At 40.5% G+C, this 51264-nt stretch overlaps 3 protein-coding genes across 3 annotated transcripts in view; 1 reads left to right on the top strand and 2 right to left on the bottom strand.

Moving 5' to 3' along the window:
• Positions 1–393: 393 nt before the first annotated feature.
• bri3 (brain protein I3) lies at positions 394–5111 on the top strand. The gene is made up of 3 exons (XM_054608229.1): positions 394–1110; positions 2102–2210; positions 4897–5111. Exons 1-3 carry the CDS (start codon positions 942–944, stop codon positions 5027–5029), a joined length of 411 nt encoding a protein of 136 aa, XP_054464204.1. The 5' UTR covers positions 394–941; the 3' UTR covers positions 5030–5111.
• A 1435-nt stretch (positions 5112–6546) lies between these two features.
• Positions 6547–34317, bottom strand: LOC129098686 (brain-specific angiogenesis inhibitor 1-associated protein 2-like protein 1). Its single transcript, XM_054607768.1, has 14 exons — positions 34228–34317; positions 32175–32250; positions 31892–31978; positions 25111–25172; positions 23568–23639; positions 22703–22837; positions 18073–18225; positions 17565–17720; positions 16536–16653; positions 15567–15783; positions 13209–13271; positions 12040–12262; positions 7548–7594; positions 6547–7457 (listed from the first exon to the last, which is right to left on the bottom strand). The coding sequence occupies exons 1-14, from the start codon at positions 34276–34278 to the stop codon at positions 7385–7387; spliced, it is 1533 nt and encodes a 510-aa protein (XP_054463743.1). The 5' UTR covers positions 34279–34317; the 3' UTR covers positions 6547–7384.
• Positions 34318–47979: 13662 nt separating this feature from the next.
• The window catches only part of nptx2a (neuronal pentraxin 2a), an 8042-nt gene continuing 4757 nt past the window's right edge, over positions 47980–51264 (bottom strand). The window contains exons 4-5 of the mRNA XM_054607657.1: positions 48808–48987; positions 47980–48207 (exon numbers count right to left, since the gene is read on the bottom strand). Coding sequence (XP_054463632.1) covers positions 47980–48207; positions 48808–48987 — 408 coding nt within the window. The remainder of the gene's footprint in view (positions 48208–48807; positions 48988–51264) is intronic.

Genomic DNA, 51264 nt, shown 5'->3' on the forward strand with positions numbered 1-51264 from the left:
ATACAAAATATATATATATATTTAAATAATTATATATATACACATTACAATCATATATATATACATTTAAATTATATATATATATAAATTAGTAAAACATTTATTATAAATTAATAAAATATACATATATACACAAATATACATAAAAAAGAATAATACAAATAATAATACAAATATATATATACATTTATACGACTGAATAAATCTCTGAACTCTGTCTAAATCTGAGGATGTGAATCCAATATTATGCAACATTAAGGGTAACCCACTCTAAACGAGGACAGCAGTTATGTAAGTCACAGTGTGAACAAGTTCTCCCTCCACACATGGGGAGTATCTCATCTCTAAACTGATGAATTGCACTCTGCTGACTTCATTATGTGTACCATTGGGCCCTCCAGTCTGCACTGGGAGGCGATGGTGTGCTGGCTCTGCGGAGCACTGCATGCAGCACTGAGCCTCTTCTATTCCCATGGACTGTCTCTTTAAGAAGCCTCTCGGTGCGCAGAGGCGCTCCAGCAGCTCATCACATGATTCTTCTCTTGTGACAATCCAGACAGAAAGGAAAAGCCTCTGTGACTTCCAGCTGAGTTAGAAGACGCTGAGATGACAGATTACTGTTGTATTGGGACCAAAGGACTACCGAGATGGAGTTAAGTTAACTACAACCACAGAGAGCCGGACCATTCCTGTCTTTAAAGTGGACATCTGCTGGTTATTTAGGGGTTGTTGCGCCAAAGAGGACAAAGTTGGCGCATGGAGAGGGACGAAGTTTCATATTTGCGCAGCGTCTTTTCTTTTGTTTTTGTCGCCACTGCGTGTCAACCAACGTCGTAGGGCTTTTTTTTACTGACAACCCAAGCCAAGGAACCGGAGTTCAGTTTGTGTTGCTGAAGAATTAAGTTGCAGGAGGACAGACAGCGAGACAGCGAGACAACGAGATGGTGGACAGCAAACCTCTCCTCCAGGACAGACCTCCCGCCTACACCAGCGTCCCGGGGACTTATGACGGCGGCCCGCAGCAGCCGCAGCAGCCGCAGCCGCAGCTCGGCTATGGGGCCATCCCGTCTCCGGCCCCGCCGCCGCCGTACCAGTACCCCGGCGGCCAAGGCGAGTAGACCCGGTTACGTCGCACACGTCCACATTTACCACAACGTGAGGTCCCACTGCCGCGCACTTCCGTATTGCGTTTAAAAGTAGAGCTGTGTTGGGTCTCTGAGTCTGGGAGCGTCTCTGTTTTTGTCTCAAAAGGGGGACAATATGAACCAACAAGTCTGACTTAAGTAGAAAACACCGTGGAAGAGAAATAAGTTTATTATGTGCTCCAATGCTACGCATGCGCAGTAGAGCAATAGCGCTGTCTGGTGTTTACACTGACCAGTTTTTGCTCAAGGAGATATGCGCCTGTTTTTAAGGTGCTATAGTCTAATATGAGTGCTAAATTAACCAAAAATAACCAATTAACTTTAATGTCAACACATAATTTGGTTAGTGGTCTTATTGGGAGGAAACAGCACCTGAAAAGAGGTTTTTGGCTCAGTACCATTTAGGAAGCACAAGTTGTGCAACTGTAGCCACAGACCTATTACAGTATGTGTGTGCTTTATGTGAAGGAGACAGTCCTCTTCTGTTTGGTTGTTCAAGAGCTGCAATGATCAGGAAGTTACTGAAATAACGTCTCATTTTGTGTAATTGCTTGTAACTTCCTGTTTGCTAAATCACATGTTCTAGGTCTTCTGTGAAGATCAAACTAGTCTGTTATTGCACTTATCATAGACGAAGCTGTTCCGTTAGGAGTTCAAGTCCCTCTCACAGGTAAGCGTCCTTATCGGACCCATGTGTCGTAAACAAGCCTGGTTATGGTATCAAAGTTTACTGTGTCACACAAATATAACTGCAGGTGGTAAACAAGCTAAAATAATCAATATGCCAGGAGAGAGAGGGAAATGCACTTGTGAATCCTCAACTGTCCTGTTAAACACACTCGCAGCACAGTCACAAAAAACAAATGTGATATGGTAATTTGTTTAATTGTCAAGAATTTTCTTTTTATTTACAATAAAACTTAAATATGAATGTAATTTCCTTTTCTCAACCACAGGTTACCCATCAGCCCAAATGAATCCCGCCATAGCTCAGCAGCCCTACCCTGGGACATACACCATCATACAACCGTCTGTAGTGGTGGTGGGGGGCTGCCCCGCCTGCAGGTGAGACACACACACACACACACACACACACACACACACACACACACACACACACACACACACACACACACACACACACACACACACTCTCATGTATGTAGGAGTGTATATTGCTTTAGATCTGTACATTAGCTCGTGGTTGAAGATCAGCGTCCCATGTTCACTTTGACTAAGCGGTTTCTGTCAGTGCGTCTTTTTTTGTTCTGTGTATTTTCAGTGTCCCTGTGTGTATGTTGTCAGACCTGCAGTGTGACAAAATGTTAAGCGGATGTGACTTTTGTAAGACTGTTTTACATTGGTTTCACTGTGATGAGTCATCTTCCTGTCAGTCAGATGATTTTTAGCCTCAAACATGTGACGAGGGCAGATCCAGGCCAAAGTGGCTACAGGACACAGTTCACACACAAAATAAATTAAAATAAGATTTCCTCCCATCCACTTGTTGTATGTGAATAATGAAATAAACCGTATATCTACTCCAGGGACTTAAGGGAGTCGGTTTGGGCAGCTTTTCATTTCATGGCTGGATAGGTTATTGTTGTCACAAGGTGAATAATTACTTCTGTTCAGTTTTACTTGAACTGAAAGTTAATATTTTCTTGATCACTCACTGCTTTATATGCTGCTCCCTGACACTTTGCGATAAAATACACACCAGTATGCTGTTAATGTCCAGAGTGTGTAAAACACTCAGAAGTCTTGAGAGTGTTTTTAGAGTTTTTAGTCAGTGTTTTGCTGGCCATGGCCACTTTTCCTCGGTTGGTAAAAGCCACAGTTCCTGGCACCAGTGTACAAATAAATAGAGTAAATACTCACTGCATGGCACAGCAGCACATAGTGTGTTGTTGTGCCATGGTAGATCAAACACTGTCGGCTTATGTTAGCATACCCTGTTTTAGGAGCTTTTAGAATTTTAATAAGGTCAAACCCAGGTCATCCACGCAGCAGCATCTGATATTATTAGTGAAATTAAGGACTCTCTATCAAGATTATTTCTATTGTATCTACATCCCAAAAGAAAGAAATCCATATTTAAGTGAAAAGTCTTTCACAGCATTAGCATTAAGTGTTTTTTTTCCAAAGCAGCTTTTCATTTACCATCTCTTTAGGGTCTTGTATGAAACATTGCATTCGTTAATTCCTTCTCGGGGCCTCCAGCGGATTTACTGGCTGTGTTGATTTGTATGGTGCAGTCATGAGTGAGCACTTTGTTCACCGTGACTCGGGATTAAAGCTGCTCTGGGACCTTCAACACTCCTACGTCAAAACAAGTTGCTTCACATTCTGACAATCTTTTATTTTTTTTATTTTTTTTATGTCACAGGAGACACACACCCTTTCTATATTTGTACTTTATTTTCTCTTAAGATCTTTTGACCTGTTTGCAATAAAACTAATAAGTATAATAAGCCGAAATGCTTAGCAAACCTTTTCATTTAAAAACGGCACATTTTTAGCAGCCTCCGATGATTTTAAACAAGGAAAGTAAAGAATTGGCAAATCTAACTTTGAGGTCTTTTAGGTCAGACTAGTACAATGAGGTGTTTTCTTGAAGGCTGTTTACAGTGAAATGTCGGGATAATAAAGACAGACATGAGAGAAGCTTTCTGTAAACTCTAATCACAATGTGATACCGCTCAGACCTCGGCCTTCCCTTCAAGATCCTTCTAGAACATGACTTTAATAATAATAATAAACTGTCAATTATTAACAGTTACATTGTTTATTCTGTGTGATACAAATTATATTCTGATATGAAACTTTATCAATGAATAGCTACTAATAACCTACAGCCATGGACAGATTATGAGACAACAGGCCCCGGGACAAAGACATGTCAAAGGTACTGAAAGAGAAACAAATGACTACAGATGACGTGTCTGCGGCGGCTGCATTTCTTTGTGGCCGTTTTGTGTCCCTGTTGTAGTTTTGTGTCTCTTTGTGGTTTCTTGACTTAGCAACAACAAACTTTATCAGATACTTCATACAGAGGTTGTGATCCAGTGGCCCGGAGTCTGTGACCACTACGCCCGTTCAGTAATCCATTCAGAAGCGGCATACTTTGACATTTTTGTGGCATACTATACTATTTTTAATGACTTTTATGGCACACTAAACTATGCCTTTTTATGGCATGCTATTCTATACATTTTTTATGAGAAACTATATGATGACTTTTTGATGACATTTTTATGTCTATGTTCATCTATCTATCCTACGTACATGTTTCACTCTCGTGAACACGATATATATTACATTTTTTCAAATTTGGCACAAACGTCCACTTTGACCTAAGGATGATCTGATTAGTATTTGGTGGTGGAAGGTCACTGTTACCTCACAAAACACATTTTTGGCCATAACTCAAGAATTTGTATGCTAATTTTGCCAATTTTTGTACTAAAGTCTAATCAGATAAAATGATGGAGTGTTGATATTTTAGGAAGACATTGATATAAAGTGAAACTTGGTGAGGCAGTAGTTCTAGTCTGTGATTAACATCCTGAATCAGTATTTCTGTTTGGTCTGTGTTCCTTACTAATGTGTGTGTGTGTGTGTGTGTGTGTGTGTGTGTGTGTGTGTGTGTGTGTGTGTGTGTGTGTGTGTGTGTGTGTGTGTGTGTGTGTGTGTGTGTGTGTGTGTGTGTGTGTGTGTGTGTGTGTGTGTGTGTGTGTGTGTGTTGCAGAGTTGGTGTCCTGGAGGATGACTTCACTTGCCTGGGGATCCTGTGTGCCATCTTCTTCTTCCCTCTGGGTCTCCTCTTCTGCTTCGCACTGCGTCAGAGAAGGTGTCCCAACTGTGGCGCCACCTTCGGATAGAGGGACCAAACCGCAGCTCATGCACCTGCTTGCGCTCTGATACATACACACACACACCACCCACCCACACACCCACCCACGCACGCACACACACACACACACACACACACACACACACACACACACACACACACACACATAACCGCGTTTTTGTCTCTTTTCATTTTGTTATCTTTTCTTGATATTGCACATTGCTGTTGCCATTATGTCATGTACAACAAATGATCAAGATGATATTGCCATGAATTATGATGTTTTATTAGAGGCATGTAAAGAAATCTAATTTCATCTGCCAGTTGAGGATTTATTCTAGCATACGTTAGTGTCCAGCTGTTGTCAGTGCCTTCACTACATGCTGAGTGATCATCAGAGATTCCATCAGTCATGATTTCTCCTGTAGGTTTAGCTCGGTTATCCAAGGATCTGAGCAGATTCCTTCATGTTTTTTCAAGCCAGAATGAACTAAAACATTTGCTTAAATTTTTTTCCTTTTTTCTCTGCTGGCACTCTGCTCACATATTTTAATGCTTAGAAACATTGTATTCAACACAGAATCCATCTAGGTCACTGATGTATTAGCTCTTTCCGTAAATGTAAACCTTTTTTTGAAACGTTTGTTTTTGACTCAGTGTGTCACAGGGAAAAACACCTACAACTTCTTCATCTAAACAAAACAAAAAGTGTAAAGATTCTTGGACGTGAACTGTCCCGGCTGAAACAATGGATTTGTTTCAGACACAAAGCCTGAACCATTTTGTCTGTTTTTGTTGATATTATTTCTTGGGGCCATATTTGCACTGATAGTTTGTTTGATGACTATTCTGCTGGGTTGTGCTTTTCCAGGGCCAATGCAGACCTCAGGTACATACAATCTGAAACGCCCTCGACTTTACAACCTCAATCACTGTTTTACTTCAGACTTCTACCTACTTAGAGGACGCTTATGTCAAAGCGCAGACTCCTCCTTTAACGTGCGGAGTTTCCCTTCAAGGAAGCATGCTGAGAGTAAAAACTGAAGAAATCTCTCAATGTGTATAATCTCTGGATTTTTTTATCTTAGTACTCTGTGACAAGTCACCCTGCCCCATTCCTCCCAACCAGACAATCAATTCAGAATGTCTTTGTCCCTGTAAATGAAGTGTCTCCGTCTCTACGTCTTCCATCCCAGCCAGATGTTATATAACTGTCCATGGCTAGAACTAGGTGGAAGTGATTTTAAAGAAAATCTTGCTTTAGAAAAACACTACGCACGCTCTTATGATTGAGGTTCTTACTTTTTATATATCAGTTACTGTAATTAAAGATGAATGCTACTTATGTTTTTGACTACTTGCTTTATTTAATTTTTTCTTCATTTTCAAAGGGATGAAAATGGAAAAACAATATATAAATTCTGTTTCCTTTCATATGAACAAAGGAATATATAATCAGACAATTTTTGTAGACTGCTTGTGCATGATAAAAAAAACAACCTACACATTGAAGAAATAAATCTTTATTTTTCATACAGCAAATTATTTTAAGGTTGTAATGTCGGCCAAAAACAAGTCTACAGACGTTGGTCTTAAAATGCCATGTGCAATGATTAAAGCAGAAATGACTGCACTGCTAATGTGAAGATGATGTGAAGAACACCACAGGTAAATGATATTTTTTGACAGTAGTTATGTATGTGTCATTAAGGCAAAAGTCCTGTCTAGATGGCAAAGGACGATATTTATAGCATCTGTTGTACAGTTTTATATACAAGAGGGACTAGAGATTTTTAGAGGCATCTCTTTGAAGTGATTTTTCTCCCCTCGCGGCAGCAGTCGACATCACAGCATCGACACTAAGATGTAACATTTTAACAAGGACCTGAAGGGGAAATGCAGAGGTCCTCTAAAGTACGTTCTTTTACTGTCCTATGGCAACAGAAAACCATTTCTAACAGTCTTTTTGATGACGAACAAGCCACATCAACAGCATAGATACGTTGCAGTATTTCCTTTGACCGTTTTCATTCATCCATTTCTCAAGTGCAGACAAGAATGTGGTCCTTTAAACATCAACACCACAAACAGAGGGACAAAATAGAAAATATATATATATATATCTTAAATATGTGAACATCTGTTTTGTAAAATAAAACGGTCCCAAAATACTTCCATGGGAGAGTTTGGAGCAGAGAGTGGATCCAAGATTTAAATGGCATTTTTTTTTTTTATGTCTCAGTGCCAAGTGGCCAAGTTCTGTCTGATTCCAGATCAGTAGACGCTGCTGGACAGTAAAAGCAGGGCAGAGCTGCACTTCTCCGGTAGATGACACAGGAAGGGTTGACAAGAAGTTGTGGGTTGTGCGTTAAATGTGCACCGATCAGATGACCGGAGCCGAGCGGTCGTTGGTGAGGGTTGGACGTAGCCGGACTGTGGAGAATGGGTTCCCTCCCCTGTGAAAAAGGCAGCAGAGACGAGAATGAGCGCATGTGTGAGTGAGAGAAAAAGGCAGATCATTCCGTTCATGTGCTTGTGAGACTCACGCGAGGTAAGCAGGTCCGGGTCTTGAGGTGCCGTTGGGCTGCGCCGCCTGTGGAGAAAACACAGGTTCACTATCATAAGGCCAAGACTCACTGTAACACACAGTATACAACCATGACACAATCGCACTATGAATACCTCAATCATTCACCTTTCTGCAATGTGTGATGCACAGTAACACACACACATATATATGTATATTTTAGGCTGCTGAAGGATTGGACACACAAGTGAAAGAGTGGGAAAGGCAGCGTGCTGCTGTCTCACATCACGAGACGGTGTGTGGAATCTGGACCTTCTGGAAATTCAAGTCTGTTCCTCAATCAACCACATAAAGTTTTCTTATGACATGCCTAAGTCGGTTCCACTGAACCTGAACACAGCCACGACGTGTGGGGCAGCGTTCACTCCTGTAGGTGAGGATTTTGTTTAAGACGGTGATCATTTTTTAACAGAAATTTAATTTTTATTAAAAAGGATTTTCATTTTTTTATAAGCAGAAAAGTGATGCAATATAGCCATTACACCCTAAAGTGCATCTTTAATTAAGAGCATGTGACCTTCCCCACCTGAAGTCACCCTAACCATGCTGATCATGTACTCTTTGGGGACTATGAGTGAGGGGAACAGCTAAACAACTAAAGTGACTGGGAAGTAAGAAATAGAAGGAGCAAATATATCTGCAACCTGATTGCACATAAATGCACACACACCCACGCACACACACACACACACACACACACACACACGCACACACAGTTAACTATACAGAAGGTGGAGTTTCTGCTGTAGCTAGTAAAAATTATCCTTTACACACCAGAAAAGGAAACCGCAGACTGAGTCCTACATCTCTCCCTATTTACTATATAGTGCACTACATTAAGTCTCCAATTCTATTCAATGTTCTGCCAGTAAATCTCAATTTTCTCCAGAGTATACTAGTGTCTATTATCTAGGGAGCAGTGAATGACAGTGAAAAGTGATTTTCAGACATAGACACTGTTTTGTAAACTGTTTGTCAGCCTAAGTGCTGAAGATAAACTGTTGATCTTCCTTTCAGCTGGCCTTCTCTTCCAGTTATCAACCTGCAGTACTGCAGATATTCCACAAGAGGTCAGAGGAGGATAGAGTGATGTCATTGTACAGCTTGTTTCAGTCTTGGCACAGTTCCTTTCACTGTCGCTGCTATTATTCCCCATAAGACATAAAATGTTTAACATCTGTCCTCCTCTTGAGGATGTTTGGATTACAAATCACATAGCAGCAATCATGGCTGGTAAAGGACACGCTTCTTTATCCACGTAAACACCTTTAATCTATTCTGAAACAGCATCGAGTGTCTCTGTACTTTTTTGGTACCTTGACTGCAGCTTAACATAAACTTGTACGGTCGTTATGCTAATTCACAGCATGAATGTCTTGTGTTCTGCTCTGTTTAAATCTGAGTCCCTCTCTGTTTGCCTCATCCTCTAAATACATTCATTCTTGTGAGTCCTTATCTATTCTTCAACGAAAAGCACAGAACCAGTGAGGCTGCATTTTTTCCCAAAGTGTCAGTGCATTACAGGGTAACCCAACCTCCCCCGGCCCTCCTGTCTCCTCTCCCTTTTTTCATCTCTGGACCAACCCACAATATTTGAAAAAGGCTTTGTTGAAATAAATTCCAATTAGTTTGATGTGAAGTGAAGATATGTGGGTATAGCACTGTTAGATTACAGATTATATTAAAGATATTAAGAGTACGGTCATGTTTATCAACAACTAAATAGTTTAATTTTCCCATAATACTGTATGTAGTTTTTCTTACTTCCTCCCAGTATCAGTGCAGAGAAAACACACGCTTTACCAACTGCCCATACTTATTCAGTTTATCACACAAAAAGTCATACAGCACACTTATTATACAATAATGTCCATGACTGTTGCAGCCACAAGCCCCTAACAAACACCAACAACACACAAGCACAAAGATGTGCACACACCAACACACAGCCTCAGCCACCCACGCATACACTGAACATAAATCAGAGTATTACAGTACTTCTGTAGCTATGGAGAACCTGCAAGTCTATTCTGAGATCTGCATGTGTTAAGAGTTAAGAGTGAAGAATTGTGAGGATAAACTTCTCTGAAAGTGAACGTAGTTTCTTTCTGGAAATAGAAGAAGAGAGAGGCGGGCATTGAAGATGGAGAGACAAAAGTGCCGATGTGGAGATAAACAGACAAACAATGACTAAAGAAACAGAAAGGAGGAAGAGAGAGAGCGACAAAGAGGGAAGCTGGGTATCGGGTTCACCAAGAGTGGAATTCCACCATAATGCCAAGTCAGTGGTGGAGAGGCGTAGGCCGGATGTACAGTGACAGGGCTGACAGTTATATATATATATATATATATATATATATATATATATATATATATATATATATATATATATATAATAGAGGGATTCTGCTATTAGTGTGTCTGTTTGGAAAGTTGCAAAATTCTTTATAAAGTATAATAATATCTTAAACACATGAAACTTGATATAACTTGCAGTGACTTATAGCATGTTGACAATATCATCCAGTGTGTCAATTCTAGTCCAAATGGTATGTTAAGGTTACAGTAAACTTTAGGAAATTATTCCAAATCAATGGCATGTACAATATATCACTTAAATCTTCCAGCTTATAGGGAACAGTAAGGGCTTATGGAGTCTCTACTGGTCGATGTGATTATCAGCCGCTTGACTGGACTCTGGCTGAAGAAGAGATAGTTGAACATTTTCAATAGAAAACCTGCATAAATAATATGGTATGAAAAGTGGGAAATGTCATCAGAAGTCTCCAGGTAGACTAGAAAAGTGTCGTGTGATGTAGTGCAGCGGTTGTGTATGTGATTGTGCAGACAGAGCAGGTGTGTTTACATTTACACCAACACATTTACATTTATCCAGAACAGGCAAACTACAAAAGCTTTCATAGAGGCGCAACTTTGGTTAACACTTTGCATGGTCTTCAAATGGGAGCACATTTGTAAAGTAATGACTACGGCCATGTTGCTGGCTGAAATAATGATATTATATAGAAATCCTGTGTTGACATTTGTGAGGTTGGACATATTGAAAGACATCTGCTGCTGAGATACAGAAAGCTTCATCAGGTTATTATCTGAGGGTACTGTGTGTGCACGGCTGACCCAGACTCAGTTCTCATCTCTATCCCAATGTCACCGCCTCTTACTGGAGGAGAGACTCATTATCAGAACACCAGGGATTATTGTAACAATGCCGATCTTCTTCAAACCTACTCAGCCTCTGTCTTCATCCCCAACAACCATGAGAGTATGTAACAGAGTCCGAGGAACGCAATTTTGGAAAACAAGACAGGTTTCCTGGAGTAAAGCTTCCATTAGCCTTTCCAACACATTTCTGATATTTTGTCTTTTTGTCTCCCCTCCAAAATAATATTTATCTAAATCTAAGGTGAGTCTTTATGGTGATTGTTGGACAGTCAAAGTAGAGTAAACTATCCATCCTTCTAGTTTCTATAACTACATTTCCTGTTCAGGGTCATGGGTAGCTGGAAAGGACCCAACATGTCCATGGTGAGAGGCAGGTTACCCCCTGGATACAGGAAGTTACACCCAGTCAAAACATGTTTTTACAAGCATTCACACCTATGAACCATTTAAAGTCTCCAGTTCACCTGATTGAAGGTTTTTACACATGTAAGCTGCAGTTTGAGCATCCTGAACCTCACACACCGTTGTTGTCTTTATAATTAATGAGCCATCCTCCAACATTATGTTCCACCTTCAACCTCATGTTGAGACAAGAAAATCCTGCTTTTGTATGCTTATGAAAATATATATTCAGAATTTAAATTTCATAAGAAAATAAGCCAAAATCAGTATTGTTTGTACAAGCAGAAAATGACAATACCCATAACAACAACTTGCCCGTGTGTGCTTGTGCCTCAAATGCATTTGTCCGTCAGATATTTACACCATAGAAGTCGTATCTACAGCAAACTCAGCGTCAAACAGTCCCAATAATTTATTTTTTATTGTCTATGTCAGCCGACACTGAAAGTGTATCAGATTGTGCTCAGGTTTCCAAGGCAGCTCATCTGACACACACACACACACACACACACACACACACACACACACACACACACACACACACACACACACACACACACACACACACACACACACACACACACACACACACAAACAAACAAACAAACACATACTGTCATCAGCAGTCAAGATAAGGCTGCACAGCTGAGGGTACAGTAGGTATCAGATGAGACGAAGCCTCACATTGCCAGTTCTATCACGACACAACGGCGCAACTGTGCCAGCACAGCAGAAAGGTCTGACAGCAGATAGAAGGTCAAAGTGCTCCGGGCTGATTACATTTCTTAAAACAATCTTTTTCGTCTCGCTAAAACTGTGAAAATGTGAGATGAATGGTCGTGAACCAAACAACCAAACTGACTGACCGTGTGGTGATCAGACGAGGAGGAGGAGGAGGCCGCGGAGGGCGTCGGGGAGTGCTGGTGGTTGTTGTTGGTGGTGACGGTGACGGTGTTGTTCTTGATGGCGTTGCGCTGCTGGATGTCAGAGTAGTCCTCCGGGGGGAGCACCATGGTCGCCTCGTCCGTCTCCGTGTCCTGATGGTGGAGGTTGACCACACTTCTACTGCGGTACGGGGCCGCGGACACACTGTGGAGGAGCAGGAGGGAGAGGAGGGGGGAGGGGACAGATTACAAAAAGATAGATGAAGGAAAAGAAAGGATGAAGGCGAGGGGAAGAATAAAGCCACTTAAACTAATGTGCATGTGTGTGTGCTCCTGAAGTTCTATCTTCAAGGGCTGTATCTTGAGTTTAGGGTTACTTGATGTTTGGCTCATAGTCCTGATGATTAAAATAAGGTTCGGGGCACAAATTAAATACAGTCAGTGGAGGGTACTCATAAGGACAAAAGAACCAGGATGCATATGTGTGTTGTGTCCCCGAGCGCTGGTTATAGTTTAAACTTTCTGTGGCAGTTGGCTGGCAGCCTCCCTGTGGGAGATGCACCACATTAAGATCTAATAAATTAATCCGACAGGGATTAGTCTCTTTGAAGAAAAGGCTGGAGTCTCCTCCCTGAACCTCTCGTCAGCAGCAAAATCTATTCATCAGCACAAAACATCCTGTTTCCTCATGTTTTGCTGAGCTTGTCTGACATTTTACATTAATTTCAGTTTTACAGATTCGCTGGTTGCACAGTATTTATATGAGCAAAATATACGCAAACATTTCTTTAGGGTCTATGAATCCTTTAAAGAATACATCCCTTACACTGCGTCATACATCATGTAACACAACACATACATTGTTTTAAACTCTTTTAAAACAGAAAAGTTTCATATGGTTAAAAGATTAAGGAAACAGAATAAGAGCTACAGGAATCAAAGGTTGAAGAATGGGAGAGTCCCTCACATGATTAGAAAGGTTATCACTCTAACAGGAGTAACTAGAGGAAACACTGCGCCAACAATACAGCCGGCTGCAACATGACACCTGCTGGTGTGTGTGTGTGTGTGTGTGTGTGTGTGTGTGTGTGTGTGTGTGTGTGTGTGTGTGTGTGTGTGTGTGTGTTAGCTGGAACATGGAGTCTCCTTACCTGTTGTTATTCGCGAGAGGCTCGGAGAGAGCACGGCAGTAAGATGAAGGGAACCAGCCCCTCCTGCAACACAGAGACAAAGACAGAGAAGCAGAGTTAGGGACGATGACATCTGAGGTCTGTCCTCCTGCCGGCCGGCCCGTCGGCTCTCATTGCACATGAATCTGAAAGCCTCTCTAAATGATTAGCAGAGAGCTCTGCTGCTCGGCCATCAGCTCAATCACTCCCTACATCTCTCAGACAGAAGATAAAGACACTCATATGCTTCTTTTCCCACACTGAGTAATGCGGGGATGCTATAGGAGCTATTAAAATTTCTGTATTATTGTATATGCTGTGTGGATGTATGTCTGTGGTTACTATGGCAGCAAAAGCTGGACTTCAGCACAGAAAAGACATCCTCAGAAATGGATGCCCCTGATTTGTAAACAGAGATCATCACAGGGTAACATTTCAACTGCCTTTGTTTTGATGGAATTTATCTTTTTTTCTAACAGCAAATCTTCCCTGTTGGTCGGGGACTGTTTATATTCAATCTTTTATAAGAAGCAAAGGAAATCAATGACTTGAATGAATCAAGGTCTTTTGGTGAACGTCTTATCTCCAAGCTGCTGAGCTGAAACATGATTAGTGTTTGTTTGGAGCTTGAATGAATCTTTGCACGTGTTTGTTAAATTAGTCAGTATCTCAGTCAGGCTGCAGAGACCTATGAGGTTTCTGGTTGCCTCAGTGAGATAAAATCAAGCAGCCATTTGTTCATGCCCACACAAACAAACACCAAAATTAACTTCTTAATGGAGCTGAAAAAACATATTGAGAACATCGTAATGAAGCTAGCCAAATGATTTCATCAAATTTAAGGTGCTCCAACAATTTCTCACCTTGATCTGATAAAAAAAAATCTTAGTTAAGCTTGAAAACACATTTAAAGGATTTGAAATGAGAGAATGAAAAGGTTTATGAAAAAAGTCAGAGCTTGACTCTATCACAAGCTCAGACCAAGGACAGTGTGTCATTGTGCTGTTAGGTACAAGACTGTTCGTATCAGTACATACTGTACATATAAGTGGATAAATGTTAATATTTGCACATCTGGCAGATAAAAAGACTCCTACTGGAAAATACACCTCACTCAATCTCACTCATATTAATAGCAGCTTTCTATTTATCAAGGGAAGGGTTTTCCGTTGGACATGTTTACTGAAACAACGTGTTCAAGGATAACTCAAGAGCCATGGTAGCCAGGGTTGGTAACTTTCCCCTACTGAGTTTTTCTGGACAAGAAATCAACACTCTGACAAATGGGATCAAATTTATGTCAGAAAAGTGGCCATAATGATAATACCCATGGTCCCATGTCATTATTTGTTAAATGTTGCTGCATTGTATCATTTATCCCTCAGAGTCTTGCTGACATTCATCCCTCAGTCCATCCACAGTGTGTGTGGGTATCTGAATCAGTCTAGGTGTTGCCAGGCGAGTTGCCTGGATACACTTTCAAAGCTGATACAAGACAAAGGAGAATCCCAGTGAAGGACCCAAACGCATCAAAGCCAAACCTCCTGCAGGACATGGAGCTCGTCTCTTCAGACGCTGTGATCTGATAAACATGAGGATGTACACTCTTTAAGCTTTTGGGCACTCGAGCTCGCCCCGCTTGTAACGCTGAAGCAGCATGACCAAAGCTTAACATTGCGGCAGCCTCACTTCCTTTCTGCTCTTGATCAGTTTCACATACACTGTATATTTGCAAGGTAATTTCTCTTGATGGTGATAAAGATGAAACCTGATGAATGATTAGAATTCACACAACACACTTCCAAGATGTCAGATCAAATCCCAGTTTCAAAAGTCAGACATCAGAGACCCGTGGAGTGCGGGTTTGCTTGGCGCCCGTCTGTGTGGCAGAGCAGGTGGTACTCTAAACTATTCTCTGTGCCTCCCTCCAGTCCGCTCTCCTACATCCCACCCTCAGGCCATACTTTGCTTTGATTTCCTTATCAGTGAGTGTTCCAGCTCAGGCAGCACTCGGCGAGCCCAGAGCTGTGTGAGCACGAGTACACGGTCAGCATAACAATCTGACGAGGGACCAACCGGCCAGCGCAGTCCGGCCCGTCAATCACATAACCGGTAGGAGGACGTAGGAACAGTGCAGATGAGACAATGGTGATATATACATATACATATATATATATATAATATTGCCTTAAATATAAGATAGCTGAGGTATGTATTGGTCACATACATGTAGTGCATCCCACATGCAATCATGTCCCTACTGTATGAACAGTACAGCATGGCTTTTCTTCCATATTCATATTCGTTTCAGACAAATGCGTCACGTGTGATTCGACTCACTTTCCATTCTTCTCCAGCTCGCCGTACATCCACCCGTCTCTCTCGTCGGGGATGAGCAGGGCGATGACGTCTCCCTCGTCGAAGCTCAGCAGTGTGTTGTTGTTGCCGGCAGTGTGGGGGAAGATGGTGCGCACCCGCTGCCTCTTCACTATGTTGTTGAGGCCCGTGGCGACGGACACACACCTGGCAAGGTTGTTCTCCTCGCTGCTCCCGTTGTCTGGAAGTGAAGGAAGGGAGAAAGGTGAGGATGGTGAGGAGCAGCAGTAAGAGTACAACAGCTTGGGCAAAATGTTGCTTTGAGCTTCAATATCCTAACATGCTCATAAAGAATTGTTTTGCTCGTGAGCTGAGGCTGATGGGAATGACATTACTTTGGTAGGTATTTTGGTCATAAATCAAAATGTCCTGGACAAACGTAAAAGTTGACCTGATGTTGAAGCAAAGGGAAGATAAGCGAACCAAAGTGTGACAACTGTAACACATTGAACGATAAATCCATCCAATAGTTCTCAAGATATTTTAATATAAGTCAAAAATATCAACCTTGTTGTGGCAACAAAGAAAAAGTCAGGCGAAGTCAATAGAATTTATCCTTTGGAATATCTGTAGCAAATTTGATGACAGCCCATTTAAAGCTTGTTAAGATATTATAGTCTGGACCAAAGATATGGACCGACCGGCACACAGACCTACGATCATTTATAATTAACATTTATTTGATAAAAACATTTATTTTTAGCTGAAAGAGCAACAAACAGCAACAGACAAAAGTGATACTCAAATCCAAAGCCAAGTGAAACAGATGCTATTTTTTCTAGGAACAAGAACACACAGTTTAGGCAGGATGATCTTGAAAAGCACAGGCTTAAAGGAAAACAGTGTGAAGCATTTAGTGAGCTCTACTGGCAGAAGTCACCATGGCACAGAGGTACCAAATGAAAACCAATGGCGTATTTCATGCCATAATACCTATGCTGTTGTTGGTCATGCTGGTTACAGTGGTAATGTCGTTCTGCTGGGTGAACATGTTTGCCAGAGGACTGGTCTGAGCCTTCAGAGGGGGGGCCGGAGGAGTGGTCATGTTCTGCTAAAAGAACATCAATGAAAACGTTAGCATGTGGATACAGTGACAAAAAAAGAAGGTGAACCCTAATATTTCACACTAGACAAATACACTATATGTTAACTAATAACAACCAAATAATTGTTTTCTAAACTGGCCTCAAACTAACTGAGATTCTGTAAGATGAACTGATGTGAGCCACAGTCCTGAAACATCAATGTTTGTACCCAGGAAATGATCTGAAATTCCTCCTGGTTAGGGAAATATGTGATCAACATATGCAGGAAACATCTGGCTGAGGTCACTGCTGCAAAATAAAGTTGGACTAGTTACAAAAACCAAGGGTTCCCTTTGTTTTTCCAACTTGACTTTGAATGTTCAGGCAAATAATTGAATAATATATTGAGACTTAGAAAAACATCAGACGATAGTTTATGACTAAATTATGCAACAAAGCATATTTGTATTGCTCAACACTACTAGCATTTTGGGAGTGAAGCCAGCACTGTTATCTATATTTGACTGTTTATTGATCGCCGTAGTTGCCTCATCAAAAGCTAAACATTAACCTATAATATATTTAGCAAGATGCATGATTTAACAATCTAGTACAAGCCACCAATCCAACATACTGTTAGATATAAAACAGTCATTTGAACTATGTGAATATTAAGCTACATCATGTCTAATAAATGTAGATAATCTTGAACATACAAGGTATTCATATTAACTCCACATCTTAAAGTTACACCATTCTCTCTTCATTAATATGCAAACCTGTACAACAAAGGGCTGTAAGAATGTAATTAGATATCTAACATGAATGAGTGCTGAGATATTGTGTTCCACCACACAAAAGAGATAGAGCACTTTGAAACAGGGCAACACCTTAACTAGCACTACCACACGTCTTTATTTGTCCCCTCCCATCATACCATACTGTGCCGTGACGGGGAGGGAGAGGGCAGGGGTGTGATGGTGACGGCCGTGCGCAGTCCCTCGATCATGGTCAGGACGCCGTCGGGCATGTCGGAGGCGTCGTTGCACTGGTCCTGCCAGCTGTTAAGCTTTGCCGTCAGCATGTCCCTGGCCTGTCCAGCAGGCATGGACACAAGAAGAGATATTCAAAGAAAACATGAGTAATCAGTAGAAAACAGTGCACACATTTACATCACCATGGCAACATGAGAGTTCTCAGATCGTGGGTTTAGGAATAAATTGTACAATCTTGTAATGTCTTGATTCAAATTGTTGAATGTTTATCTCCGTTAGGTAGAATCTGATGTACTTGAAATGAAAAAATCTCCCTTTCAAAGCCATTTTAAGTCAAACATAAAGATAACTTTATGTCTCCCTGCAACGTAGCCAGTAAAGCGTTTATACAAGTAAAAGCTTGACTTTTTGCTTGATTCTAACATAATGAGAATAAGAAGTGATTTGTACCTTCTCGTGGAAGGAGGCGAACTGGTAGGAGAACATGCAGTGTTTGTCCACCAGGAAACAGAAGCGTCTCTTCTCCTCCAGCAGAGCCTCCTTACAGCCGTCTGCGATGAACAGCTGCATGTCCATCTGACGACTGGTCAACGTTTCCAGGCACTGACAACAAATGCACACATAATACATTATTATAATAAGTCAATTTGAATGGATTGAAATCACTTAGTTTGTCTTTTTGTTATCTGCTGTCTTCCAAACTGCCATCTTAAATAGATCATCAGGTCTTATCTTCCCCACCACACGGTTTGAAGCCATCTAGTCCCTTTCACTGCCCATCTGTACACAAACCCGACCAAGGCCACTGATATGAAAGGAGCAAGCCTCCTTTCTGAATATATCCTAATCTCTCTCTTGCAGAGGTAAAAGGTACTATTAGACTACAGTTTACTGCATTGACAGATTAGGTTGCTTTGAGTGTTTATTGAAAGGACGAAGCAACAGGTGTTATCTACACCGACAGCCTGGGATTATAAAAAGGTCAGAAGGCTACTGGACCGATTTTCAACTAGTGTGTGTCCTGGATACACACTGTCTTTACCTTGTTATCTTGGTTTATTTGATATAATCATTTTGTTAGGAAGAATGAACACAATGCTGGTTGTGGTTTTAGGAAAAAGAAGTACACATAATGTATTGTCTGAATGTGTTATTAATGTTACCAATAATAAACAGGGCCCAGGTGTGGATTTTAATTCTGGCTCATACAATGCATTTGTATGATTTTCTAACCAGTCGTTCACATAACACATATTATCCTCTTCTCAAAAAGAGTAATAAGAACCATAGTTGGAGTCCCCCGCAACTCTTTAAACATCGTATGTTATCCCTGATTCCTTGTCAAAGCTGCACATGAGATCCATATCGTCATCCTAATCCGAGTGCCTGGAATTGGCACGCCCATAATGGTTGTTGATACAATGGCACACACCCTCTCTATTCAGTGTTTACAACCGTCCTCATCTGATAAAGCCTTAAACCGCTGAGGGCTTTATTTACCAGGAAGCTGTGTTGGGATAAGTGCATTTATGCAGGAACATATTGAACATGGAAATGTGGCAGCCACTTGGTAGGAGAATGTTAGTAAATTCACCCAAATGAATGTAGAGTGCACAAATAAACCTCATTAAAATACTTAATTCCTATTTGATTACTTAACCAAAATTGTTTGTAGAACTGTTCCTCTGGGTGTAAAAAAAAACACAGAGTAAACATGCCCTCATAACTCAAACAGAAAAAAACCCAATACTACTGAATTATATCTATAAAAATGATTGGATATTAAAAGAAACATGACCTCTGTGTGTACATTCATTGACAAAAGTGACTCTGAGCGGGGATGGTGTCATCCTTGTCCAAACAGTGCCATCTGTCCACCTGACCAAATGTGAATCTGTCCGTCTCTCTAATTCCAGGAAGTCCTTACATGAACTTCTCCATTTAGAGTTGCTGATATCTCGCCCAATACCCGACGTCATGATAAGACGCGTATCTCTGTGGCTACGAGTCAACAAACAAGCAGATGCAAATTTATGACGCAAACACACATAGGAACACTCACACACACAGACATTGAGAGGCGCTGTCCCTTTATTTCTCTTTTGCTGTCGTTGTTTTTCCCAGTGACCCAGGTGACATCCCATAATCTCACCCTGATGCTATAACAACAAGCTTTACTGCAACACAATCAACTCACAATGATGCAGTATCTTTGAAGAATATAATGTGTAACCCCAAAGTGGGATTGTGTTTATGAGGACCACAGACACTTACTGAAAACTTTAACTGACCTTTAATGTTGTCCAACACTAATCTAATGCATACTTTGCTGAATTCCAGAAAGTATTTGACTGTTGTACAAATAGTATTTGAATAAAATTGACTGACTGCGTCAAATGAATGTATAACATCATCAATTGTCTGTGAAGAGTGATCTTTTCAGCCCCACATTCTTAAACAGCTAGAGGAAGGATTAGCAGTGTAGAAGTAACTAGCAGTTACTTCTACACTGCAATGTTTTCTATACAAAAAAATATCCAATATTAGATTTCATCATAAAAATCTCTCCCTTGCAGAGGAAAAGATGAGTGTGTCACATTAGCTACAGTACTTAATATGTAAAAGTCTGTTTTTAAACTGACCAAATGATTATCAACAGTGTTAAAATAAATATTCATAACGTGCATTTATTTAGCTCATCGTGCTGTTCTACTATGTAATTATAATTTCATTATTGTTTTGTTTTTGGAGAGGAAAACTGATGCATTTTTCATGACAATAAAGATCGTTTGAATGGAATAGAATTAAAAGAGAGATGTAGAACGACAACAAGAGAGAGTGAACACCTTTACAGAGCTGTAGAGGTGGGCGGCAGAATTTCTACCAACAAGTTGATGACGAAAAAAAGAGTGTAAAATGCTATTACGACAAACACACATCGTCTTAATCACTTTTTCATCTGTCAACACAGCGGTGAGCGTGTTGCTATGGACAACCTATGTCTTACTATAGAGAGATTAGACAAACAAGCTGTGATACACATCTTAATCTTTGTTTATCTTACATAAAGAGGGTAAAACTTGTGCTCACTTTGTTTTGAAGTGTCCTTAAATCAATTGCTTGACAGTTTTTGACAGCGCTTTCCCTTTCTTTAAAAAAAAAAAAAATCGGTCTCTGCTTTTCAGACACATCATTCCTTGGCTTTGAGGTGTCTCCTGGAGAATCCTCTGCTGCTGTAAACTCCTCTAAGCCCCCTGACATCATGTCTGTCTGTCCGGCTCATCTGTGTCTGCGGCTAAATCCTAACACCTGGCCTTGAATCAGATAAGTGAGCAAACAAACAGACTCATGGCTCGGTGGAGGTGACAGTGAGGGAGAGAGGTGTGGTGAGATGGAAAGAGGAAACAGAAGAAGTGAAGGCGCGATAGAGATACAGCGGGATAAGAGTTTGGAGGAATGAGAAAACAAAAGAATGAGAGACTTAAGTGAGAAGAATAGAGGAGAGAAGAGGAAGGAAGTCTGTCATTTAAGAAGATATGGGAGAAAGAGTTCATCATGTTTTTGAACATGTATTTATGTAAAAATACAGAATGTACCATAATGTAGATTATGGTAAAAAGTAACCACATTTTTTTCTTTATCAAGTAATCTCCTGGATCTCATGTAGCCTATAAAATAACGAAGAATTTTGATAAAATGCCCTCTAAAAACTTATTCAAATGTCTTGTTTAGACTCACAAACAGAAAACAATTACTTAGTTAACCATGATATATGACGAAGAAAAGCAGTAAATCCTTACATTTAAGAAGCTGGGACTAGTGAACTTTAGTATTTTTTCCATATTAATGCTTGAAATATGATAATTTCTAAATCATAAATATTTTTTTCTAGCGACCAAATTGGTGAATCACTGACTAATCGTTTGAATGTTTTTTTTTTTTTACTATTTTTGTTATAATAAAATCATAATAACATTTTCTGGGTAATGATAAATCAAAAGTTATAGCTTCAATAAAACTATATAGGTGATATAACTCCTTGTGTCTTCCTCTCTCTCTCAGCCAGGCTAGGGGTGGGCCGTGTTGACAGATTACACAAACCCTTACACACACACACACACACACACACACACACACACACACACACACACACACACACACACACACACACACACACACACACACACACACACACACACACACACACACACACACACACACACACACACACACACACACACACACAAACAAGACAGGCGAACAGGCTGCCTGACTGGATCAATGGGTAGGGAGGTTATGTAAGATCTGAGGCGGCCATCCTCTCATGGTTGCAGCTTTGACATTAAACTCCTCTCATTCTACAGAATCACTGTTCGGGTGTGGTGGCACCATGTAATAACTTTAGCTGGCTGGAATGTCTTTAACATTCTTAAGAGATTAATTGTTGCAGGTAAAACACCTGAGGTAACAAGGACAAAATCTGTTACTTATTTTTAAAAATGGATCACAAATGATTTGTATTACAAACAGAATTTGGACAAATATTGGACCAAAAATTTGTCTTTTAGTGCATCGAGGGAATGTCCTCTTCACACATTTATCTCTGTGGTGGTCGTCGTGGTGACTGGCAGCCATTGAGTGTGCAGATGGTGCAACACTTGTATGTATCTATGCAAATACGTTTATTCGGATTGTACAGTAGTTTACAATCAGCAACTCTGGTCAAATGTTTAATATCCCTCCATGTTTGGTTGATTGTTTGTGAATGTGTGCGTCTACTCTCATCAGTGAGCATGCGGGTGGAGCAACAGAAGGCGGGCATGCAGGTGTGTTGGTGGAGTGGAAAGAAAGAAGCCAACAACAAACAGATCTTCTCCTGCATGACTGCACAGACCGACACCTTCGCACATTGTCCCCAACTACTGTTACACTGTCTTTGACACGGTGCGTCTCGGGTGTCTGCGGTTTGTCAAATGAGTGTGTGTGTGTGTCTGTGTAATTATGTCTGCGCACATATGAACATGCAAAGAAAGAGGTTCTGTGTTTAATGTGTCCGTCTGTAAGTGTGCGTCTGTCTCACCTCGCTCTCCTTGTTCTCGTACTTGTTGGCGTTCTTGCCTTGGCTCTTCCTCCTCAGCTTCTTCAGGTCTGACTGTGATCTCTCCAGTGAGTCCTGCTTCATCTTGTGCTCTATCTGGTACCTCTTAAACGTGGCCTGAAGCAAAGAAAAGATAGAAATCCATGTGAATGTAGAAACACACACTTTTTTCTGCCAGGATGCAGAAATAAAGAGCACTTTTAGAATGAACGGCTTGATTTCAATTCAGCGGAGTAAAGTTTGGTGACTTTTTTCTTCAAAAAGTAATGTCGATACCTCAGTTTGAAGTCATCAATGGACATAAAATCATGTATCACATAATCAAGTATTCTGTAAGGTTTTATAGAATAAACAATTTCAGAAACACATTATTTCTTAGTGTTTAGTTGGGTCCATCTGCCATTTAGCAAAGCTACAAATATAACATAGGCCAGAAATAACTCTACTACGATTTGATTTTGTGATGCTGCTGGTAAATACGACCTTGTTTTTCTTCTGTATTGCGTTGCAGTAATAACTACCATTAGTGCATAAAGTAATTGCCATACCTGCAGTCATAATGACAGAAAATTATAGCACTGATTTGCTGCACAGGATAAAATTACAGTTCAAGTGTTTGAGTGTAAATGAAACCCTCACATCAATGAGCGTTCCATATATCTACCTGCTCATCCTGGTCATGGTCACAACTATCGATAATCAAATGTTTGAACTGAGGCCCTTAACTTATAGACATGTCAAAAAACATAACAAAACATACTTTTATAGGGCAGCATGTGTTCTCATGAGGGGGGATAGACACAAACAGACACTTTAACAAACATGCACGTGCACAGAAACTACTTACTGTCATGTATTTGACATCCATGTCAGTCTTTCTCTCCAGCTCGGATATTATCTCCCTGTGGAACCTTTTAAACTTCAGGTGAGGAGGAGGAGGAGGAGGAGAAGGGACCAGAGAGAGGAGAGGGGAAGAAGACACAATGGTGATTATAAACGTGATGGGAGGATGAATTGCTGCAGTTTGTCAGCTTTACTGTCAGCAGGCAGACAGAGAAAAACAAGTTTCATAGAGAGAAATGGAGAGCGATCGTTTAGAGAGTATCTGTGCGAGTGTGTGGGGGTTAGAGCCGAGTCCGAGGTTGCGCTTATGAATGAGTCAGAAACAAAGCGTGGGAATGCCCACAGACTTCTCTCCCTTTCCCTCCAGCTCTCTCCCATTAGTGTGTCATTATCAAAGTGCTCCCATCGCCACAGCTTTGATGCGATGCGGCCATGGCGGCCCAAATGGGGTCAAACCAAAGATATGGAAGACCCCTTTACTGAACACACAAAGAAGACCGTGGAGACCTTGTCACACACAACACACACACCCTCATCGAAGTCTATGAAAGGTTTTCCTTCCATCGTTTTTTTATCTCTGACCTGAATTGATGCTGTGACTCATCAGCTGGAGTCCATTAACATGTCGACCCACTCACTGATGCTGTTAGCAACAACGTCTCAGAGGAGTGCCTCGCAACTTTTCTGCCCCAAAGTTCATATTGAACAGGTTATTTTCAAACTCTGGCATTATTTATTTTCCCAAGCAAATCGTCCGGGCAGCAAAAATTGTGTGGGCGAGGTGTTCTCTAAAAGGCTCCATTAACAATGTAAATGTTACCAATTGTTGTGGTATAATGCTTAAACTATTTCACAATAATTGGACGTATAAATTCAGTTATAGGTTTATTTGTTTAAGTCAAACAGTTACAGCTTCTCTAATGTGATATATTGCAGCATTCTTTCGAACTTTGAGCTTTAAACTTTTGTTGTGACAAAAAAAACAACTGGAAGATGCAACCTTAGGCTCTGGGAACTTCTAATGAGCATCTGACCTTCATTTCTATAATAATACAGACTAAAAAACTAATAAATCCATTCCAAAAACAACTTAAAAATGCATTAATCATGATCATAATCAGTGTTTGCAGCTCTACTCTATAGGCTAACAACCTAAATGAGGCTGCAACAGATTGTAACAGCACCAGATGGTGCTTTCCCGGGGCATGTTGAGGCCTGCCCCGTGTTCTCAGCAAAGAAGGAAACCAACAGGTGCTCCTACAACCCAAACCTGTTGTTTTCCCATCTAGCCTCTTTGTGTTATGCCTTTCCATGTTAATGTAGGTGTGGAGGGAGGAGAGGCGGTGAGGTGGGAGAAGGAGGTGGAGAGAGAAAGCTCCTGGCTGACTGTGTTTACCACTAAATGGTTGCTAGAGGTTGACTAAATACACTGAGTAACAGTTTCCAGAAAGTGACTAACAAAAGTGTCTTTGGGAGAGGCAACGCAATTAGTGAGAACTGTGGTTACACAGGCATTTTTAGGTGCGCAAGACATAATAAACACTCACAGTTTCTTCCAGCTCAAGATGAACCTTCCTGTGGACCTCTGAGATGTCCGTCAGCACTACACCTGTCACACAGAGAGAAGAGGAGCAGGAGAAAAGAATGTATTCTGATTATATATAAATATATATATACACGATTACAATAAACACAATGTATACACAATAAATACAGTTTATGTTTTAAAGCAAATCGCTGAGAAATTATGTGCGTCATTTCAACCTCAAAAACAATCAAATATCATCGGATAAAGATTATGTTACAATGGATTTCCATCACTGAGATGAAAGTAAAATAAATACATGTGGCTGGACCAGGAAAACTGGACCACCTTCTGTTCTGGCTAATCAAAAAGAGCTCAGATGGCTGGCAGCCACAAAAAAAAACAACGTTCTGTAATTTCATGTCGCTCACAAAGGCAATCAAATTAAGATTATCGAGCATTATGTGGCAAAATCATAATTACATTTCTAAATGACCTCCCTGCTACAGTACACACCTACAGTGATCATAGAAACACTGAAATACAGAACTGAATTCACCAAACTTAATTTCATTGAAGTGTTTTAATGAAAACAAACAATTAAATAAATGACAATTTTTAAAACCCCTCAGAGGCCATGAAGGAACAATGTGTGTGTTTGCAAAGATGTGTTTGGGCCAACGATTCTGCTGACTTGTCTTTGCAAAGATGGAGGGTCACTCAGAAGCTGATATTTGGCTGCAACTTCAGATGTCAGCAATAATTTGGATGATTTGTCAGAAGAATCAAAATGAAACGTAAGACAAAGGGCCACTGAGATACCACAGGTATGTGGTTTATGCATGCAAAAGGGTCCACAGTTTCTGTGTTTTTTGTGATTTATTTCTCAAGCAAGCATACGATACAACAAAGAAATCATGGCTATCTCTGCATCTCTTATAGTAAAAAGATAAAGGCTAACCTCTGCGCATGCTGGTTACTATACCTGCCTACTTACATATATAACCGCAGGTGCTTAGCGTTACCCAATTTTCCCCAAAGAACTAAATGAAATAATAATCAAGCAAAAACTATAAGTACAGTACCAGTCAAAAGTTTGTATACACCTTCTCATTCAACTACTTTGAAGAATCTAAAATCTAAAACATATTCTGGTTTGTTGAGCATTTGTTTGTTTACCACATAATTCCACATATGTTCCTTCATAGTTTGGATGTCTTCAATATTAATCTACAATGGAGAAAAAAATAAATAAAGAAATAAAGAAAAACCATTGAATGAGAAGGTGTGTCCAAACTTTTGACTGGTACTGTATATTAAACAAGTTAATAATGAACCTAAACAAATATATAGCAAAGGCAAAAATGTCTAATCTTAAAAAAAACCCCATCTAGAATAATCAATCAAACAACACTAATTATGATGAGTTAAGCAACAACTAAGTAGATCCGACAAGGTCCTTTGAGTCTCACACTTTCTGTTCAAACTACAGTTAAATTACAGAAAGTATATATGCTGGGTATCTTTTCTGTGTGTGCAAAAATAAATGTAGAATACATGAAAGAATGACAGTAATCTCTCTACAGCGGGATCATGTGACGTCTAGATAAAAAAGCAGGATGCAAATGTTCAGAATGGAAACTTTATGCCGGATGTTATGTTGTTTTCCTGCACTGAGCCTTTCCCATAGGAGTTCATTTTCTGTGTACAGTGAACAAATGTCACGACAAAAAAACATTCTTCAGTAGCCAACAAGTACAGCTGTACTGTACACAGGGCTGTAGATAGTGATGTAACCTTGAGCTTTTTGTTAAAGCCACATTTTCCACTGTACAGATTCAGTGGCTTCTGATTCAGAGCACATAAACTAACTAATTTGAATATAAATATGAGACCCGGGCCATAACAATGGGGAGACGTTGGTTCGGTGAATAAATAATACTTTAGTCATTCAATATTTTCACGTCTGTAGATGCTGTGGACCAATATTGCAACAAATGTGAAAAGGAGTCATCTACACAAACCTCACAGAAAGGTTTTCTAAATATTAATAAAATGAAACAGTTGTCCTTGTGCATTGACAGTCATTCTTTCTGTTCAAATTCAATAAATCAACCCATGAATATAAAATCATATTTCCTTAAAAAGGCGGGGCCTCCTCCAGTGGAAAAAAATAAACAAATCTTGTTTCCTTTTTCTCAACGTCGTTCTCACGTGACAAATCCCTGACTGACGTTCAATAAGCTGCCTGTCTGATGCCTCACTGTGTGCTGTACATTCATCAGCATGTAAACACTGCCCTTCCCGGCTCTTTCTTTCACTGCCACACCTTGCCTAATGGCGACAGTGGCTCTTCCTCTCAACGCGGTTCAAACAGCTCGACGGATAAAGGCCAACAGATCAGCCCCGTAAATCTGCCCTTTGACAGATCGGGGGGGGCGGGGGGGGGCAGAGACTGGGATAGAGGGGGAATAGGATTAACATTTTATATAATAGATATCACCATAAAACTTCCTCAGTTGATTACTTAAATTAAGACAATTATTTTTGGTATTACAGGCTTTCAGAAATTCTATGGTCAAATATGCATATAAGGCATTATCTTATTAAATGTGAGCTAATGTATACACATTGCTAGAACAAAAATATGAACATTGGATTAAGCCAGGTTAAAAAATCTTGTTTTATTTTGTTAACATATTAAAGTCAAATGTTGCTTCTTTTTACCACAACACAAATATTTTTTTAGGAATAAAATGTTCTATAAATCAGGCTGTGACTGATATATGAACAACCTATCAGTTAAAACCTTCAGAATATAGATAGGAATGAAACTGGAAAGTTTGCTGTATGTAAGTAATACTGAGGAAAAAGTTCCCCACATTACTTAAAGGGACGCTGTGTTAAAAGCAAACCAGGAGAAATGTTCCAGGCTAACTACCTAGGAATAAATGCCTGACATATCTGACCTCAAAGATTCCTTATCTTACAATAGGAACAATGTAATCTTTAAAAACGTCACCAGGTGTGGTATAGAGTCAAATACCTGATGGACCGGTTTATTTGCTGGACCCGAACATTGTCAGTGTCATCAACACATCTGAATAATGAAATCCATGCAAACGTGTAATGTTACTGACACAACGCTACAGTAACGTCAAAGGACTCAACCTGTCGTTGGTTTTTTTCCAGCTGTTCGCACTCATTTGTTTATTGTTGTCGAGGCCCGGGCAAAACGTTGCCAAGCAACAGGTGTTCTCGATCGAGCAAGGTGTGAGGGCAAAAGTGTGTCATGATGTGGATTACAGCGGGAGTGATCCACCGCCATTAGCTAACAAAACCCAGCCGAGATAAACCCACACAGGACAGACAGGCTGCCTCCAAACCTGTTTACCCAGACTGCAAATGGGTCTGGAGTCCTGGCTACACTCAAGTTTTCACATTCAACATCACAGGGCTGATAGCTGTTACTCAAACACAGAAGGAAGCACCTGACAATTCAGCAAGTTAAGTGCCTAAAGTTTAACTTTAGGCACTTAACTCGGATTTTACGGATGAGCAATACAGTACGCAGCTGTGAAACTCAAAAGAGGTTTATGGATAGGGAGTAAACTGTGGCTATAATGTTTCCTCTGCTCCTTGAGTTATGTGAAAGACAGCAGAACAGCTACTGTAAATGTATTGTGCATTTTCAGCAGTGTGGGTCATGTCATTGAACACTACTTAGTGGTTTAAATCTGTTTACCTTGCCTCTGGTGTTAATCATCCGAAAACATATGTCATGTTCTGACATGTTGTCATGAAGGATAGCAAGTGGGACAAAGAGGAAAGAAAATGCCATTGCTCTTTCTATTCTTTCTTATTCTATGACGTACAGATAGATGTGTCATGCTCTTCCCTGAGCCTTGTCATTATGAGTACATTCTATGAACAATGATGACTTGATTGCAACAGATAAAACATTGAAGAAATGTCATCAACTCCATTCTTGAGCCATGAGCTCCGTAGCTACTGTGAGGTGAAGTAGAATAAAACAAATAAGTAAAATAAAGAAAGTCGGTGAGTGAAATAAACAGAACTAAACGTGTACAGAACATAGAAAGACAGAGCGAGAGAGAGAGAGAGAGAGAGAACAAACTCCCTACTTTGAGCTGATTTTGGAAACAACATTTTGCTGGTAGCATGCAAAGCGGCCCACAGTTCTTCCACTGTTTTTGACTGTGGGCAAAATAATCCTGGCATGGGAGAGAGCCACCTGACGCACCATGCAAACATGCTTGGATTATGTAAAGAGGGCCTGATGCCATTTGAGCGGGCCAGGACCATCAAAGGATGGCGCGTGTGTGTGCGTTTGAGTATGTGTGTGTGTTTATGAAGCTACTGGAAAGCCTTTGCTGCGGTGAAAAGGACAAGATTGGATGGAAATCAATTCCCTGCGTCTCACAGGCTGTTAAATACTCTTTGGGTTCTTCTGGCAACAGTTGTAGGGTCCTTGTCAAAAATGATCTGAGGAAACCAACAACATATTAAAGGTTCCAGCTTCGGTTACACTTAGTTTCACCTCAGATATAAACATATAAAACATCCTGCTTCAGTTATTAACTCTTGCTCCTGTTGTTTTTGAAGGAAACAAGTGAGACGCCTGAGTGCTTGAAATAAAGAGCTGTTGACATTTGAACTCTGGCAGAGGAGGAGGAGGAGGAGGAGGAGGAGGGAGCCTAAGGAATTAAAGGAAGAAGGTAGGAGGACGAGGTGCACTGGTCCTCCAATGCCTCTCAAGAGTATCTGGTTTCTGGTTGGCTACGCGTCACTGGAGCTCAGGTTTCCGACGGGGCAGCTTCACTACATCCACGAGCTCACAGGGTGAAAATACTTTTTTTTATTCTTTGTGAAACAACTCATGTTTCTAACTGGAAGTTCTACTTCCTTATAATTCATATTGTCGCCTTGAAAAACACATTCACAGGTCGGCCCATCCTGGCCGGTTATAGAGACGGGTAGTGCAGACTCCATTTACGATGCATTAAAGGCCCGGCTCATTAGTTTGTAGTGTGTATTTAATCACCCCCTGCTCTACATAAACCCCCATAACGACTCAGAACAAACTGATCTGCCATGAGACCATGTGTCTCTCTCTGTCTCTCTCTGTCTCTGTCTGTCTCTCTAATACAGGGATTATCGGGTGCTGTGTGTGACTTCACCTACCATTAAAACAGTTTTGTAATGCTAATGGGGTGTCTACGTCATCCCTCTGACTTATCATTTCTAGTTTTTTTTTTGTTTTTTTTAAAGGGGGATTTATGTGTTGATTTTGAATCTTAAAACAGGTGATAATTGAGTTTTTAATCTCTTAGATGGACACTGATAATATCCAGCGATTTGCTTATGTCCCTCCCCTCATTTCCTCTTCACTTCCTATAACAGGAAGCATAATCTAAGAGGCTAAAAAAGAACCTAGTTTACTGTAAACCGTCCTCTTACAGCAGGAACAAACACCATTGTTTGCATACATGTGGACACTTAATACAGAGAAGCTTTCTTTAAAAGCAGCAGTGTCAAGTCTTTATCATCGTTAAAATAGAAGTGACTTCACTTCTCAATTGTCCATATTCTCATATGCTGCACACACTCAAGTCTTTGCAGCAGAAACAGGTTCCAGCATGCTGAACAGATGGAGGGATGGAAAGCTGAGATGTGGACGTATAATCACTCTGTTTTGCACAATAAAAACTTGTCACCATTACAATCTGTTGCGTCCAAAATGAAATGAATCTGACCAGCCACATGTCTTCATTAAACAGGAAATTATAAACTGTTATCCTTCAAGTCTTTAGGAAGGTTTAATGTTTTTTGGCTGGAGTATCACTTTAAGTGTGTCAGGATATTGACACTAGGTGCCTCTTCCCATTGTGCTGAATTTAATTAGCAGTTTTGCTGCTAATCAGCAGGGGAGCTGAGAGACATGCCGTGGTTATATCAATGTGTGCCACTAGTGACAGGGAGTTAGGAGGCCAGACATCTTTGGACTATAAATGAGCTTGTGGGAACTGAAGCCTTGGGAGTTGGTAAGAAAGAAACAAACCCTATGCGACAGTGTATTAAGATCACCACACGCAGATCCATCCCAAGCATCATGCAGGCAATAATCAAAGATTAACTGCTGCTGTGTTTAATCTTCACTGCTCACTGGCTTGTGTATCTCAATAATGGAAAAAAACAAACAGGTACAATCATTTAATGAAGATTCAGCCACAGCACATCCATAGCTGTAAAAGTGATTGGAGTTTGTTTTTGTTGATGAAGTTTACTACTTTGCATGGCTCTCTCACTGTGCTGTTTATCAGATGATGGAAGAAAAAGGTCACCAGGTTTGGCTATTAGGACTTTTTAGAAATTTGCTTCCCTTCACAATGAGCTCAAGCTGGCAGCGTTGTAAAACAATGACTGTTGGCATTTATATTACCTTGCTGTATTGTGTGTTTATTACTGTTATTACATTATTGATTTGTCTTTTATTGACTGTGAGGCACGTCTATGAAAACACTTAAATGTTTTATAGCCACATTTTACAAAGGGTAGAATGAAAAACTGTTGATGTCTGATGTAGAAGAAATTATCCAGAAAATGCTTTCCATAAATAAACCTACGCTCTATAAATGCACCCATTGAAACCAACGTCAACACCTCTGGGACCTAATTGAGAAAAACAGCTGTTTCATGTGGGCAGTAACTATCTCCACACTCTGCAGATTTCCTACAGTAGCTGTAGAGATCCAGAGGACAGGGCAACTTAGAAAACTTACCTAATTCTCTGGAGACAGGAGACACTGCAGCATTCTCCCCAATCTTAGACATTGCATCAAAATACAACTTTCCCGCCAGGATCATTGCTGGGAAAATGATAAAATGACCATTAATGTTATATTGCTTCCCTAATGCATGTTGAAGACCATTGAACAATAACCTAAATATTCTCTACAAAGGTATACCTGGCCCCCCCCAAAAAAAGCCTGTATTCTCCTCTCAACCATCTAGATGCATTTGTGTTTCTAAACTCTGAGTTACTGTGATAATGGTAACGCTCACCAGCCACAGCTTTTTCATAGTTCTTGCCCAGGTTGACCAGATTCCTCAGTCCTGGGTTGAACTGGTCCATCACACTCTGGGCGGGTGGAGACACAAGGAGAGACAGTTAATCATGACTTCATTCAAGGTTTTTAATTGTTACGCTGTTGAAACGCTGCTGACTCAACAGGTGGGGGACAGTCCAACCTGGCTGAGTGACATCAGATGTGAATAAGGTGGTGAGTAATGAAATACGCACAGACATGTTAAACCCTGTTGAGTATTCATTAACATGAGCTATGACCTACGACCTTTAGGCTAAAATGAATTCCCATGTCTTGGTTTTTCCTGACACATGATGTCATGAAAGACAAAAAGGCACAGAGCATGACGAATGGACAAAAATACTGAGGAAGAATAAAAGAATGACAATGACAAAAAAAAAAAAAACAGCTTAAACAGGTGGACGTAATGGAAGAAAATATGAATTTTAGAATAACCAGCCTTGATCAATGTCAGAGAGTGGAACTACCACCAGTAATCACGCCTTAGACTCAGCCCATATCTCTGTGATTATTACATCAGGATAACGTCTTGGCTTAGGTTCACACCCAAGACCAGAATCCAGGAAATGATTAAACTTTGGTAATCCACCTTAAAACACACGTTGGCAAACAATGTTTCTCACTCATTCCTGATTCAGCCCTTTGTCAATAAGTGACACATAACGAAGGAAAAGACACCTTGGACCCTCTCAGTTCAGAAATCATTCAATATGCACTCAAAAATCTTTTGGCCGCACAGTTTTCCACTAATTTGCTGCACCTACATACAGCTACTGTTGATTATAGCAGCGAGCCAGAGGTGCGGAGGAGCTGGCTGTATAATCTTACCACACAACTCACACAGCCAGCTAAATTATTAAACCCGGAGTCTTTTTTCCTGCATTTCATCACACCAAGGAGCTGTGGGGGCCGTCCCGAGAGGAGGCCAGCGGGTAAAAGCTACTCAAGAGGGCTAAATGCTTGTGAGGAAAATTATTAATATCACCTTCCCTTTGCCACCTGTGGAGTATGCAGACTGGCTCCACAGTGGGATAAGTTTAAGATCATGGTGGGACCTGTGCAGGAAGGACCTCTCTTAGTCTATTAATTGGTCGTTTTGGTCTTCGTCGAATGATTTCTTTAGTCGATTAGTCATTTATTTTGCTATTTTCATGCTGAAAGACTTATTTCCAAGAAACGTATGAGTACATTTTTGATAAACACAAAGTTAGAGTGGTGCTTTTGTGTGATTATTCGACGAGAAACCCAGATACAACAGATCTGTCAATCAAATCAACTTGCTTTTGTAGAGGACTGACCTAGATTGTTGGCTCACTTCCATTTATGTATGATCTTTGTATTAATCGGTCAAATAGCAAACAGTGCTCCATTACAAAGCAACTGACAACTGATTGTGTTTTGAGGGACACTTTTCTCCGCTATCCAACAGCGCAAAGCAAGTAAAAGCGTTTCACTTTCAAAGCATCCACCCATCTTTAAAACATATACTCAAGTTAATTACTGGATGGCACAGATACCAGACTACACTAAAGAGCACTTCACATGATGCTGATCAACCGGGGCTGCACTTTAATGAGGAGATGACCCTCTTAGGGATCTGTTTTCTTCAAAACCAGTGATCCAAACTCACTAAGTTTGTTAAAACCACTTTAAGTAAGAACTGCTAATGTAAACAGTTCCAACACTGCTGACTACTGATGCAGAGACGAATAACATATATTGTTTACATCACTGACACTTATTTACAACACACAACACATTATCACCAGATATTCGTCTATTATTAGAATAAACAAAAAGGTAAACAGATTCCAGCTTGAGTTTAGGTTTCACTCAATCTTTGCCTGCACTATTAGTGAACATTTTATTATTCAACCAGCTGTTCAAAACCCCTTCAGCTGGTAAACGGGACCGGAAAGTTGAACCCCAGCCTGAGAAGGTGTTTTAGTGTTGGCCACATGCATGCAGGTTTTATGGATGGAGGTTTTTTTTTTCTCACCAGTACCCACCTTGTATGTACTTTCAGTCAGCTTGCTCACCTCCTCCGCGTTCCTCGACATGTTTAGATCCTCTAGAAAACACCCGATTAATAAATAAAAATAAAAAAAAAAAAAAAAAAATAAAAAAAAATACACCGACGACAACCACAATTTTTATTTTTTTTAAATCCAACAGAGAAAAGTGACCAAAAACTACGGACTCATATAATTCCTCATAGCCAGCGGGAGACGCAGGACGCACACATGCCAACACACAAATGATAAAAGCTGAGAGGAAGAAAGAGAGAAAAGTCCAGAGAAGAGAGAGTCAGCTGTCTGTGTCTGCACTGCGCTGTGAGCTCAACCAAAAAGAAGAGCTGAGCTGTCAAACTTGTTGTAGGAGGTTAGTTCAGAGGAGGGAGGGCCGGCCTGTGGAGGTGGGGAGGTATAAGGTGGACAGGTGTAAAGCCGGATACAACGAGAATAAAAGCCTTATTCCGGTTGGCTGCTTTCAAATTAAATCTGTTGTTGGCTCTAATGTCATTGACCACAATATGTTGTAACATTTTCATTGGTGGAATATTCAAATCATGAACTTAAGTTAAAGTAGTGATACTACACTGTAGAGATGTATTTATACTCAATTACAAGCCCTGCATTCAAAATGTAACATTAGTAAAAGTACAAAATCGTTATCCGCAAATTGTAGGTCAAATGTAAAATGCTTTACATACATTTTTGGGATGAGTTCAAAGGAGGATGTCTGTTTTTTGGGTATTGGCCATGTGTAAGGAAACATCAGGCTTAAATAAAACATTGTAACAAATACATGAAAAGATAAACATTTACTGAATTGTTATTTACTGTTAAAATTATTAATCGTACAACAGCAACTTGTTAAAAATCTTCAAAATGAACAGGAATTGAACTACTCAAAATGCACTTATACCGAAATCGCTGCATTTTGTTTAGTTTAATCTATAACAAAGCATTGTATCGTATATAGGTTACGGATCAAAGGTATTACATGATTGTAAAATGTTGATCTTAAAAGTAGCTAGTGACTTAAGTTGTCAAATAAATGTAGTCAAACAATATTTGCACAGGTACCTCAAAATTGTACTTAAGTACAGTACTTGACTTAATGAAATTCAGGCTTTTAAATGTGTTTCAAAACATCAACTTCTGTTAACTTTCTAACACCTCTTTCACAATGGTTTTAAACTTAAAAGTTTTTCGCAAATGACAAATGTATTTAGTTTCACTCTTTTATTAGCTCCTCATTTTAATACAAACCTTTATATTTGTGGTTGTCTTGATTCACCTCTCATGAGTCCACTGAATATTGTAATGCCTTTTTTTCCCTCTGAAATTATTGTTTTTTTACGCTTTTATTTTGATGGTCTTGCACTAGTATTGTTCTGTATATTTCTTTCTAGCTTCACACTTCCTGCGGGCAGGTAGAAAAGGTGGGCAGTGGACTTCTGGAGACGGGCGCTCCCTGGAGGCAACTAATCCATAACACAATGGAAACACTCATCACACCTTCTACTGTGCTGAACATTTTGGAACTAAGGTCAAATTACATTGACACTATTTATAAGTTGTTACTTTTTGTACTTATTCATATGAACAATTTCTTTTTGAAGTGCTTTCCTTTTACCCATTTATTTCTTCATGGTTTGTGGTTTAACTTCATGGAGTTTTGTGTTCACGTTTGCTTATATTGTCACAGACACCAGCTTTAAATAGAACATATAGACTTTAACTATAATATTAAGATACACCACGACTCGCGGTGATATATTGGAAAATATTAACAATACAGCTTTGGATTTCTATTTGTTCTTTCAACAAGTATCATGTAAAACAGTTGCTGTATTTCTGACAGAACAAGTAACAAGTGGGAGCTCTGTATTTGAGGTGTCATAACTGTAATGCTATTGAGGAGGTTTTCATGATTTACCACTAGATGTCCCTCATGGTCAGCTCATTTTCTCTCAGGCTCAGAGAAGTTTCATAACCTTTGAGACCAAAATAACATATATGTCCATCACACATGCATTTACACTTCGTAAGTTATTCTTGTTTCAATGCTCAGTGATTGTTATATTTTCTTTTTATACTCCATGACAAGGTGACAGGATCAATACCAATACATCACCAATTCAGACCTACATAGGCCCTAAACTTTCTGCATTTATTTGGACGCCCAACAAATCAAACAAAGCAGCGGCAAATATCGCAAGTGTCAACTGCGTGAGCAAATATACAGAGCCTTTGCTTTGTAAATGTCATTTGATGTTAAAACTGTGGAAATCTCTGTGCAGCCAGGGGAGCTACAAAAGGAGCTGAATGTAAAATGAGATTGTGCCCTCAGGCTCTGAACACATATCACTGCTTTCGACACTCAAAAATGCTATACGGAAGTGGCACATACAACTTAATTAGTCTCTGAAGCCAATGTGAGTGGTTTTGTATTTTTCTCTCTCTTGCTGGATCTCCTGCATCACAGCTGTCCTGACAACCTCCCACTGAGTTATGTTCCTGTAGGCATAAATCAATACTTTAGGAATATTAAGCTAAATAAAGCAGTACAAGGGTCAACTCTGAACGGCTGAAAAGTAAAGTCAGGCTTTCACTAACTTTTATGTGTTTGTAGACAGATGTTCTTAAGTTTTTGAGCACTAGGTGTAAATCTAAATAAAATTTAAGTACACTTGGCTGGTCAGCCATCAGTATTCACGGCCTGTCAGAGGAACTTTCTGACGTTGAATATCTATTTTAACCAAAGATGACCCTTTCAGTCCATTCTGAAAAATTGTAAAGCACAGTTGAGCGCAGCGTGTGCTGCTATGAAATAAACTTAAATAACCCCCCCGTCTCCCATTATTGCCCCTTTCACTACATCAGTGAGTTGACCAGTCAGCCAATCATAAAGCCTCTCAAACTGTCAACTATGATGAAGAAATTGATATTATTAACATCAGCTAAGATGATAAAGAGAGAAGAAACATGTTGAAGCAGAAAATAAAAGCATTGCACAGTTTAACTTTGAATAAAACAGTTATATAAAAAATGGTACCGTGTCGCTGCACTGGAACATTGAAATTAAAGTATATAAAAACATCCCATATCTGTAGAAGTTCTGCATGTACTGTTCCAGTGTTGTCTCGGCTCTTTGTAACCTCTCATTCATTGTCTCTGCTGTACATGTCCTCTCAAGGACAGCCTCCGCTCCCTTGTGACAGAATACCAAAGTGCACCAAGGCATTGAAAAGACAGCCTGCTTGTGCTGAGCGCGCAAGGCCACCTCTTTTTCAGGCATGCCATCTCTTCGTCGGCAGTGCTTCACAGAGCAGCGGACAGTGAAGACTGCTAAGAATTTGCTTTTTTTCTCCTTGAAGATGTACTCGTACACGCTTTCGCAGTCCACAACCTATCAAGTGTAAACAGCCGAAGCTGTGATAAAGAACAGTCTGCAAATACGTTAGCTTAAACCCTTGTTCTCTGAAACACTTTATTTCTTTGTTTCATTGACGTCATTCATGCTGTTCTTGAAATACTGCAAGGACAGAATAAAAAACCAAGGAAGATAAAGATAAAAAAGTCCTCGTTGTTCTAATCCATTTTGACCAACACCAGGGCCCGATGTGCTATAGAAGACTATTATTTCCTAACTGAGCTGCAGTGCTGGAGCTCATTACTTTCACCAAGCAGGATCATAAATCTAGCTTTAATCTATTGGGCAAAGTAAAGACCTGAAGCCAAACAACCAATTCTCATATACAAAGTTATTTGTAAGTAACAGCTGGACCATAAAAGCTACAAAAAAAACCCCACAATAGGCTCTTGTTGTGCAAATCTGTAGTTCAATGGAACAACTGCATGGTGCATTTAGCAGAAAAACAACATATATCCAGGCGCTTTAGCGACACACCAGCTACAGAAAATCCATTGCATGAGCCGTTTTCTTCATCGTCACAGTATTCGTGATACAAATCATCAGTAAACACCAGGCGCCTAGCTTTGACAGGCTCATCGTGACGGGTACAGAACCTGGGATTTGAGCAGCTTTTGGGGTCGTTCTGCACCAAATCATTCCCAGGAACATTTTCCAAGTCAGAGGCAGACATAAATCTCAGTCTAAAATAAAACTTGAATAGATGATGATGTGCTGCTGCCTGGAGGAGACTTGAAGAACTTTGGTAAGGGAAAAAAGTACATGTATGAAAATAGATTTTCGATTGAATAGATTTTAGAGGGTCAAAACTATTTATTTCTGATTCAAAACTTTATTTTTATGGGGACCACAAAAAGGACAAAATGTAAATTATTTTACATTCCTCAGGTGAAGAAACTTTTTTCTAAACTCATTCTTATTCCAAAGTGATAAGAACAAAGGTCGGAAATTTTATTCTTATGAAGAGAAACTGCTGATACACTAAAACGCTGAGTCATCTGCTCAGGTATTCTTCAACATTATATCCAGGAAAAGCAGGGACCCATTTTGATGTGCAGCTCATCTACAAAAAAAGAACAGTTGCGTATCACACGTCACATTTCTTGCCATTTCATTTTCCACTCATGTCCAATAATGACCTCTTTTAAAGGTGAGATAGACATTTAACGACTAATCATTCTCACGGCGGAGAGCCAGGTCTGTGTTGACCTTGTAAAGGGGTGAAGTTAATCAGTAAAGTACCTCCGTGGTTGGAGGTGGAGGTAGTTTAACTGGACTTCTGTGTCTCCCAACACAGAATCACGCAGCAAACAGTCACCAGCCCCCCCCCCCCCCGAGTAAACAGGCCCTGGCATGCGAGGGTACACAGCAGCGATTGTTTGCTCCTGATGATATTGCGGTCAGCAGTGTGTGAAAATTTAATAACACAGTTGATGTCAGGCGCCACGTCTGACTGGATCAGCTGTGTCGGGTAAAGAACTTAAGTCCCCTGCCATGTATGAGCTCGCCACGCTTCACCGACGCCACAAAACATTCACAAACAGGAAACAGAGCGGCTACAATGCCTGCATCTACAATAAGTATGTTTTATCCATCAGAAGGCTGGTTTTCCTGTGCGCTGTTAGGGGCCGCTGAACATTTCGACAGATCTGGAATCAGAGCAGCTTGAACATGTGACTGTAATCGGTAAATGTCACAGAGAAAATGCACTCATTAGTGATGAATGATATTAAGCAACGCAGCGGCAAAGTGGTCATGAAGCTATGATTGATGCAGCCCTGTTTCTCACCTTCTGTTGACCTGCAGTTGTTGCAACCTTAAGGGGCTAATCAGTGTAATCTTTAAAATGCCACACAGATGAACTTCTTCTCCGGGGAGTAAACAAGTTTGAGAATGTGATGATGCCTGGAGCCTCGTGCAGGGCGTGGATTTACTATTTTGAAACTCACCTCCATGCCCAGGGTGGCAGCAGGCATTTATACGAGCATTGATCCCATAATTGTGTCTATGCACAACTCCTTTTGGAAAATCCAGACACTTTCTGATCACACCAAAGTCACATCTCAAAGCTACAAAAGCTCGTAATGCTGCACTGAGACATATCGCCCACAAATCTTGTCTGAATGAGACGAGAGCTGTCATTTCTTTGCTACAAAGCTCTGCGCTCGGGGACCTTAACTGAGAGCGTGTTTGAAGGCTCTCCGCACACAAACACACACACATGCGCTAATTGCTCTCTCTGTCATCACGACTTCCTTCCCTAAATACTCAAGGTTTGCATCTGGGTTAATTACACCTTCCTAATCCCTCTGAATCTGCGCCTCGCCATCTGAATCTGCCTTATGACAGACAAGAGAAGCTTTGTGTAACATGTAATTCATGGAATTATCTTTCCATTAAATGTTTCGCATTTTTTCCTCTCTGCAAATACGCTATATCTGGCATATGCAGCGTTTATAATTCGTACGGGAATATGAGACAGTTTCCACAGCAAGCAACTCTTTCTCACTTATATTTGAGCATCTTGAATTTACTTTATTTTGCTTGTGTCATTGTCGCTATAAGGACATCACTCAAGTAGGGATGAAGTTATGTGTCTTGTGGAGGTGTCACCTGTGCTGCTGACCATCATTTCTAATTCATGGATCGGCAGCGTCTTCCTAACAGAATGAAAATTCAGGGAGAGAATGATCATGCATTTTGTATACAGAGGTTAAAGGTATGTTTGTGTGCGTGCCCGTGCATTTTTCTATAGCTGTTTAAACATGGATGTGAAACTCACCTTTGACTGTGTACATATTTACACAGGCTTTGAACAATCCTCAAAGGGCACCGGATAGCACTTTGGAAGGCAGTGGCAATAATGCCATGTCCTCCAGCCATTTTGAGCATCACACCATGTGGCTCCAGTCCATAAATCCCACAAGAGGATATGAGAGATGTCAGGATTTATAACACTAACTTTATTTTGGAAAATTGCTGCCTGGAAAAAAGGAACATTTGAGATGCAACAGATGCACACTTCAAAGTTTAAAGCAGAATTACCATCTTATCTGTGTCAGAGCCATAAAACGGCTTCCAAAACAACTTCTAATGCAAACTTCTTAAGTCTATAAACCATATGTCCGTACTCATATCCAGCTGGATCACAGCCAGAGCTGAGGATGAAATCATTGAGGAAAAGGATGGCTTTCGCTGTCTATAGACTCATGAAGTATGACTTGTCTCGTACTAGTCTGCTATCAATTATGCAAAATGTATTGCTGTTAATGTGAACAACCTTGAAACTCTTTGGCACAATGTCTAAACTCTTGTTGTGATCAATCATGGCCACTGTAACTCAGGTGAACGACAGTCTCCTGAGTGCCTGCCTGCCTCCAAATCTCCTCCAAATGTGCATATCGACAGCATTTCACCCCCTCCCAAACAGAATATATTACTGCTCGATTATTGAATGTTGTTGTCTGCTATTCATGACGCGTAGTCAACAAGAATGATATTGCGTAAAATGGAGCAAGGCAGAAACATAATCGAATTATGCATTTCTTCTCCGTTGATTCAATGTATTGCTTCATGGACTTGCTTTTATGTGTCCTATTTTGCAAAAAGCATGCTTGCATGCAGAAATCCCTCATTAGGTCTCCATCTGTGTGTGGCTCAAAGTAAAGTTTGAGTGACAAATATCTTACAGAGCTGGTGCAGAAAACTAATAATCGGACTAATCCAATCCATCCAATCACTAACTAGGTACGCTGTGTTTAAGCAGCATGAGCGCACACACATTTATATGATAAACCGGCCACTTTGTCCTCTGTAAAGCACACGCAAAGACACGACGCATCTGCTGCAGCTTTACCCAGCATCCTCTTAGCATCGTGGAGGCTGCAGGAGGAACATATGGGTAACGTGATGATACTGACCTTGGCAACGAGGCTGTTGATCTCAGCTGCCTCGCGCTCATGGTGTAATAACCATTCCTCTCACAACACTCTCAGACACACAGATGCTTATTTTACATGCTCTCCATTACTCTGCTGATCCAGTCACCTCCCTTCAAAGAAACCTCAAACATCAAGCTGAAATTATTGTTTTTTTTTACAAGACCGAACTGAAACATGCTCGGCCATGTTCCCCCATCTGTCGTGGACCTGTGGCCTCTTTCCTGTGAGTAATCTGTGAGTGAGCAAACTAGAGTTTGTTGCTTGAGCCGAAGCAGGATGCATGGGCTTACTTTCAGCCAGTGGAAACAGGAAGTTCATATTCATAAATAGTAAGCAGCTCTATAAATAGACTAGGATTTATGTCCACAAATAAAAGGTATTATGTCCCCAGATCCCTTTCCTGATGAAAGTCCCATGATCGACCAATGTCAGCAGGGAGCAGCGGCTTAATCACATCAGCAATAGTTTGCTCCATTGATGGTAGCGTGGGTTCCTCTCTTGGGTAGGAAACATTGGCTGGTGGTGACTTTGTTAGCAGCGGTGGAATGATCTAGATAATATACTTATCCACGGCCCCTCTGGGGGAAAGCGAGCCGCCGACATCTGATTAGATTCCACAAAGATAAAAGGATCACGAAGAGTCACATGTCTGGTTTATTACTGGGTGACTTTGAGAGTCTATCCTATGAATCAACATCAGATAGTAAAGTTATGATTTCCCTGTGTTTAATCTCCAGTAAAGAGGCGCTGATTTGTTTATCGCACCTGCGTTCCTTAGGTGAGTTTTCAATTTCTCACCTGCTCAACTCAGATCACATCATTTTAACACAATGACAACTGAGAAACAACTGATTCTCTACAGCTGTTCGTATTTCTTTTCTTTTGATGGTCAGAGCATCGATGAATGTGGCAATGGGAATTCAAGAGAGGCCAAATGTTTCTATGTGATTAAATTAGATATTATCCAATATTAACCAACATACTGTATATTTAGTATAAAGCTTAAAGGAGTAGTTTGACACTCTGGGAAACAGGATTATGTACTTTCTTTCCAAGAGTTAGATGATGAGATTGATGCCACTCTCATGATTGTACTGTGTATATGAATCTAAGTGGTTAGCTTAGCTTAGCTCAAAGACTGGAAACCCAAAATCAACAAGTAGTACCTCTAAAGCTCACTTACTAACATGATGTAATTCGTTTGTTTAATTCATACAAAAAACTGAATAAATATGACTCAACACTTACTAGAATCTTGTCATCACAATGTGGTTGCCAGGCAACCAACAGAGGTTCCAAGAAGTTACTGCGTGCAGCCAAGATACAGATAAACCACAATGTGAGATATAATGTGTGAGGTTTTGTCACCTTTGGATAAAAGCCAGGCTAGTTGTTTCCCCCAGTATCCAGGCTTTGTGCTAAGCTAACCTGCCTCTGGTTGTAGCTCCATGTTTATTTTGTAGTAAAGTGGTATTGCCGGGCAAGAATACAAATAAGCATATTTCCAAAAATGAAGGATACTTAAGGATCCTTAATGACCTTGAAACTGAGAGGTCACCACAGAGGTTCACACGTTTCCCAGTAAATGTTCCACACAAGAAAAGAAAGATAGGCACAAGCTGTTTTGCGGTGAAAATCTTTATTTGTTGCAGTGAAACACACGTGTTTTGGATAAAACAATAGAGCACATTCAGTGATGCACAATGAGAAATTTGTAGCTGCAGAGCTTCTCTGCTTGTTGCAAGACAGACAGAAGAGGACTGTGTGGAATTTGCAGTCCGCACAGGTGCTAAAGAGATTGTGGGCGAGATCTATTCTCTCATCCTCGCAGACGGAAAATTACAGCTCATCTTTCAGATTCATTATTAAAGTATCTTCTGCAGAAATCCCAAGATATTGTTATAAATTGTAAATGGTCTCGGTAGGAACAAATACAGTATATCATCCTCTGAAATAGAGAGCACAGTGTGGCAGTGAAGCTTTGTCATCTGAGCATGAGGAAATGTCAGATTTACAAATATTCTGCTATACTTGAAGATACAGTGTATTGCTTGACTGAATAAAGATGAATGGATATCTTTATCTGGCATCCACAGGTTCTTTGATCTTCAGAGAGGTGGCATTACAAGCTGTCATACAGCAGCTGTTTCCATTTCTTTGCGGATTCATTTGTTCATCCCTCCCTCATGTCATCTCTGCCTTCACTCTTTTTATTCACAGTCCCCTTAAAACAGCATTTGATTTTCTCTCCTCTGTCTCTTGAGCATTAATAAGTAAAACATTAGGTAGAGCAGAGATGTTTATCCTTCTCTCCTTGAGAAGAAATGTGTGCTGTCCTTCCCCCTAAAATGGTTGAATGATACTGTATTAATAATAATAAATAATGTATATTTAGAGAACATGTTGTCTTGTATAACAAAAAGAAATGTGAAAACCCTAGTGTGTCTGATTTAAAAATGGCTGCCGGGCAGAGCCAAAGATGGGAACAGAATATAACATTTTTTGATGCATAATTTTATAAAGGCAGTGATAGAGGCTGAAGGGGGTTTGTGGGTCTCACTAATAGTCTGTGACATCCAAGAAAGCAGCAATTTTTCCAATGCCTCGGAGAGCTTCGCCTTCTGCACGGGCTTATTCTTCCACCAGGCTTTAATTACTACGCCAAAGTTTCAATCCTGAAACTTGTTTTTCTCACAGTTTTTAACTGCGCTCCGTCTTCGGGGATCCACGGGGACTCAGTGTGCGAGACAGAGGGTGCTAGGAGCAGAATGGCACTTTAATTCCACCCCTCTACCCACACCAATCTCCTCCACCCCCCTGCAGATCAGCACATGTATCCAATGGCACCGAATTGTGATTTGATTTTAATTATGGGATTTTCACACACTTTAATACAACCTCGGGTGGTGTTGGAAAAGCCAGAATATCTCAAGGACTGAGGTAAGGGCATGGAGGACTCTTTAATAAAATTGTGCCAAATAATTATTCACTGTCTCTCCATCCAGTCATGTGTAGTGAAGGAACGGACAAGCTGGCAACGCCACTGAATTGGTAATTTGTTTTTAGTGATGTACTGTTATCATTACATCTGCAGCAGCTGCTGAGATCATTTCTTCATGAAACCCTCCAGGATTTCCCTTTCAAACTCTGCCGTAGTGGGAAAAAAACTCAATCACTTGAACAAATCTACTATTCCCAATTTACCAACGAAGTGTTGCTTTCAGTTGCACATACACTGACACACACTGACACACACTGTTTATCCTGCTGAATCACACCACCGTCAGATAGACAGATGATATCTGTAACAACCCAGAGATGAGGCTTCCCAGCTCAATTCTCCTCTCACTTAGGTTTCATTAGTTCCATGCAACACCTTCTGAAAGATAAATTGTCTCATGCACAATATTCAACATGACGGAGATTGGCTGAAATTAAAGCAGGAGTTGTGATCTGTCAGCAACAATCAGTTTGTCATAAGCATATGCACATATTTTCGACACGGACCCTCCTCTCTTCCTCCAACACTCAAGCTTATAACATACCGACACCATAACATATTTACCCCGATGTAACTTTGTCTGAAAATAGTAAATTCTTGTATAATTTCAACAACATGTATTATTTTAATAGTTTTTTCTTGCATCTGATCGTAGAAAAGATTGGATGAGGAGCCACATAGTATTTTAACCATTTACCCACAATTGATATTTTCAGCAGTCTTTTGTTCTCCAGACTTCTGAGGACAATCTGCAATATGTTTTACACAAACAAGTTTTTTGATAATTTATTTAAACACAAGTTGATATGTTTTTTTTTCAATTCATTTGTGTTCAACATTTGAGAAAATCATGATGTGCAGCGAATGTTACAGCAGCAATGCAATGAAAATTAGAAGTACAGAAGAGGCTAAAAGAAACAACAACACACATATTTCACCATGTCGGTTGTCTGTCGGAGGCCTCGGATTGTTGTTCAAAAAACGGGCCCCCCTGCTGCGTCACCACCAACACACTGGCTGCAGCATCAACACAAAGCGTTGAGGAGAATGAAGAAGGCTCACAGTGTCCTACATTGTAGCATCACCCATAATCCACATGGGCAGATTATTTCATTTCCACCTGGACGTCTGCCAGTCCAGAGGATTTGTCCACTGCTGACAGCATGACATTGCCCAGATGAGAGGACGTATCCTTGCCTGTTTATTATGGCTAGTCATACAAATGATATGGCTATACCAACCAGACGGACACCCACATGTCTGTTTGAATTTGTGCGACCGGAAATGTTAAAAATAGTGACTTTTTGTTAATCTCCCTCAAAGATTAAAGTTTCCTTTTTATGAAACATCCAAGATAAATGCTGCATGACCATGGCAAGGTTACATTCAACTCTGAACTCATCACTAATGCAGTGCAATGATATTTTTTTAAGCAAACATGCTTTAACAGCTATTATGTCACATTTTTGAGTCGCTGCTTTAATTGCCATACCTGGAATTTGTTCACTCTTTTTTGGGTGCAAAAGTACATTCAACCACATGTCAGAAAGGTGCAAAACTTGAATGGATACTGCACATGAAGGTGACTTTAAAACAATGATATAGCAAACACATTTGTCTTTTTCTTCTGTCCCTCTACTGAGCTGCTACTGAGCTGTTAGTGCTTTAGAAGCTGACAAATAAAGTTTGAACAATCCAAAGCACATATGGTTTTTACAAAAAGGCCATTGAACATATAAACAAAGCATTTCTATAGGTACTTCTGCATTTTTTTGTTTCTTTTTCTGACATAGTGTGCTGCTAATGGACAAAAATCATGAGCAGAAAAGCAAAAGAATACACTTCAACGTCTACTAGACAGATGTCTCTTGATTTTACATTGAAACATAGTTAACAAAGACACTCAAAAGAGGAACAATAACATTGTGTTGGTGACATATCCAACAACTGCACCCTCCCTTTTACAACATCTGTGCTGTCCAGTAACCGCCTTCATTGTATTATACTCTGTTAAACTGCATTTTTTTCTAAGGTGTGTGCCTTTGTTGACTCTTTTACATCTTACATACATTTCTCCTCATGGGGCTCCAGCACCAGGCTTTATAATATTTTACTGCATTTGAACAAATGTCCACTACAACATTAAGGACTAACTAAAATCAAGCTTCAAAAAGCATCAATTTTATTCACTAAGCTGCGCCAATATCCATTGATTTCCTACATTCTTTAAATAAAAAAAAAATCATATCCATGGATCATTTAGTCTTCTTGTTCACTGAGAGATGTCCGTAGAGTGCTGCTTTGTTTGACATTAGTATCTCTAGATTCAAGCCGTCTATCTTTATGGCGCACTTTGTTCATGAACACAGATAATTACTACCCAGATGAGGAATTAAGGATTGTCCTTGAAGGTCAAGCCCAGTCCCTGCCCTCACTGGGACCTCGCCAGGGCTCCACAACTCTGTCGATACGCCAGTCCTGGGCAGCCGTCCGACATCGCTATCAACCTGAGCAGAGCCGGCCCATCCATAAAGCTGTTTGGGATATGGCAGCTGCTCAAGGGGCAGAGAGGTATTAAGCATAGATTTACAAGAATCAAAATGTCCTCCCTCCGTCATAATCTCTGGTCTTTTTACACGCGAGTCGAGCCATACGCCCGTGAACATACACACACACTCTTACGTAATGCCGTCAGCACGCTGCATTGGCTTGTTTTGGACGCACCACACACACACTGTGTATTGACAGAAAGCATGCACTGTCACTTCTGAAACTGACTTCCATTCACTGCTCGGGCTCATGCATACTATTTAGACAGTTTGTCATTTTTCGAAGTAATCAAAAGCGAAGGTTTTTCTTGTCCACTTTGAACTCATGAGCATCTACCTTATGTTCTCTGGTTCGGTGCCTAATTTCTCTTCAAACAGGCTGGAAGCTCACAGCTCGCAGCAGGTAGTGATCTACCATGTAACTCAGGAATACTGTTCCACAGCACATCAAAGCCCGTGTTTGAGCCCACATTCACTACGAATACAGTGCAGCATTGTCAGTATAAGGAATGCAACTAAAAAAGAGGAGTCAAATGAAAGCTGATCTACTGGAGAGAAAGCACAGAATGACAATAAGTCATATCATTACAGTAGACTGATGCAACAGCATATCTTCTTCAGATGAGCACACTAATTTGAAGTCTCCCGTAATGTCTTCAGGGTTCAAATTCAATGGACACATCAACAGATGCACAGTGATACCATATAAATATGTAAAAGCGTTGCACTGATACCCTTTTCTTTGGGATTTGACCAAAGTAACAAACAGTCAGATTACTCGGCCTGCCGATCCCCGCGGCGATGCTGGATTTCCTTACATCAGATCCTTTAGGAATCAAATGCACGATCTTCACAGATCTCCAGAGCAGCTTTACTCGCACCACCAAACACTTCCACATTAGCATCAATCCAAGGAACCACGTTGCCGGGCATGTAGGCTGAGCAGTTAGCCAGGCCCACGATGTCCACGGGCCGCAGTACTCGATCCCACATGTTGAACTGGCTCAGCTCGCCCACAAAGGCCTGCGTGGCGTCAAACCGGCCTCCGACTATGTCCTTCAAGGAGAGAAAGGAGATGAACGTTTGTGAGTTCACTTGTGAAGGCTATGTAATCAAAATTTTATTAAAATGCATCAATTCTGTTTGATTTCCATCAAACTGCCAAACAACTCTGAATATTTTTCAGTGTGCTGCCACTTTTAAATATCCAAGCATTATGCAGTTTTCAATACCGTGCAACATGCAGCAATCTCACCTTGTGGGGATGACAGAAAACAGCCCTCCTTAGGCTTCACTCTAATGCAATATGACTAAATGTCTCTCTGAGGATATCATTCATATGTCGCTGTACATGTGTTTAGTGTATGCATGGGGGCTGTCATGAAGCTAACCGCTAGAATAACCCGCTAACGCAGCTCCAAAGGGCGTGAAGGTGCACTTTAGAAAAAGATGAATGATGTAACACTGACAGGGCCATGATAGCGTGAGAAGAGCCTCCCTGCCTTCTCTCCCCTTGCTCCCTGCCTCCGGCATTGATCTCAGGGGAGAATACACTCTGGGATCTTACTGACACAAGGAAACACACACACAAACACACACTCTCACGCATGCAGGCACACCTGTTCTTTACCAGCTAAGCTCTTTCACTGCTCTCACCTGCTCCTGGCCCAGGATGATCACCCCTCCAGGTTTAATTGGGTGCCAGGGGGCCAGGTTGTCCCCTGTGCCCAGACGCTCGCCATCCTGGTAAGCCTCCCAGAAACCGTCTCTGGTCGTCCAGGTGATGCAAATGTGGTGCCAGCGTCCGTCGCTCACTGACAGAGGGAGCTGGGCCACCTGGTCAAGAGTTCCCAAGAGCAAGGAGCAAGGGGGGGGCACAAGAGGGGCAAGATGAGTCAAGAGAGATTTGAGATTAATTGTGGCACGCTCTAGAAACAAGGACAGCAATTAGAAGGGTTAGCGCTTCAAAGAGACAGCCCTCTGCAGAGAATTCTCCAGATGAGCCAGTGCGACATATAAAATTCAGATTACCCAGGTGACATCAAGGGATTGAACGTCCTTCAAAGCAGTTGGTTTGCTAACAGCAAAACAGTGTCCTCTTACGCTTTTGCGCTTTGTTCAGAGATCAAAGAAAAACAACTGGTTATTTTACCAACCAATGACATCATAGTCCTCGGAGAATACAGAACAACACAAGGGATTATAAGTGTGTAACTCATTAGCCTTTTCCTTATGAGCCTAGAGAATAACTTCACACAACTCAGCTACACATAAACCTGAAAAGATGGGAAGAGCAAGTGGAAATAAAAATCCAAGGCACTTTAAATTCCAGAGGCATTTGTCCCGGTTAAGGATGCTGGGTGGCATCGTAATACCACTGTGTCTACAGGGAACACAGTATTATAATAAAGTCTGTCTGACTGAGCCTCACTGACTGTTAAAGATTGAGAAAATTTTAAAATAATATAAGTTTTATATTATTTTAAAATTTTCTCAATCTTTAACAGTTTGTTCAATATTCTGATATTGGATATTTTGTACAGAAAGAGTTTAATATTAAAACACCATATCCACAGGGCATACACTACGAATACATGACCCACTCTTTCTCATCTAAAAGACTACAAATTATCTCATTCTAAGAAAATAAAAGGTAAATTTTACAGTTATTGAAAAAGTAGAAAATCTTTTCTTCCCAATGACCTTTTCAGAATTAGACTTTTTGACATGTCATAGCAGGAAACCTAATACCTGAAATGTTATCTGAAAGTAATGCAAGTATTAGTGGGTATGGCTATGTTTCTTCTGCTGTAAAATGTCAAAATGTCTGTTGTGAAAAAGGGCCATGATGTACTTTACTTCTGGTTCAAAGGACATTTTCTTATTCAGCTCCAAAAGGCTGCAGATAAGGTTCTGCAGAAAAAAATGTTTTAAGAAGGTCATATACTTATCTGTTCCTACCCTCACTCTTACACTCTAAAAGGTGTTGTTAAAAGTCAGCTCACATGCACGCTGTCGAAGAAAAACACATCTACCATTTGAATTTAATGCTATTAGCAAAGATTCTGTAATAATGCACAATAAACTGCACAGAACAGCTTGCAGATTTTCAAAAATTTGGCAAAAATTGTCTTCCAGATAACACCAGATTCATAAGAATCAGCTTACACGTGCACACTTGCCAAACCAACCAAAAAAAGAGATATTGACAAAGTTCCTTGAACAGGAGACTTACTATCCTGAAGATGCAACTTTTTAACAATTAAGATTCCCTCTCTGCATAACCACCCACAAATACAAAATACAACGTTGCACTTTTTTGTAGTCAAGGCAGCTTTCTGCTTCCCTCTCAGTATGCAGCCAAATGAACAGCATAAAAAAAGTGCCCCAGTGGACCCTGTTATCACTGTGAACAAGTTCAACACATGGATGTGCAGCTGCACATACGGTAATCATATTCACCAGTCTTGCCTCACTCCTCCTCATCGCTCCCTTTTGCTCTGATGCTTCCTCTCTCTGTTACATTATAACTTCCTTTTTCCTGGCATCTTCTCATCTTTCGCTCTTTCCCTTCTCTCTCCACAGCACCCCGTCGCCTCCAAAGCTCCGCAGCTTTTCTATTTCCTCCCCTCTCTCCCTCTTTTCCCTCATACTCTCATCCCTTTCTCCCACCATCTTTCTCTCATCTGTCTGACTTGAACACATTTATAATGCATGGTGAAGGGAAAGCTGTGAGGAGACCTGCCTGTGCCAATAACGGCCAACGTAAACAACACAGAGAAAGAGAGTGTGCGGGGGGGACTCTCCAGTGCGCAAGCATTTTACAAAAGAATTCCCCAAACTCCAACATTACACTGCTGCAGAAGCAACTGTGCCACCAGGAAAAGACTATTATTACAGCATCAACATAACAATTACAGTTATTTTCCTTTCAATGCTAAAGTCATAAAATATTCATGGTCCTAACACTTCATTTTCTAGTGTGTTACAGTAATTGAAATCCTGTTCGTTGAGTGAAATCTCACAGTATGTGACTTTGGAGCAGCAGTATTTTCTGCGGAGAGAAAAGACGACAAGGCCTTGAAATGAGCACACCCGGCAGCACAAGTTCTC

The sequence above is a fragment of the Anoplopoma fimbria genome, chromosome 11, assembly GCF_027596085.1.
Source record: "Anoplopoma fimbria isolate UVic2021 breed Golden Eagle Sablefish chromosome 11, Afim_UVic_2022, whole genome shotgun sequence".
In the NCBI taxonomy this organism is placed as follows: Eukaryota; Metazoa; Chordata; class Actinopteri; order Perciformes; family Anoplopomatidae; genus Anoplopoma; species Anoplopoma fimbria.

Coding starts and splice junctions, on each gene's coding strand:
- LOC129098686 (XM_054607768.1), bottom strand. CDS start 34,278: ATGTCGAGGAACGCGGAGGAGGTGAGCAAGCTGACTGAAAGTACATAC. Junction 31,979..32,174: donor CTATGAAAAAGCTGTGGCTG/GTGAGCGTTACC, acceptor TCATTTTCCCAG/CAATGATCCTGGCGGGAAAG. Junction 7,458..7,547: donor CCCGGACCTGCTTACCTCGC/GTGAGTCTCACA, acceptor CCTTTTTCACAG/GGGAGGGAACCCATTCTCCA.
- bri3 (XM_054608229.1), top strand. CDS start 942: ATGGTGGACAGCAAACCTCTCCTCCAGGACAGACCTCCCGCCTACACC. Junction 1,111..2,101: donor CCAGTACCCCGGCGGCCAAG/GCGAGTAGACCC, acceptor TCTCAACCACAG/GTTACCCATCAGCCCAAATG. Junction 2,211..4,896: donor GGGGGCTGCCCCGCCTGCAG/GTGAGACACACA, acceptor TGTGTGTTGCAG/AGTTGGTGTCCTGGAGGATG.